The sequence below is a fragment of the Heloderma suspectum genome, chromosome 6 (genome assembly GCF_057233095.1).
Source record: "Heloderma suspectum isolate Gila_16-S chromosome 6, 16-S_ref, whole genome shotgun sequence".
Taxonomy (NCBI): Eukaryota; Metazoa; Chordata; class Lepidosauria; order Squamata; family Helodermatidae; genus Heloderma; species Heloderma suspectum.
Genome location: NC_139463.1, coordinates 118,239,986 through 118,300,933, shown reverse-complemented (window position 1 = coordinate 118,300,933; position 60,948 = coordinate 118,239,986). Strand labels below are relative to the sequence as shown.

At 45.6% G+C, this 60,948-nt stretch overlaps 2 protein-coding genes across 2 annotated transcripts; both read right to left on the bottom strand.

Annotated features, from left to right (window-relative positions):
• Positions 1-3,352: 3,352 nt before the first annotated feature.
• Positions 3,353-6,107, bottom strand: LOC146342826 (vomeronasal type-2 receptor 116-like). Its single transcript, XM_084808649.1, has 2 exons — positions 4,257-6,107; positions 3,353-3,821 (listed from the first exon to the last, which is right to left on the bottom strand). The coding sequence occupies exons 1-2, from the start codon at positions 5,118-5,120 to the stop codon at positions 3,549-3,551; spliced, it is 1,137 nt and encodes a 378-aa protein (XP_084664775.1). The 5' UTR covers positions 5,121-6,107; the 3' UTR covers positions 3,353-3,548.
• Positions 6,108-22,900: 16,793 nt separating this feature from the next.
• LOC146342825 (vomeronasal type-2 receptor 116-like) lies at positions 22,901-47,168 on the bottom strand. The gene is made up of 5 exons (XM_084808016.1): positions 47,110-47,168; positions 35,840-36,131; positions 33,486-33,713; positions 26,892-27,018; positions 22,901-23,802 (listed from the first exon to the last, which is right to left on the bottom strand). Exons 1-5 carry the CDS (start codon positions 47,166-47,168, stop codon positions 22,901-22,903), a joined length of 1,608 nt encoding a protein of 535 aa, XP_084664142.1.
• Positions 47,169-60,948: the final 13,780 nt, after the last annotated feature.

Here is a 60,948-nt window from a genome sequence, read left to right as displayed (position 1 = left end):
AGTTAGATGCTCGTCCTAGTTAACCCTTTGCAGCTATTTCAATAAATGTGTCCCAATTTTCAACCCAAGGTTGTTGTCTGCGTCTTCTTTAACCCATCTCCGCTCACAAATGGCGGCACCCATGGGCGCCGCCATTTGCGTTCCTTATTTTGGCACATGTAGTCTATGTAAACGTTTACGTAGACAGGCGAAAATAAGGGGAACGCAAATAGCATTTGCCTACGCGCATTTTTCTCCCCACTCAGCTGTGATAGGCTAAATAAACATTTACGTAGCCTATCTTGGCTGACTGCAGGGACGCAAATGGCGGCGGCTATGTCCGCCGCCATTTGCGTCCTGGCAGGACTGGAGGATTCGCGGCCGGAGGGACGGGGCACCTCCCCCCCGGCCAGAATTTGGGGGGGAGGGACGGAGCGCCTCCCCCCCACTGCGAATCAAGCTTCGGGATCAGGTAAGGGACTTTCGTACATCCCTAGGCGAAATGCCATCCTGTTCCTGGGCCATACAAAAGCCAAAGGGGATGTACAGCAGCGAATCTGGACAACAAGTTACACGAGTATCTACCCAATACTCTGAATACAGATATAAGGGGTAAGCTTCCTAACCTGCAACCTATTGAACTACTTTAACCATTCTAAAATACAGGAAAGCATTCATGCTGGCCATGTTCAGTGTGTTACCTTCTGCACTTTTGGAGGGGACATATAATAGAAGCTTATACTCTGAGCGCTTTTGGCCCTGAGATGCTGGCCTGGTGGGCCAAACACTGCTGCACTGTTCCCTTTGTTATGATTTTTGGCACATCTTTCTTACCACTATTTTACACGGACTACCTGGGGATTATTTATTTACTTACTTACTTACTTACTTACTTAGTATATTGATATACCACTCCACATTGAAGATTTCTGATCTGTTTTATACGGATTATATCTTCGCTGACAGAATTCTCAGGTAACTTCTAAGGTGGCTAGATGCTGTGCCAATGAAATTGTTTGTCGGCATGGGATGATGTCACTTGTTCGATAAAATTTAATTCGTTAAATATTTAAATATTATGAGTTGGTGATGTATAATTCTTTTTTACTTGCATTTCTAACTCACTCTTATCGCTTTTAGATTATTGTAAAAAATTAAGATCATGGCATCTGGCCCCATCTCTTCCTGGCATATAGAAGGGGAAGAAATGGAAGCAGTGACAGATTTTACTTTCTTGGGCTCCAAGATCACCACAGATGGTGACTGTAGCCATGAAATTAAAAGATGCTTGCTCCTTGGGAGGAAAGCTATGGCCAACCTAGACAGCATAGTAAGAAGCAGAGACATCACCTTGCCGAAAAAGGTCCGTCTAATCAAAGCTATGGTTTCCCCAGTAGTAATGTATGGCTGTGAGAGCTGGACCATAAGGAAGGCTGAGCGCCGAAGAATTGATGCATTTGAACTGTGGTGCTGGAGAAGACTCTTACGAGTCCCCTGGACTGCAAGGAGGTCAAATCAGTCCATCCTAAAGGAAATCAACCCTGACTGCTCATTGGAAGGACAGATCCTGAAGCTGAAGCTCAAATATTTTGGCCACCTGATGCGAAGAGAAAACTCTCTGGAAAAGACCCTGATGCTGGGAAAGACTGAAGGCAAAAGGAGAAGGGGACGGCAGAGAATGAGATGGCTAGATAGCATCACCGATGCAATGAATATGAACCTGAACACACTCCGGGAGAGAGCGCAGGACAGGAAGGCCTGGCGTGCTATGGTCCATGGGGTCACGAAGAGTCGGACACAACTGAACGACTGAACAACAACAACAAATTTACAGCGCTACTTCACTTGGCTGGTATTGCGAGTGTAATAAATTTTACTAATGCCTCCGTGCTTCAGGATGAAAAAGCTTGGCTTTCGGTCATCACTCCATAGCACAGCACCCATACTCCTGAAACTCTGCATATTTCTTGCCCAGATACTTTGCTATAAAGTGCACCTCGAGGTACAACTTGAATAATGAAAGGAAGTGAATCGTCCTTTTTTTCCAAAATTTGCAGATTACCCTTCCACATGAACTGCCGGACCTATTCTTTTGTGACTTTGCAGGTCTATTAGTTCTGAACATTTTTATCGTATCTGACATTTTCTGAACAATAGCCTAAAAAAGGAACAAAGTGGTATAACAACATTCTCTTCATGAAACCCTCAAAATCCCAGGATTGCTCTTTCACTGAACTCCCTGTAGTTATCAGTCAGGGATTTTGGCAGGGTTGATCCTCTCAGAATTGGCAACTACCCTTGCAATGTTAATGTGATTTTGCTAAGAAAGAGGGATGTTATGAGCAGCTCCCTTAATATGTATGTGTGTTTGTGTATATATATTAGGGATGGCGGAGAATTTCTCCCCAAAACTTCGGGGGGCCGAGCGCCAACGTGTTCGGTCCCCCAAACAAGTTTCGGGGAGAAATCCTCCTCATCCCCCCCGCACCCCCCCTGGGACGGGACTTACCTTCACCGAATGTCCCTCCCGGCAGTGGGTCCGGCTGGCGGTTCGGCGGGTGTTCGTGCGGGGTGGGAGCGGCAGCCGGTCTATAGACCAGCTGCCGCCGCCGCCATTCCAATAAAAGAAAAAAAAAACGCCCCCGTGATAGGCTATGTGATGATTAACGTAGCCTATCACAGCTAGATTTGCAAAGTCAGCTGTGATAGGCTACGTAAATCGTCACATAGCTTATCACGGGTGACTTTAAAAAAAAAAAAGCACGTACGGATAATGGCGGCCCCCATAGGGAGCCGCCATTCCCGTTCCATATTTGGTCGCCGTAGTCTACGTAATGATTTACGTAGACTACAGCGACCAGATAAGGAACGCGAATGGCGGCTCCCTATGGGGGCCGCCATTAGCGTATGAGCTTTTTTTTTTAAAGTCACGCGTGATAGGCTAAATGATGATTAACGTAGCCTATCACGGCTGACTTTGCAGATCTAGCCATGATAGGCTACGTTAATCGTCACGTAGCCTATCATGGGGGCGTTTAAAAAAAAAACACAACTTTCGAGTTCGCGGCCGGGCGAGGCAGGAACCCTCCTCCCCGGCCAGAATTTCGGCTGGGGTGAGGTGGGAAGCCTCCCCCCGCAACCTGAATTTCGGCTGGGGCAAGGCGGGAAGCCTCCCCCCCCCGGCCTGAACTTCGTGGGGGGAGCAGCGAAGCGCCTCCCCCCCACCACGAACAAGCTTCGATGAAAGGTAAGTGACTTTCGTCCACCCCTAATATATATATATATGTGTGTGTGTGTGTGTGTGTGTGTGTGTCTGTATGTATCTGTGTGTGTGTGTCTGTATGTATAGGTGGGAAGTACAACAATCCCTGTGGATGGATAGATAGATGATCAATATTATTGAGAGAGTTGTTTGTTTTGTTTTGATTTGATTTTTAAATTTGGAAGGCATAATTTTTAATACCATAATTAAAAGTCTATGACACCTGTTGATATTACCCAATCCTGACCAAGAGCCCGGAGAGAAAATCTTCGTAATTGTTCTCATATTTCCCACGTCAAAGGGAAGCTCACCCATCTTCATCATGGTGTGCCAACCAGAAATCCAGTCCCACCTGATTATAGGCCCTATGCCAAACAATCTTGTCCTCATGAAAGAAGAATCCTTTTTCTTCAGGAGCATTGGAATCTACCCATCCAACTCTGACTTTAAGGAATGACTTGTTTGGAAATGTCACCAAGTTAAGTATGTCAAATCCACCTTCCACTTCCTTGTTATCATTCAAAGAGATTCTTTCTCCAGCAGAGTTGTTAAATGAAATACCTTGAAGCAAATAGTGCAGCTAGTGGAAAGAGAAAAAGAAAGGAGAGTATTACACAATACTGAAAATAAATCATAATACCTCTCCTTGCTAATGTGGCTTCAGACTTAGTCACACATGAAGCAGATTCGCTGAAGTCAATGCTACAAGAATGGCATGACTAACCAAAGTCCCATTGATTTAACTGGATCTACTCTAACCTTGTCTAAGGCTTGATCCCACCCATTTTTAAATGCAGGTTCATCTAACAAAGTTCCAGAGGAAGATTTTAAAAATAAAACGTTCAAAGAAAGAGTGATGCAGATTTACTGCATCACATGCTTTAGGCTAGAAGGAAAGATCAATGTGTGTGATGCCATTCACCAATTATTTATGGAAGATAAATTGAGCTCCTGTCCACACCATTTGTGCTAACTTATTCATAGAAATACTGACATGACATGGAGGGGACATTACCTGCCAGGGCTGCAGTTCTTGAAGTTCACCTTTTCTGCCCCCCACTCTTGCTCTGTGATTGGATCTAGATGAATACAAGCTATGTAAAGCATGTGCCACAGCATAGACAGCATTATAGATAGTGTAGCTGTGGCCAGTCATGTGCATTTCAAAAAGAGGCCCAGGAAGGCTCTCCAGCCTCTCCTCCCCAGTACATGTTCCAGAGACCTGATACGGCAAGCTGGGGTCTGGAACTGAACAGTCGAATGCTTGCTCCCAGAAGTCCTTCAGAAAAGCATCTGCTTTAGTCCAATCGGGCTTTAAGATCTGAAGAAATGTCTGGAATGCCAGAAGCTCATTGGAGTGAATCATGAAGGAAATTGCACCATGGAACAGGCCGAAATCCGAATCCCGGTTTAAGCTCCCTAGTGTAAAATCTATCTGGGCTGTTATAATCCAGACTTTTCCAACAAATCCATTTTCTCCATTCCAAGAAGCGATTACACCATTAATAAAAAAACGCATATACATCAGAGTATAAGTGTCACCATAGATGGTAAATATTCTCGATTTCCTAAAATTGATAAGTTGATGCATTTTATTGGCTCGAGCATTAAGCAAATTTGGAGTATCAACAGGATGTTGGGGTGGGATTCGTTCTGTGAAGTCTGAACAAATTCTGTTCTGGGAAAGCAATGGCTCCAGGGCCTGCAAGAAACGATGTCCTTGATCATCATCCACCACAAAGAGCCCAACCCACGTCCATCCGAAATGCTTAAGCAAGTTGATAATACCCAAATACTGATGGGCTTCATTTGGGACCATGCGGTAAAAGGAAGGGAGCTGCATCATCTCACTCTCCACTGGGGCAAATGAGCCATACATGAGCTGAAATATATTTCAAAGAAAGATCTATTAGCAAATGTCTTTGAGTAAAATTCTAAGTTTAAGAAATTGTCAAAGATAAAATTTATGTAACATTTACACTGGGAGATGAATTATGATAGAATCATGAATACATCTACAGCATTAGGTAAAAGATGAAAATGCTACTTCAGTTCTTTCTACATTTAAATGCCATTTTCACCCATACTGGCATAACAACAAAGGAACTGTTGGCTGTGCAACCTACTCCTCTGAAATGTGGTGTCAAAATATCTGTGCTGGGGGGAGATATAGTCCTTCAGAGTCCTATCTCCTGCCCACCAGGGCTTCCTGCTGCTACTGCTTGTTTGGGAAGATATTGCTTGTCTTGTTATATCTCTATAATGCACAATTTGTCTGATTCTTAACATCTGTTTTTAAGTAGTGTTCAGCTTGAAAGCAAATTTTGTCATAATTGTAGCAATGAATTAGGAGGAGTGGATGATAATGTGTGAAATATAATGCAACTGATTTTTGCTGATGTAAATCCTGATTTGAATTGGCAGCTTTCAGAAGTGTTATCAACTCTTGTGCCTAAAATGCGGGGACATGGGGATGCAATTTTTGATAAGGTGATCTTGTAACTATGACTGACTCTGCTCTGATTGCTCTTCCATATGCCTTCTTTATCCAGTCCTCATCTGGTGTCTTTTTCATCATAAGGAAAGACTTGTTCCTTCATCTCCCTCTTCCTAAACTAAAAATTACAATGCTGGAGAGGCAAGAGAAAGAGTGCACTGCAGACAAGATCACTGAAGCTGCTATAATCTCTGAAGCACAGATCCTACATGTGGAATCTTGTAGAGACTTAAGATTTGTGCCATGCGGAATGAGGTAACAGAGGCAAGTGCCCCAATGACAGCTACTAGTTTTCTGTGGGCACCACATTCATAGTTGGGGACAAAGCTATGGGATTTGAAGAGAAGGTCCAGGGTGGTACGATAGGTCATCTGAGCATCATTGTAGCTGTCATAGATGTGGAATCCGAGTGTGACATTCAGTAAGATCTTTGGATTCTCGTTGATCTCATTTACAGCAAAAGCCAAGGCCAAGATGTGCTGGTAGAACTTGGTCATCACTCTGAAGAAAAAGATAGACAGTCGTTCACTGGAGAATTATACAACACACAAGGCTGTTTGATCACAGTATTGGTCTGTTCCGCTTGCCAACTGTAATTATGCCCCTTTATTAGTTCATTGTGATGTGGGTATAACTGTCTTTCTTAAGCTTATATCAGATACATTGTCTCAATGTCTTGCTGAATCTCCCTGCCTCCCAGCATCTACCACCTAAGGCAGCTTCCACCCTCTGTCTCCTGGTAGGGCTGGACCTGGCTAGGACTTGGCCATGTTGCTAGATCATTATCAATACAGTGGAGTTGAAATCCCCCACCCCTGCTTCTGCATTTGTGCACTGGCCCCATGCAGCAGTACAGAGGTCCAGGGAAAAAACAATGGCTGCTGTTCATGTTCCCAGTTTTCCTTTATCTGTGCAATCATATCACACTTTGACTTTTCTGGGCGGGCGGAGAAATCACTGCTGGTACGGAAAACATATAATGAGGGCAAGATGTAATTACCATGGAAAGGAAGTTCATGGTAACACTATGGAAATGAGTGGGAAAACGTTGGAGAAATAATAATAATGGAATTTCAAGCCAAGCCTTTTCAACATGATTTGTCACCATTATTGTGATAGAATAGGAGAAATTCAAGTGGCTCTGATGTAGGGAGAAAACTGCCATGAAGATTGTCAAGGAAGAGACAGGGAGGGAAAGCACAGAGCTCTATGCATGAAGCCAGTTAATCTGATGAAAGAAAGATGTCAGGACACAACTAAAAAGAGAATAATGTGTGTTTAATGAGAATACCAGAGTTTCAGGTAAAACTAAAGGCATAGTAAGTATTGCGTTCTACAACCTCAATGCAATGTAGCAGCTTTATTTTTAATCCTGATATTGAGTGTGTGTGCATGCCTTCCATGATCAAAGAGCCTGTGTGAGTTTGAGATCCAGATTCAGGGTATTGCATGTTGGCTCATGTTCCAATAATGCCAGGAAAAAGGAAGCTAAGTTTGGTGCCTTAAACGGACACACCCTGTGATCATTAGACATGTTTTGCTGTTGTTGTTTTGTGAATATCACAAAGTGTGCTTTATTAAATCTATCCTCCATGTACCCACACTTGTCCTTGGTCGTTCATGACCAAATCCAGATGTGGTGGATGGAGTGCCCATATGAAACAGAACATGTCAAAATGTTCTCTTTGCATCGGAACGCTGCTGTGGAAACGATTTTGTCTCAGGTTGCGAAACACAGTAGAGTTAGACAGCCATTTTGGACCATGAATTCACTGGAATTCAGCCCCCCTGGGATCCGTGATGGAATTCTCTAACATCCTTAGACTACGATGAGCTAGTGTAAGGAGCTGTTTTCTGAGGGGACTGTGAAAAGAGACACGGTGCCCATACAGAAATGCTTGCCCTTTCCCCAGTTATTGGTCCGTAGACGCTTAGCAACCAACTGTCAGTCAATGAGGCCTACAAGTACTTTTCAGTCCTGGGCTGCACCACTAGGGACAGGTTTGATTTTAAGAAAAACCTACCTTTAGGGAACTTACCACTACTGGACTCCCTTCCCTCCAATTTCTTTTATTGTTTAGACACTTACTTTAAATCATGTATTCATTTGGGTGCTTGATTTGTGTCCTCCTTCTAGGGCTGGGCTGGCTCAAATTGACGATGACAAATCCTCTTTTCTTTCTCATTTACTACGTAGCCTATCACGGCTGAGTAAAAAAAAAAACCAAAAAAATGTGCGTACGCAAATGGTGGTGCCCATGGGCGCCGCCATTTGCGTTCCTTATTTTGGCTCGTCTTAGTCGACGTAAACATTTAAGCACGTTTTTTTTTAATCAGCTGTGATAGGCTATATAAACATTTACGTAGCCTATCATGGTGTTTTTTAAAAAAAATTAGTCGTGATAGGCTACGTAAATCTTTACGTAGACTATCACGTTTTTTTTTTTTTTAACCTGGAAATGGCTGGGTGGGAAGCCGTCCCTGCCAGGAAGATCCGCCCCAGGTAAGTCCTGTCCCGGGGGGGTGGCGGGCCGTTCTGCCACCAATTTCGGGGGGCCGAATGCGCTGGCATTCAGCTTCCCTGAGATCCATGGCGGAACTTTTGTACATCCCTAATTCCGATGCAAAGAGAGTTTCCCCACCAGCCAGCCATTCTGGACTATTAAGAAGTCCTTCATAGCCCAGAGGATGTTAAAAGCCTTGACCTAACGACCATGGTGGCAGGGGGAGAGAAATAGATCTAGCTCTTAATAATATAAGAGGCATAATTAGGTGCCATTGAGCTGCACCTCATATCTTTTCCCCCATTGTTAAAAAAGAAAAGGGTAGCTTTCTAATTAGCTTTATCAAAGATTTCAAAGGCGCCTCAATGTTCAGATTGCAAGAGGAAGAAAGAGATTAATCTCCCTCCCCCCGAGAGAGGGAGAGAGAGAGAGAGAGAATACACTCTGATCTCTTGTATTCATGATCACTGGAGACTTTGTGAATATGACTGCAATTGATTTCTACTTTCCTTAGTGGTCTAGGGTTCTAGTATTGTAAGAATAGGTGTTCTACACTGTAATGTAGAACCTATAAATCCCTCACAATATTTCTGGGATGTAGCACATATTACACTTTATTTACCTGAGAAGACAAACTGTTTTCCAAAAGACACTCTACAAATGGAGAAAACATTACTACAAAGTGAACCCCATGTGTAAGTCTAGCGGGGCAGCGGGGGGCAATGAGTCAAACTGCTGGAGGTCACTCATCAAAATGTAAAGTCCTATAAATAAGTACTTTCCTATCAGTTCTACCTCAACGTCACCACAGACTATCCTGAAACAGACCTCTCCTATACAGCCAAGTTTCAGACTGGCTGAGCAATTTTCCCAGTATAAGCCATAGAACCTATTGCCCCCCTCCACCAATTTCTGGTTGTACTGGCTATTCAGCCTTCTTATCTTTAACACAGGACCACAGTTGTGCCTTGTGCCTCACATGACGCATAACAGCTGTGTCCTGTTTAATTCTGTTTTGTTTCCAGACATTTTAATAATGAATACATAACAATAATATTTGATGAGACTGCTACCAAGTATATCATCACATACAAGTTACATCCACAATAAAATCTTACAGGGTACCCTCACCTCCTAGCAGGAGTGTGCTTGTTGAGTGTTCCAACAAGCCAGTCCCGCCCTCCTCCATGTGCTATCAACCATGGGTTGTTTTTTTTGTTTTTGTCTTTTTTCCCACTCAAAGTTTCCATGGGAAAAACGGTTTCAGCAAGACTTGGAACTTTTGCAAGAGGTGACTTTTCCCCTGTGTATTTTGTTGCATCAACTTCTCCCATGAAATTCTTCCCACCTTGCAAATTATTCCACTGTATGAATGCATATCCAAATATGGTGTAAGAAGTGAAAGCACACAACCCCCCACCCAACGCAAACATATGAACACACACAACACAATGACATTTCTCCTTTTCTATACATCAGATAGGTAAAATGCATAGAACTATTGACAATAAATTAGTCCAGAAGGAGATGGCCGATGTTCCTTCAGCATTTTTGTATTTACAATGAAAAAGAGAACAAGAATTCCTTACATGATATAGTCAGAGAAAGACTGCCAAGGAATTTCCTTGAAAGAAAATTCTGGAAAATGGTGAATGAACTGAGAAACCATCCCACCAATAAGGAGGCCCCCTGACTGATGTGACTCATGTGGAACAGGGATAGGTTCAGTTGTGAGGCATTTTGTTGTATCTACATCACACACCCAGAGAAATAGCAGCAGCAACGAGTATAGTGCTGCCATCGCACTATTCTTTCAGCTTCCCTCTAGATGCAAACATCCCTGCTTTCATCTACAACCCCTGCCTGGCTTACGGAGGAAACCTTGGCTGGCACCTGATTTTGCCGGTAATTCAGGAAGGCAGAATTATCAACCTTGTCCCTAGCAGCAGCAGGGTACGAATGCATGGCTGAGGCATCCCGGAGACTGCCAATGAACTGGTGAAGTTCGTCCTATAATAAGACCTGAAAAAAGAAGTGTCACAGATCAGCGTGACAGAGCCCTCCCTGCCCATTGCCTTGAATGACACAACTGGAAGGGTTTATGTAACCACTTTCCTACTCGCTTCAGTGTTGTTTTCTAGCCTTCGGAAAAACCCGTGCTCCTTTCACTGGGGAATTTCACTGATGTGGATAATGACAGGGAGGATAATTATTTCTTGACCACATGTTTTCTCTGCTGGCACTACAAGCAGACAGCTTTCAGATCATGAGGAAATAGCAGCAGCCATTTTGGGCCATAAGATGAACTCATCAGCTCGACTGTGGTAGTGATGCAGTTCTACGTGATGCAACTGCTCAGCCCCAATTTCATAAAGGAGTTGGGACTCATCTTTTCTCAGGGTGGTACACAGTGGTACCTTCGAATATTTAGTCACAGAATGCAAGAGGAAATAAGATCCCTGATTTTGTCTGCGAGCGCCCGAAACTAATACCTTCTCCAAATATATGCCAACATTTTGTGCTAGTTTTGTGCCAGAAATTATTCCACTCACAACTGTGTACTGATACATCAAATGTGGGTTCATAGAGAACACACACAAAAAAACAACACTGTTAAATCACCTCAGAACATATGCCAAAGTTGTGTGCTATTTTTGTGCCGCTTTGTGCCACAAATCCAGAGGTTTGTGCCACAACCCAATGCATAAAAATCACAGACCCCTAGGTGTGGCCTGGGGAATGCAAAACTTTCCACATTGCGAGCGGAGATGGGTCAAAGAAGAGTCAGACAACGAGGCTTGGGTTGAAAATTGGGCCACATTTATTGAAATATCTGCAAAGGGGAACCTAGGACGGGCATCTGACTGTGCCAGCGACTAGCTGGCACTTCTCAGGCGAAAGCACACCCAGCCTGAGGGGTGGCGTCGATCTCGCCGCCCCTCTGGACTGCCCCTTCTGGGGGAGGGAGACCTTCCGGTGTCACCCCCAACCTGGTGCCGCACAACACCTGGGTGAGTGAGTAGGGTTGGTCTCCCAGGCAACCCGTATCCCCCCGCTGAGCCGCACAACCCGTTCGGGGGGCCTCAGGTGTCACCTGTCACCATAAAGTGCCTCTGCATGCACACCATCCCTAATACCTTTCTGCTTTTGCCCGTCCTAGCTGCCACTAAAATGTGACCTATGAGAGATTAGACTGTATTCACCTACTGGATGCACCCTAGCCCCAATAACAGTGTGAAGTACGCAAAAAGACACACAGTAAAAGGCCAATTTTAACTGTGAGCCAAAAATTCCTACATGGCTTCCAAAAGGGCAACCAGCATAAACCCACACTGCTTAAGGGAGGGCGGGAGGGAGCCGCGAGAGTGAGAGATCTGGTTTGGAGGGGGCGCAGAGCTTAAGAGGGCTCTGCCGACTCCTCCCCTGCTTGGTGGTGCCATGGGGGGGTACCCAATAGGCAGCAGCCACCTCTTCTCACCCCACCCGCCCGCAATGTCCCCCCCCTTTTTGCCAGACAAGCTGGCGCTGGGGTTAGGGTATTTGCGAGCGGAGATGGGTCAAAGAAGAGTCAGACAACGAGGCTTGGGTTGAAAATTGGGCCACATTTATTGAAATATCTGCAAAGGGGAACCTAGGATGGGCATCTGACTGTGCCAGCAACTAGATGGCACTTCTCGGGTGAAAGCACACCCAGCCTGAGGGGTGGCGTCGATCTCGCCGCCCCTCTGGACTGCCCCTTCTGGGGGAGGTAGACCTTCTGGTGTCACCCCCAACCCAGTGCCGCACAACGCCTGGGTGAGTGAGTAGGGTTGGTCTCCCAGGCAACCCGTATCCCCCCGCCGAGCCGCACAACCCGTTCGGGGGACCTCAGGCGTCACCTGTCACCATAAAGTGCCTCTGCATGCACACCATCCCTAATCCCTTTCTGCTTTTGCCCGTCCTAGCCGCCACAGGAGTCACAAGCCTAGTGCTTGTGAACTCCCCCCACCTGCGCAGAAGAACTTCCCGCAGGCCTCTTTGCAGATCAGACAGAAATATGCTATTCCCTACATTAGACAAGTGGACACCGTCCTGCCTGTAACGCTCCCTCCTTGTCCAAAGAATTTCCTGTGGGTGGTGCATCCATCACCCCGTTCACATAGGCCATAAGCCCTTTCTTTGTTCACTTTCTGACGCGCCCTGCCAACGGTAACGTTGTTCTGAGCCTTCCAATTGATCCAAGTAGCAGTGAGAATCGTATTGGCTACTTCTGGCCAGCTATGCCGGACCACCTTCAGATTAATCAAGGCCCGTTCGATCGGGTCCTTGCCTGGCTTTCAGCCCAAATCATTCCCTCCAATGTGCAGCACCTGGACCTGCAGAGGAAGACTGACCAAACCTTGGTGAAACACGGTGAGGAGGGGGGGGGGACTCCCATGGCATGTTCCATCTGCTAAGCCACTGGATCGTAGTGTGTTGGGTAGCGGAAACTAAGATCCGAAGGCTGGCGTAGAACCATACGTGCAGCCCAAAACACCATACTGTGCCCACATAAGAGCACCCGTACCGGCGTACGTCGAGTCCGGCCGTCTGAGGAAGAAAACATTAGGGCAAGCAAAGGGAAAATTGCAACAGAAAGAAAGCGGTCAAATTGTGAGGGCCCTGCTGGAATGCTTCGAACTGCCATCATTCCACTGCCAAACTTGTCTGTGAGAGACACCTGAAGTGGCTGCCTTCAATATATTGCTCAATACCAAAAGAGGGTTCCTATCGAAAATTACCTGGCCTAGCATGCTAGAGCTGATGTGGTAGCAGCTCAACTGAAATTTTGTTAATAGTGAACTGTCAGACTGACAAGACAAGGGTCCCTTCCAGACCCAGTATCCCAGTAACCTGTGATGACCCTGACGGGCATTAACCTCTGAATGGGTGGGTGGAGCACAGTGGGAAAGACCTGTACATTGTAGTATCTGAAGGCCCTTCTGGACAAGCCAGATAAGGAACACAAAACAACCCTGAAAATCCCAAGGGCCCCGCAGAGAGCTGTTAAAGCTGCAGCGTGGGACAGTGAAACGCCATATGGGGAGGGGCTAATGGAGGGCCATTATCTCGGAACCCAAAAAGGGAATCTGGAGAGGGTGCCCAGAATCTTACTAAAAGGTGGAGGCGGCCGCACCACCATCTCACAGTGGATGCCTGGCACTGAAAGCTGACTTGGCATCAGTAACTCTCCTTGTTGTGGCCAAGAAGACTAAAAAAGGCCAGCTCGCCCCTCCTGGCTCTAGCTGATATCCCCCTTATTCTTCCAAGAGATGCAGAATTGCAGCAAGACTGTATAAGGAAGGGCCATGAGTCCTGACTGACGTTTGCTCCTAAGGTGCGGGACCGCATACCCACCCTGGTGGCACCAGCACGTAAAGCTATATAATTTAGGATAACATGTTCAGCTTCAGTACGCCGGTCCCATGTAGTCTTGCAAGGATGGTACCTAGTAACAGGCACACCCATGAGGGTAAGGCCCAGAGCCTGTCGATCTGATTCCATGACAAAGCATCGGCAACTGGGTGTGCCAAAACCCAGCACATGGTGGGCCCGTAATCAGATGTAGACACCCAGACACTGGGGCATGGATGCTCTGCCCAACGACATGATCCCCAATTTCTGTGGGATAGGGACTAAGTAACTCGCACAGTGGCCATGTCGTACAAAGAGGGTTAACGACTTGGCTATGAGGTTGGCCCCAATGTGTACGGCTAGGTGAATGGGGAAGGACTCTAGAAGGCTGGTCCTGACAAATTCCGGTGGTGGCCCAACTCTGAGGCTGCTGCCCAGGGCACCACCAAACTAGCCATGCAATTCTGAAACTCAGGGTACCAGCGGCACCTGGTAAGATCTGCGGTTTGGCATTGAGCATTAAAATCCCGCAATATTGAAGCCGCAACTGCATATCCAGACGCACAGCGTGAGTGACCTTGGTCCGATGGTGCAGCCGCTGCAGTCCCTGTATTGTTGAACAGAGCCGGCACAGGAAGGCACGGCCAGGGGCCACTACCCTACTGGGAGAGTGAGAAAATTGCCCTACAACTTCATACAAGGGCTCCCTAGGGAGATGTAAAAAACCACCTGGAGTCGGCCTGAAGGCCAGAGATTTGTCCGGGGGGGGGGAAGAGAACATTGCCCAAGGGGATCAAACTTGATTCCCCAGAATGTAGTGCTGCATACAGGCCCACTGTCCTGTGGGCGAAAGTGACACCGAGATCAAAAGGTAAGGGGACAAATGTTTTGATTAAGTGAGAACACTACCCACGCTGCTGGACCCCATGTAGCAACATGCCCAGCAGGGACCAGGGGTCAGTCTACCAGACCGAGACAACCATATCTTTGGAAGAAGTGTTTCGAACAGGGCCCAGACACGCAGGGGGTCTTGTCAAGAATGGGCTGGCTTACAGGAAAGAGAGGCTATGGAATAGCCTGGACTCCCAAAGGGATGTCATGGGGAGTAGCATTTTAAAAAACTGAAGGAGCAGCACCCTTCTGACCAGGCTGGGGCACATTGGGAGGGGCAGTAACCTGCTACAGGCTTCCCGCAGTCTTGCCCCCCCCAGGGGGACCCTTCCACCCCCGGGCTATTGGACAGGAAATGGATGGGTGCGATCTGCTAACAAGGGAGCACGTGACGGAAAATGGCAATGGTTTGGGAGCATGTGACCGTGGGGCTGTACTCACAGCTCAGCATGCAGTGCCAACACACTGGGCCCGCAATAGGTGGAGGCCACTGTCAGACCTATTGCTGCAATCTGGCAGGGAAGGAGACATAACTAGTAGCCCAAAGGCCCTGGTCTCTCAGGTCCCAGCGCATAGAAGATTAGTAGCGACCCTTCCACAGACGGCCTCGGCATAAGGCAGCTGTGCACTCCTAAGGTGAAGGCCAATTGCAGAAGAAGCAGCCTGGATGGGCATTGCTCCTCTCATGGGATTAGCGGAAGGACCTAGCATTGCCACGTATGTGGGTGTCTGGGCGTGTGGGGGTAGGGACAAGAGATCCTAAGTTTAACCCTGCAGGACTCAGCCGGACACTAACGAAAGGGGCGTAAAGTGCTACTGAAGATATGACTGAAGGAACCGCATGTGGCCCAGGAGTCATATATAGGGATGTGTGGTTCTCTCACCCATACCCGGGGCAGCCGTGCCAGGGTCCCTTATAAGTAGGGGGGATGATGCCGTTAACGCTGCTAACAGGATGCCCCAGGAGGGTGAACCGCCTCAAATGGTGGTGTGCCACCTGGGAGACCCTGCGAAGATGGGAGGTAGCCTCAATAGTGTACAGGCGCAATGGATCGGGGGCCGCAGCGCCCTGGTCCCCAGCGGACAAGGTGAATGATGCTACTTGCATCGCTGCTGGTGTAGCTGCCTCAGGTGGGTGGGCTGCCTCCAGCCGTGGTGTGCTGCCAAGCTGAGCCTGCGAAGAAGAGGTGGAGGCTGCAATGGCGCCCAGAAGCGCTGCAGACAAGGTGGCTGGGTGATGCTTCTATGGCATCCAGATGCACTGAATCCACTGTAACCAAGTTCTGATCCCCAACCGGCAAAGTGGATGGCCTCGCTTGGGTGATGGGGGATGAGGAACTCGCAGGAGAAAAGAGCCCCTCTGGGGGCAGTGGGCTCTTGAGAATAGCCGGTGAAGAGGAGGTGGAAGCTGCAACGGCATCAGACGTGCTGAAATAGAAAAATAGCCGCGTTGGGTCTGTTCACGCATCCTTTCGGATTGGACTGCCGTTGTTTTCCTAGGCCTGGCCAGGGGAGGGGGAGGAATTCCTAAGGAACACTCAGCAGCCTCCAGGCGAACAAGGATTAAGGTCAGAACTGGGCCCGCCTCTGCCTCAGACCTGGAGTTGGGCCCAGGTTGAGGTCTCTTGGTGGCGGGCCCTACCCTTCCCCCTCCTTGCACCATGGCCCTTCTTCTGGGGCATGATGCAAGAAGGTGGAGTCCAGGGTCGGTGCTTGGTATCAGGCTGCCAGAGGCCTAGCACCAGGGAAGACAGCAAGGACCTAGGTCCCAGTGCAATACTCCAACCACAACTCGGCCAATCCCTGAAAGCACAAATGCTAGGGAAGGGGGAGAATTTCTCCCCAAAACTTCGGGGGGCCGAGCGCCAACGCATTCGGTCCTCCAAAGGTTGTTCGGGGAGAAATTCTCCGCCCCCCCGCCCCCCACCCCCTGCCCTCTCCCTGGTATGGGACTTACCTTTCACGAATGTCCCTCCCGGCGGCGGGTCCCGGTGGCGGTTCGGCAGGTCTTCGTCAGGGGCGGGGGCGGCAGCCGGGCTTTTGACCGGTTGCTGCCACCGCCATTACAAGCAAAGTAAAAAAAAAACAAACGCCTCTGTGATAGGCTACGGAACGATTAATGTAGCCTGTCACGGCTAGATCTGCAAAGTCAGCCGTGATAGGCTACGTAAATTGTCACGTAGCCTATCATGGGTGACTTTTAAAAAAAAAAAGCACGTACGGCTAATGGCGGCCCCCATAGGGAGCCGCCATTCACGTTCCTTATTTGGTCCCTGTAGTCTACGTAAATATTTACGTACACTACGGCGAAAATAAGGACAACGGAAATAGCGTAAATTATGTAGCCTATCACGGGGCTTCTTCTTCTTTTTTTTTACTTTTCTTTTGAAGTTCGCGGCCGGGGAGACGGGGCGCTTCTCCTCGGCCTGAATTTCGGCCGGGCAAGGCAGGAAGCCTCCCCCCCGGCCTGAACTTCGGGGGGAGCAGCGAAGCGCCTAGAGAGGGCTAACCAGCAGGACCCCAGGTCAACCTAGATCCTAGAGAGGGCTAACCAGCAGGACCCCAGGTCAACCAAGGCAGCACCTATAGCCTTTCACTGTAGGGCAGAGGCAGGCCCAGGGTGTGAGTGGGCCGAATGCCTGGCAAGTGCAGGCAGGTCACTGTCCACCACCCTAGGCAGGGCAACACCAAGAATGAACAGCCAGTATAACTGCCAGGTATGAATGATGGGGGGGATAGAGAAGGCATGCGCTGAGCGCGTTGCTTACGGGAAAAAGTATTGCATTATATATATTTAGTAATTATCATTATTTATTGCATTTATATGCCCCTGTTTACCACTTGCAAGGAGCCCAAGGCAGCTTACATTATCCTCCTCATCTACAATTTCACAACAACCACCCTGTGAGGTAGGTTGGGCTAAGAGTCTGTGACAGGCCCGTGACGTCACTCAGTGAGCTCCCATGGCTGCGTGGGGACTAGAACTAGGATCACCTGCCCTCCCCCCGGCAAATGCACTCACAGCTACACCGCATTGGGTCTTGTTTGCTAATGCCCCTGCAGCAGCGAGAACAGCTGCTGAAAGGAGCAGGGGCCATGCACCGCAGAAGCCAGTGGGTGGGGAGGCGAGGGGTGTGTGCACCACTGAGGAGGGCCGGCGAACCTGGCAGCGTGCAGCGAGCCGGAGGCTAGGGGCGGGCGCAGCGCAGCAGCAAGCGCTGATGCAGCCAAAGCCGCAGCCAGACCCAGCGAGAGGCTGCGCCTCCCAGTGCACGGAAGGCGGGGGGCGCAGGCGCCGCAGCCATGAGCATCGGGGCCCCCGGAGGCACACCAAACACTACTGAGAGGGCTGCCCCTCCAGCAAAGCAGGAGTGTAGAGGCGCGTCCGCCGCTGAGGGAGGGGCCAGCGCACCTGGCAGCGCGGCAAGAGGGCTACGCCTCCTGGCGAGCCGGAGGCGAGGGGTGGGCACAGCAGCGAGCGCCGACCCCCCCGGAGTCGCGGCTAGACCCAACGCGGGTCCGCGTCTCCCGGCGAGCCAGAGGCAGGGGGGCAGGCGCCACAGCCGCGAGTGTCAGCACCCCCAGAGGTGCAGCAAGCGCTGGTGAGAGGGCTGCCCGCCCACCCCTTAGGAGGCAAGGGGCACGTGCAGCACCGAGGAAGGGGCCGGCGCACCCAGGTAGCACGGCAAGAAGGCCGCGCCTCCCGGTGAGCCAGAGGCGAGGGGCGGGTGCAGGGCAGCAGCGAGCGCCGACGCCTCCGGAGCCGCAGCCAGACTCTGCGCGGGGCCGCGCCTCCTGGCAAGCCGGAGGCGGGGGGTGCGCACGCTGCAATTGCAAGGGTCATGCCCCCTGAGGTGCGGCAAACGTCGGCAAGAGGGCCGGCCTCCGAGCGAGCCAGAGGGGAGGGGCAAATGCAACGCAGCCGCGGGCACCCCCCTCCGAAGACACGGCAAGACCCAGCGAGGGGCTGCGTCTCCCGGCAAGCCGGAGCGCCAGCGCCCCCCCGGGGGCACGGCAACCGCCGGCGAGACAGCCGCCTGCCCAGCGAGACGGAGGCGAGGGGCACGCCTGCCGCAGCATCGAGAGCCAGTGCCCCCGGAGGCCCAGCAAGCGCCGGCGACAGGGCCGCCCCGCTGCAATCAGGAGGCAAGGGGCGCACGCGCCACAGCAGCGAGCACCAGTGCGCGCGCCACAGCAGCAAGGCCGGCGCACATGAGGCACGTGTACCACTCAAGCAAGCTCCAGCACTGGACAGGCCACAGGTGCGCTGGCTGCAATCTCGGGGGGAGCGACGGGACGGTTCTGCTGACAGCCAGGAGTTGGTCATCGCTTCCAGGTCAGCCGCGAGAGAGATGGTTTGGAGGGGGCGCAGAGCTTAAGAGGGCTCTGCCGACTCCTCCCCTGCTTGGTGGTTCCATGGGGGGGCACCCAATAGGCAGCAGCCACCTCTTCTCACCCCACCTGCCCGCAATGTCCCCCCCCCCTTTTGCCAGACAAGCTGGTGCCGGGGTTAGGGCATTTCTCATGTCTCCTCCAAACCTGTGCCAATGTTTTGTGCTATGTTTGTGCTATTTTGTGACACATATCCTGAGTTTTGTGCCAGTACCCCAAAGGTGAAAATGGCATACACTTAGGTGTGGCAGAGTGAATGAACAAAAAAAATCCACATTCTCTTCTCTCCTCTGAACCTATGCCAACGTTTTGTGCCAGCTTCATGCCATTTTGTGCCACAAATCCTCAATGTTATGCCAGCACCAAAAGTGTGATAATGACATCCCCTTAGGTGGGGCCTGGCAAAAGCTGAAATTTGTACCATCTGATATCACTTCTGAAGTTCTGCCAAAGTCTTGTGCTAGTTTTGTGCCATTTTGTGCCACTAATCCCACATTTTGTGCTCTCACCAAAATCAAAAACATCTAGCATAGAGAATGATAAGAAAATCATATTCTCCTATCTTCTCTAAACATAAGAGAAAGTTTTGTGTTAATTTTGTGTGATTTTGTGCCACAAATCCTGTGTTTTGTGCTGGCACCAAGATCGTGGAAATGACATATCCTTACATGGGCCTGGTGAAGGATGAAATGTCCACAATCTCATATCACCTCCAAACCTGTGCCAATGTTTTGTGCTAGTTTTGTGCCACAAATCCTGAATTTGGAAAGAACTGGTACCAAGAAACTTGTTAACAGAATATAGACCATGCAGTGAACACATGAGATATGTGTTTTCAGAAAGAAAATGCATACATTGCCATTAGGGATGGCTGTCACAAGGAAATCCATCCCCTGGGGGGAGAACAGATTTCCACAGAGCCCCCAGCCAGCTTGGCTTCCATTTGTGAGTTGAGCCATGGCCTTTTCCCACCAAAATCCAGGAACTTTATCAGATTTGTCTTTGAATTGTCATTTACGCAAACTGTAAGTGGATATTGCATAAGTTATACAAATTTGGGGCATAATTTACTTAATTTGCATAAATTGCAGCCGTAATATGCTTAATTTTGCAAAAATTGCACCTGCAAGTAGTGGGAATCTCAATTAAAAACAACAGCAATAAAACCAATGACCCAAAACTCTGCAAGCTGGCCTGAGTCGATAGCTCCCTTGTATGCATGTCAGTATGCTTTCTAGGGGCATGGCTGCCTGCTGTATCAGTGGTGGGGATCCAACACCGTTAGGAGAGGATTAAACAGTACAGGATACCTCTTTCTTTCTTCTTCCTATCTTATTTTATTTGCTGAAAAACATCCAGCACATCAGTGTGTAATACATATATGTATATTCATTTCATAGACCATAACATTACTACTCCAGAAATGATGAATGCAAAGTGGAATTTTCCAGTCAGAGCACAGTCAGTTTGTGAAAATTCATTCATCCAGTTTAAGAATTCTACCAGTTTGTACAAGGTAGTAAGTAACCTAGAAGTCTTCTGTTCACTCTCACCCAGCCTAGAGAAAGCAGGAAGATGCAGTCATGGATATGGGTTAGGCTCGATCATTGCATGTACAGTATGAGATCGTAGAATCATAGAATCATAGAATTAGGGATGGTTGAGAATTCCGCCACGGACTCCAATAAGGCCGGATTCTAAGAATCTGCCCCCCTGGAGTTGGCGGCGGAACGAAAGACTCACCTCCGCCACCCAGGGGAATCCACACAGGGCCGGATCCTACCTTCTGCTGGCCGGCCGCTGCCACCTGTCCCATCTGCTCCTGGCTGTCTTCAGTAGGGATGTCAGAGAATTCCACCACGGATCTCGGTGAGGCCAAATGCCAGTGCATTCGGCCCCCCAAACTCCATGGTGAAATGGCCTGCCATCCCACGCCCCCCCACGGATCCCCCCCAAGACAAGACTTACCTGTGGCAGATCTTCCGGGCGCCAGCGACTCCGGCGGCGGCTTCAGCAGTGGCCAGTGTGGCGGTCGGTCTTCCGACTGGCTGCCGCCGCTGCCATTTCCAGGCTTGTGTAAAAAAAAAAAAACGTGATAGGCTACATAAAGATTCACGTAGCCTATCATGGCTGGGTTAAAAAAAAAAAAACATGACTTTTTTTGATGGTTGGGTGGGTTTAAACAAACAAACAAACCGCATACGCAAATGGCAGCGGCTATGGCCGCCGACATTTGCGTTCCTTATTTTTACCATCTTAATCTACGTAAATATTTACGTAGACTATGAAGGCGAAAATAAAGGGGAACGCAAATAGTGTAGCGGGTGCTATTTGCGTCCCCTTTTGATTCTCTGTTTTATCCTACGTAAAGATTTACATAGGCTAAAACGGTGAATGACAAAGGGACGCAAATAGCACCCGCTACGCTATTTGCGTTCCCCTTTATTTTCGCCGTCATAGTCTATGTAAATATTTACGTAGATTAAGACGGCCAAAAAGAAGGAACGCAAATGGCGGTGGCCGTAGCCGCTGCCATTTTCGTATGCGGGTTTTGTGTTTTTTTTACCCAGAGCCCTCCGCGGCCGGAAATCCGGCTGCGGACGGCTCTGGCATGGCCGGGCCTAGCCAGCTGCTCCGCGGAGCTGCCGCGGAGCACAGCCAGCCATTCGAAGATTCCAGGAGGAGGAACGGAGTGCCTCCCCCCCCAGTGAGGATTCCGGGCTGAGGGACGGAATGCCTCCCCCCCCAATAAACATAATCTGCGAACAGGTAAGTCACTTTTGTACATCCCGAGTCTTCGGACGCAGGTGGCATCAGGCATAACAGACGCCATTTGCGTCCCTGCCGTTTGCCGTGATAGGCTATGTAAATCTTTACATAGCCTATCACGGCACAGAGCAGGGATGTAAATGGCACCCGCTACTCCAGACGCCATTTGAGTCTGACGACAGGCAGGGCGGTAGTGGACATACCCGGCTGGTGACTCCGTGGATTTGCTGCAGAGCGGAGCTGGCTGGGGAGGAATCCAGGGGAGGAACGGATCACCTCCCCCCTCCCCCGCGGACGTCACCTGGCAGATTCGGAGGTGAGTTTCGTGCACCCTACATAGAATGGTAGGGTTGAAGGGGCCTACAAGACCAACGAGTCCTACCCCTGCTCAATGCAAGAATCCAAGTCAGAGCATCCCTGAGAGGTGGCTGTCCAGCCTCATCTTGAATGGCTCCAGTATGGGAGAGCCCACTACCTCCATAGGTCATTGATTCCATTGTTGTATGGCTCTAGAAAGATATTAAAGAAAAACATCTTCAACCATGATCATGATGTGGCTGACTTCCCTAGTCCTTAAATTCCTCTAAATTGATGATTGACAGGCCCGGAAGACAGAGTTGTGCTTTGTAAATTGATTCCATGACATCTCCCATGATCTCTTTTTACTTAGGTTTTTAGTCTAGACTTGTCTGAAGAGGAATTAACTACTGAGTTGAAGGCTCCCCCAAGCAACACCATCCCTTCCTTGAAGGAGTTATGTTTCAAAAGAGTCCTGACCTGCAGAGGAACTACAGTTTATTACAGATTGCTACTATATTTTGGGAAAGGGGGCAACTTTGCAGAGCCTGGGGTTCCGTTCCTACCCACCAGTGGCTGCACATGCCTCTCTGCCACAGTAATCACTGCAGAAGCACCAATTCAAGAGTGAGAAAAAAGCTGCATTTTTCCTTCTAAGGAAATGCTGCCGGGAGCCCTGTGGGTCTGAGATTTTCCATTAAAGCAAGGTGTACACTCCCTGTGTTCCTTGACTGAAAGGGGAAATGAGACTTTTTCATAGCCGGTGATGGTCATTTGATAGTACATTGATAGCAGTGTGTGGGGTGTTAGGGAACACCAAGAAGAAGAAGAAGAAGAAGAAGAAGAAGAAGAAGAAGAAGAAGAAGAAGAAGAAGAAGAAGAAGAAGAAGAAGAAGGGAGGGAGGAACAACACGCCACATGTAACCCACTCCGCATTTAATTCTTTCTCCTCATTAGCTGCTCCCTCTTGTTCAGCTCAGGCCTTAGCATAATAATGTAGCATTTGGGGGAAAAGATACAAACCAGTAACCCAGCACTGGAAGCTAAGATAGAGAAGATTTCCACAGCAACCATGTCTTTCCCCTTAGTGCTCAGGTAGGTTGGAACAAAAGACAACCAAACACTGCAAAACACCAGCATGCTGAAGGTGATAAACCTGGCTTCATTAAAAGCATCTGGCAAATTCCTGGCTGAGAAAGCCACAGTGAAGCTGATAATGGCCAGCAGGCTCATGTAGCCCAAGGCAAGGTAAAACATGGTGGATGAACCTGAATTGCATTGCACAATGATTTCTTCAGTTGCTGAGTGCATATCTATATCAGGGAATGGGGAAGAGGTTGCCAGCCACATGGCACAAATGCCAGCTTGAATGAGGGTGCAAAAAAGTATAATAGAGTTGGCCAGCCTTTTCCCCACCCATTTCCTCATGCAAGATCCTGGCTTGGTGGCCATGAAAGCTACAACCACTGTGATGGTTTTGGCCAACACACAAGACACAGCCACTGAGAAGATCAAACCAAACATTGGTTGTTGGACAAGGCAGGTCAGTTTCCCAGGCTTGCCAAGGAATAACACAGCGGAGAGGAAGCAGAGCAGGAGAGAGATAAGGAGAGTGTAGGTGATGCCCCGGTTGTTGGCTTTGACTATGGGGGTATCTCTGTGCTTAATAAAAGCTTGCAGCACAAAGGCTGTGACCAAGGAGAATGAAATGGCAACTGTGGCTAAACTTTTCCCCAATGGTTCTTCATAGGACAGAAAGGTTACACTTTTATGAATGCATTGATCTCTGTCCTTGCTTGGAAACTGATCTTCTGGACATTCAAAACAGTCATTCATGTCTGAGAAAAGAGAAGGGGCAATCAGTATGCTTATACATATGTAAACTGGAACTAATTTCCATTATTAATTTTGACTCTGGAGTCTCTGCTTCTGCCAATTCTTTTCTTGTAGTTTCACATGAGGAGTTCCTGTTCTGGGAAGGCATTTTGATTTAGCAGAGGGATACGACTAAATGTATCCAACGCCATTACATTTCTGTCTGAGATATGCCATTCTGATCTGCCTTGTCATGCTACCTTCAGAAAAGAACAAAATGCAACTTTCGGGGGTCCATCACCTGAATGGTAACTTCTTCATGAAGAAGTTTAATTGATATCTCATACTCATCCTGCTGGCCGACCACCAACCCTACCTTCATTAGGTTAACATCCTGGAATAATCCTTTGATGGGTGTTCATGGTTAGAAACTTTCTGCCCTGTGAATAATTGTCCTAAATCCCAATGGTTTAAAATGGTCAAATAGCTCATGACTCCACACCCACTTCTCAGCTTTACATTATGTTTGGATTCCCTGCCTCTGCCTTGACTGTAGAAGGCTCATGTTGGGTTAATGGGGCAGTCGAGGCCTCCTCATCTTTTTCCTTGAAACATGGATGAGTGGGTGATGAGTGTATATTTGTGTTTGTGCATTTGCATATGCAGGTATCTGTATCCTTGAGCTGCCACCTCCCCTTGCATGTGACCCTTGCAGTAAAAACGTTGTCCACATCTGTCTGATAGCATTTCTGTTACTAAATAAGGGGCAGCCCTTCAATTTCATTCTTCCCTCCAGTGCGTATTAGAGCTAAAATTCCTCTCTGTGATTTCTCTAAGAATTCTTCCTCTTTCTAACATTTTGACTATCCCTTTCCCCTAGGAAGCTTGGGAACTCCAGTTTATTAGAAGTTGGAATAGAAAGACTTAACCTGAAGCTCACAAGAAGCAACAATACATTCAAAAGAGAAGGGCTATCACACCCCTCTGTGTGTGTGCTTGTGTGTCTATCTGTAACTTTTACTCAAATTAAAATGTGAGAAAAAAATATGTTTCTTCTGGTACGGCCAGGTAAGGAAGTGCATGTCCACTACCACTTTTCATCAGAGTATTCTGGGCTAGTAAGCATAATACGCACATAAAAGAATTGGTTATAGATGAGCCAGAAGCACAGAAATACACCATTTGGGTTGGGGAAGGTGAGTGTACATAATCAAATATACATTTGTTCTGGTGGAACTCACAAGAAATTCTCAGCAGATCAAAAGAATACCGAGGAACAGTGTGCTGGAACATGGAGAACTCCAAACAGTTAACAGATGGTACACGAGAGGAGATCTGCTTAGTCCTGAATGCTGCTGCAGCTTATTTTCATTATTAGTAATAGCAGTAAAATATTTAATAGTTATTATTTAGTTTCAAGAAGTTATTATTTAGTATCAAGAAGATACAGTTGACCTATTTACTGCTCCATAGCTGTAAACAAATGTTTGCTGCTTGTTGTTGTTGTTGTTGTTTTCTGGAGCAGCCATTAATGTCAGTGGTCAGTCAGTGGCAGGTGTCATTTGTGGTCAGCGAAAGGTGGTGGCCCACGCCTGCCATAAAGCATTGCACCTTTCTCTCTTTTTGTGGATGCAGTAGTAACAGTGGAGATCAAGAGAGCTTGAATAAATTAGGACCTATTTATTTTACATGAGTGATTCACACCACCCAGGACCTGCATGAGAAAAGTGTGGGAATGTATTAAACCATCTCCTGCAGACAACTAGCCTGCCTTATGGTGAGTCACTCTGTCAAAGTTAGGAGTCAGATTGAGCCCAGCAACCTTTCTAGGCTACACATCAATGTAAAGGTGGGGAAACCCAGTGCCACACAGCTCCGAGTAGGTCAGGCAGGATGGTACCCAAAGGTACACCATTTCCTTTCTCAAGGGTCACACAGCCCCCCTGCATCAGGCCTCCATTCTTGCTGATCACCATAAAAGTGCCAGAGAGTGCTCACCAAATCCATTAACCTAAAATTCCTGCACATCCCTGCCAACTCCAAATCAACCTATTTAACCAGCCCCCCGTCTTAATTTTACTAGCTCAGGTAGGGAGTAGGTGAAAACACCTGCACACAAATGCAAATCAGTGGCAAGCAAAAATTCCAACTCAGCCCTCCAAAAGGGAGTGCCTAGCTAAATTCATACTGGTTCTAGGGGGGAGGGTGGGAACCCGGAAGTGAAGATGCTGAGTCTAGGCAGAGCCCACCTTGATAGGCTGAGCTCCACCCCTTTCTTGCAGTGTCTCTTCCTCCTCTTTCCCACCTGCAAATGCCACCTCCTGCCCGAGATGTTCCAGCAGGGCAGGAAATGAGCTCATTGCACTTTCAACAGATAGAGCAGGGTTTGCTTCTAACAAATGTTAGAAGCAAGTATTGAAATGATTCACTAAATGAACGTACAGGGGGACAGCATTCACAGAACTCTGTCAGCCTACATGATTACAATTACGATTAATTACAGCATGTCAACCTGGGTTCTTTGGGTACTCGCACTATCATGGCACAAGTTGAAATGAGGACACACACAAATTCCTGCAGATGTAGCTAGGGGTGGTGGAGAATTCTGCCACAGACCCCAATGAGCATGGACAGGTGGATTTCTGCAATTTCTGGCAGCTATGGCAGATCATTTATTGATGAAAAGCTTCACTATTTTGAAGTGTTTGACAGCTTTCACTTGCTATGGTCACTGGAAATGAATCAAATGAATAGAAAAAACTAAAAAGAAAAACCATTTTCAGACTTATTCATGAGGTGAGAAATTTAAAGCACCATGCATGGCAGGGGAATGTTTGAATTGACCTTCATTGAAATCATCGTGGGGATTCAAATCTTCCTAAATATTCCTTTCAGGTTCCTGGAATTAAATAATTACAGTAAAGTACATAAATAATAATTTTTAAAATCTCACCTAATTTGGGAATGTTTGAATGGGTCAGGATGAATGATGCAGATCAATTTCTGACACTTACCGAATAGAGACATGCACGCTTTGAGAACTCTCTCTTCTAAAATGGTACTATGGTATTAACCCAAATTGCTGGAATATTTAGTGCATCCCATCGCATACCTGTTTGATTTGAAATCTTCCCTTCTGGACACAGATTGCAATCATAGCAACAAAACTTCTCCCCTTCCTTCTTTCTCTTCCGATACCCAGGCTGGCAGGAGGCACTACAGATAGAAACTGGCACAACCTATGTATAAAGAAAGTTTAGGATGAGGGAAAAGAGGTACTCTTTAAAAAAAATCTTCAGCAGATGTACAAATAAAGAAGTGATCACTTGACATGGAAGAATCTAGGGGTGTATGAAACCCCATATACCTGGCTCTGCTGGGGTCTGCAGGTGGGGGGAGGCGATCCGTCCCTCCCCCTGAAATCCTCGATGGGGGGGAGGTGATGTGTTCCTCTCCCCCAGAATCCTGCCCAGCTGGCTCCGCTCTGTGGCCATTCCGCGGAGCCGCCGGCTGGGCAGATCCGCAGCAGGGCCTCCACCCGCTGCCGGGCTGCTGCGGATGCAAATGGCGTCCTGCGTAGGGGACGCCATTTGCATCCCTGCCGTTGGCCAGGATGTTGTTGTTGTTGTTCAGTCGTTCAGTCGTGTCCGACTCTTTGTGACCCCATGGACCATAGCACGCCAGGCCTTCCTGTCCTGCGCTCTCTCCCGGAGCATGCTCAAGTTCATATTCATTGCATCCGTGATGCTATCTAGCCATCTCATCCTCTGCCGTCCCCTTCTCCTTTTGCCTTCAGTCTTTCCCAGCATCAGGGTCTTTTCCAGGGAGTTTTCGCATTAGGTGGCCAAAATATTGAAGCTTCAGCTTCATTATCTGTCCTTCCAATGAGCACTCAGGGTTGATTTCCTTTAGGATGGACTGATTTGACCTCCTTGCAGTCCAGGGGACTCGTAAGAGTCTTCTCCAGCACCACAGCTCGAAAGCATCAATTCTTCGGCGCTCAGCCTTCCTTATAGTCCAGCTCTCACAGCCATACATTACTACTGGGAAAACCATAGCTTTGATTAGACGGACCTTTGTCGGCAAGGTGATGTCTCTGCTTCTTACTATGCTGTCTAGGTTGGCCATAGCTTTCCTCCCAAGGAGCAAGCGTCTTTTAATTTCATGGCTACAGTCACCGTCTGCGGTGATCTTGGAGCCCAAGAAAGTAAAATCTGTCACTGCTTCCATTTCTTCCCCTTCTATATGCCAGGAAGTGATGGGGCCAGATGCCATGATCTTCGTTTTTTTAATGTTGAGTTTCAAACCAGCTTTTGCACTCTCCTCTTTCACCCTCAACAAGAGGCTCTTGAGATCCTCTTCGCTTTCTGCCATTAGGGTGGTATCGTCTGCATATCGGAGGTTGTTGATAATTCTCCCAGCAATCTTAATTTCGACCTCTGATTCATCCAACCCGGCATTTCTCATGATGTACTCTGCATATAAGTTGAATAAGCAGGGTGACAATATGCAGGCTTGTCGTACTCCTTTCCCAATTTTGAACCAATCGGTTGTTCCATGTCTGGTTCTTACTGTTGCTTCTTGACCCTCGTACAGGTTTCTCAGGAGACAGGTAAGGTGGTCTGGTACTCCCATCACTTTAAGAATTTGCCACAGTTTGTTGTGATCCACACAATCAAAGGCTTTAGCGTAGTCAATGAAGCAGAAATAGACATTTTTCTGGAATTCTCTTGCTTTCTCCATGATGCAGCGAATGTTGGCGATTTGATCTCTAGTTCCTCTGCCTCTTCTAAACCCAGCTTGTACTTCCGGTAGTTCTCGGTTCGCATACTGCTGAAGCCTAGCTTTTAGGATTTTGAGCATCACCTTGCTGGCATGTGAAATGAGCGCAATTGTGCGGTAGTTTGAACACTCTTTGGTGTTGCCCTTCTTTGGAATTGGAATGTAAACTGACCTTTTCCAGTCTTGCGGCCACTGTTGAGTGTTCCAAATTTGTTGGCATATTGAATGCAGCACTTTAACAGCATCATCTTTTAGGATTTTAAATAACTCGGCTGGAATACTGTCATCTCCACTAGCTTTGTTGTTACTAATGCTTCCTAAGGCCCACTTGACTTCACTCTCTAGGATGTCCGGCTCAAGTTCAGTGACCGCACTATCATGGCTATCAGGGACATTCAGATCTTTCCTGTATAGTTCTTCTGTGTATTCTTGCCACCTCTTCTTAATCTCATCTGCTTCTGTTAGGTCCCTGCCTTCTTTGTCCTTTATCATGCCCGTCTTTGCACAAAACGTTCCCTTGAGATCTCCAATTTTCTAGAAGAGATCTCTCGTCTTTCCCATTCTGTTGTTTTCCTCGATTTCTTTGCATTGTTCATTTAAGAAGGCCTTCTTGTCTCTCCTTGCTATTCTCTGGAACTCTGCATTCAGTTGGGTATATCTTCCCCTTTCTCCCTTGCTTTACGCTTCCCTTCTTTCTTCAGCTACTTGTAAAGCCTCATCAGACAGCCACTTTGCTTTCTTGCATTTCTTTTTCTTTGGGATGGATTTCTTTGCTGCCTCCTGAACAATGTTACGGACCTCCGTCCATAGTTCCTCAGGCACTCTGTCTATCAGGTCTAATCCCTGAAATCTATTCCTCACCTCCACTGTATATTCAGAAGGGATATGATTTAGGTCATACCTGAACAGTTTAGTGGTTTTCCCGACGTTCTTCAATTTCAGCCGAAATTTTGCAAGAAGCAGCTCATGATCTGAGCCACAGTCAGCTCCAGGTCTTGTTTTCACTGACTGTATGGAGCTTCTCCATCTTTGGCTGCAAAGGACATAATCAATCTGATTTCGATATTGACCATCTGGTGATGTCCATGTGTAGAGTCGCCTCTTGTGCTGTTGGAAAAGAGTGTTTGCTATGATCAGCATGTTCTCTTGGCAAAACTCTATTAGCTTTTGTCCTGCTTCATTTTGTACACCAAGGCCATGCTTGCCTGTTATCCTGGTGATTTCTTGACTTCCTACTTTAGCATTCCAATCCCCTATGATGAAGAGGACATCTTTTTTTGGTGTTAGTTCTAGAAGGTGTTGTAGGTCTTCATAGAACCGATCAACCTCAGCTTCTTCGGCCTCAGTGGTTGGGGCATAGACTTGAATTACTGTGATGTTGAATGGTTTGCCTTGGATTCGTACTGAGATCATTCTATCATTTTTAAGATTGTACCCCAGTACTGCTTTTCCCACCCTTTTGTTGACTATGAGTGCTACTCCATTTCTTCTAAGGGATTCTTGCCCACATATATATTTACGTAGCCAATCATGGCCAACAGCAGGGACGCAAATGGCATCCCCTACACCATTTGCATCCCTGCTTTAGCCATGACAGGCTACGTAAATATATGCGTAGCCTATCACAGTCTAGCATAGGGACACAAATTGCGTCCCCTACGCAGGATGCCATTTGCCTCTGCAGCAGCCCAACATATAGTAAAATCGACCTTTGTCTATTTACTATATGCAGATGACACGATTCTTCTTTCTCTGACATGCATTGGCCTGAGGCAGTTATTAAGTGTCCTGGATATTTATTGTAAAACTGAAAAATTGGTGATTATGTCAAATCTACAGTTTTGTTCATCACTCAAAAACAGACTAAACATTGCTGGCAGATAAATGGGATCCGATTGAGCAGGCTAAATCTTACAAATGTTGGGGAGTAATTTTCCAGTTGTCTGGCTCTTGGAGAACTCAGATCTCTCAGGCTATTGCTCAGAGGAGTTGTTAGATTGTTCATCTCTTTTTTTCTTTGCCAAAGGAGGTCAGCGCATATCATCACCCTCCAAGGTTTTTCTGCTGAGGTGTTAAAACAAATGTTATATGGTGCTCAGCTGTGTGCTTATAGTATTTTCATTTTATTAAATTATTAAATGTATTAATCGCCTATCTGACTGGGCACCCAGCCACTCTATCGTGGCTAGTAATATTATAGTAATATTGTTGCTATGGAATCCACCCAAAGAAAATTCCTGAGAAATATTCTAGGCCTTCCGAGTTGTGTGCCCAGCATCCTCCTATGTCTAAAGACAGGCCAAATATCAGCTGAATGCCAGGTTTGAATGAATATGTTAAATTTGGGATTAAAACTAATATTTGTCCATCAACGTTTGTCCCCTCTGACTTCGAGTGATATGTTTCAGTCAAAATGAAAAGGGTTGTGGACGAGCAACTACGCAATTTGGGTTTCTGGCGAAATGCCATCCTGTCCCTGGGCCATACAAAAGCCAAAGGGGATGTACACCAGCGTATTTGGGACAACAAGTTACACGAGTATCTACCCAGTACTCTGAATTCAGATATAGGGGGTGATCTTCCTAACCTGCAACCTATTGAACTACTCTAACCATTCCAAAATACAGGAAAGCATTCATGCTGGCCATGTCCAATGTGTTACCTTCTGCACTTTTGGAGGGGACATATAATAGTAGTTTATACTCTGAGTGCTTATGGCCCTGAGATGCTGGCCTGGTGGGCCAAACACTGCTGCATTGTTCCCTCTGTTATGATTTTTGGCAGATCTTTCTTACCCTTATTTTACAAGGACTACCTGGGGATGATTTATTAATTTATTTACTTACTTACCTACTTACTTATTTATTATATTGATATACCGCTCCACATCGAAGGTTTCTGATCTGTTTTATACAGATTATCTCTTGGCTGACCAGAATTCTCAGGTAACTTCTAAGGTGGCTAGATGCTGTGCCAATGAAATTGTGTGTCGGCATGGGATGATGTCACTTGTTTGATAAATTTTAATTAGTTCAATATTTAAATATTATGAGTGGGTTATGTATAATTCTTTTTTACTTGCTTTTCTAACTCACTCGTATCACTTTTATATTATTGTATTTACAGTGCTACTTCACTTGTCTGGTATTGCGAGTGTAATAAATTTTACTTACTTCTAATGCCTCCATGCTTCAGGATGAAAAAGCTTGGCTTTTGGTCATCACTCCCTAGCCAGCCCCCATGCTCCTGAAACTCTGCATATTTCTTGCCCAGATACTTTGCTATAAAGTGCACCTCGAGGTACATCTTGAATAATGAAAGGAAGTGAATCGTCCTTTCTTCCCAAAATTTGAAGATTGCCCTTCCACATGAACTGCCAGACCTATTCTTCTGTGACTTTGCAGGTCTATTAGTTCTGAACATTTTTATCATATCTGACATTTTCAGAACAATAGTTTAAAAAAGGAACAAAGTGGTATAACAACATTCTCTTCATGAAACCCTCAAAATCCCAGGATTGCTCTTTCACTGAACTCCCTGCAGTTATCAGTCAGGGATTTTGGCAAGGTTGATCCTCTCAGAACTGGCAACTACCTCTGCAATGTTCATGTGATTTTGCTAAGAAATAGACATGTTATGAGCAGCTCCCTTATGTGTGTTTGTGTGCGTGCGTGTGTGTGTGTGTGTATATTTATTTATTTATTTATTTGTGTGTGTGTGTGTAGTGTGAAAATCAAGTGTGTGTGAAATCAAGCCTGAGTGCTCATTGGAAGGACAGATACTGAAGCTGAAGCTGAAATATTTTGGCCACCTAATGTGAAGAGAAAGCTCTCTGGAAAAGACCCTGATGCTGGGAAAGACTGAAGGCAAAAGGAGAAGGGGACGGCAGAGGATGAGATGGCTAGATAGCATCACCGATGGAATGAATATGAACTTGAGCACACTCCGGGAGAGAGCGCAGGACAGGAAGGCCTGGCGTGCTATGGTCCATGGGGTCACGAAGAGTTGGACACAACTGAACGACTGAACAACAACAACAAATTTACAGCGCTACTTCACTTGGCTGGTATTGCGAGTGTAATAAATTTTACTAATGCCTCCGTGCTTCAGGATGAAAAAGCTTGGCTTTTGGTCATCACTCCCTAGCACAGCACCCATACTCCTGAAACTCTGCATATTTCTTGCCCAGATACTTTGCTATAAAGTGCACCTCGAGGTACATCATGAATAATGAAAGGAAGTGAATCGTCCTTTCTTCCCAAAATTTGAAGATTGCTCTTCAACATGAACTGCCAGACCTATTCTTCTGTGACTTTGCAGGTCTATTAGTTCTGAACATTTTTATCATATCTGACATTTTCTGAACAATAGTCTAAAAAAGGAACAAAGTGGTATAACAACATTCTCTTCATGAAACCCTCAAAATCCCAGGATTGCTCTTTCACTGAACTCCCTGCAATTATCAGTCAGGGATTTTGGCGGGGTGATCCTCTCAGAATTGGCAACTACCCTTGCAATGTTAATGTGATTTTGCTAAGAAAGAGGGATGTTATGAGCAGCTCCCTTAATATGTGTGTGTGTTTGTGTATATATATATATGTGTGTGTGTGTGAGTCTGCATGTATCTGTGTGTGTGTGTTTGTGTGTGTGTGTGTGTAGGTGGGAAGTACAACAATCCCTGTGGATGGATAGATAGATGATCGATATTATTGAGAGGGTTGTTTGTTTTGTTTTGATTTGATTTTTAAATTTGGAAGGCATAATTTTTAATACCATAATTAAAAGTCTATGACACCTGTTGATATCACCCAATCCTGACCAAGAGCCCAGGGAGAAAATCTTCGTAATTGTTCTCGTATTTCCCACGTCAAAGGGAAGCTCACCCATCTTCATTATGGTGTGCCAACCAGAAATCCAGTCCCACCTGATTATAGGCCCTATGCCAAACAATCTTGTCCTCATGAAAGAAGAATCCTTTTCCTTCAGGAGGATTGGAATCTACCCATCCAATTCTCACTTTAAGGAATGACTTGTTTGGAAATGTCACCAAGTTAAGTATGTCAAATCCACCTTCCATTTCCTTGTTACCATTCAGAGAGATTCTTTCTCCAGCAGAGTTGTTAAATGAAATACCTTGAAGCAAATAGTGCAGCTAGTGGAAAGAGAAAAAGAAAGGAGAGTATTACACAATACTGAAAATAAATCATAATACCTCTCCTTGCTAATGTGGATTCAGACTTAGTCACACATGAAGCAGATTCGCTGAAGTCAATGCTACAAGAATGGCATGACTAACCAAAGTCCCATTGATTTAACTGGGTCTACTCTAACCTTGTCTAAGGCTTGATCCCACCCATTTTTAAATGCAGGTACATCTAACAAAGTTCCAGAGGGAGATTTTAAAAATAAAACGTTCAAAGAAAGAGTGATGCAGATTTACTGCATCACATGCTTTAGGCTAGAAGGAAAGATCAATGTGTGTGATGCCATTCACCAATTATTTATGGAAGATAAATTGAGCTCCTGTCCACACCATTTGTGCTAACTTATTCATAGAAATACTGACATGACATGGAGCGGACATTACCTGCCAGGGCTGCAGTTCTTGAAGTTCACCTTTTCTGCCCCCCACTCTTGCTCTGTGATTGGATCTAGATGAATACAAGCTATGTAAAGCATGTGCCACAGCATAGACAGCATTATAGATAGTGTAGCTGTGGCCAGTCATGTGCATTTCAAAAAGAGGCCCAGGAAGGCTCTCCAGCCTCTCCTCCCCAGTACATGTTCCAGAGACCTGATACGGCAAGCTGGGGTCTGGAACTGAACAGTCGAATGCTTGCTCCCAGAAGTCCTTCAGAAAAGCATCTGCTTTAGTCCAATCGGGCTTTAAGATCTGAAGAAATGTCTGGAATGCCAGAAGCTCATTGGAGTGAATCATGAAGGAAATTGCACCATGGAACAGGCCGAAATCCGAATCCCGGTTTAAGCTCCCTAGTGTAAAATCTATCTGGGCTGTTATAATCCAGACTTTTCCAACAAATCCATTTTCTCCATTCCAAGAAGCGATTACACCATTAATAAAAAAACGCATATACATCAGAGTATAAGTGTCACCATAGATGGTAAATATTCTCGATTTCCTAAAATTGATAAGTTGATGCATTTTATTGGCTCGAGCATTAAGCAAATTTGGAGTATCAACAGGATGTTGGGGTGGGATTCGTTCTGTGAAGTCTGAACAAATTCTGTTCTGGGAAAGCAATGGCTCCAGGGCCTGCAAGAAACGATGTCCTTGATCATCATCCACCACAAAGAGCCCAACCCACGTCCATCCGAAATGCTTAAGCAAGTTGATAATACCCAAATACTGATGGGCTTCATTTGGGACCATGCGGTAAAAGGAAGGGAGCTGCATCATCTCACTCTCCACTGGGGCAAATGAGCCATACATGAGCTGAAATATATTTCAAAGAAAGATCTATTAGCAAATGTCTTTGAGTAAAATTCTAAGTTTAAGAAATTGTCAAAGATAAAATTTATGTAACATTTACACTGGGAGATGAATTATGATAGAATCATGAATACATCTACAGCATTAGGCAAAAGATGAAAATGCTACTTCAGTTCTTTCTACATTTAAATGCCATTTTCACCCATACTGGCATAACAACAAAGGAACTGATGGCCGTGCAACCTACTCCTCTGAAATGTGGTGTCAAAATATCTGTGCTGGAGGGAGATATAGTCCTTCAGAGTCCTATCTCCTGCCCACCAGGGGTTCCTGCTGCTACTGCTTCTTTGGTTAGATATTGCTTGTCTTTTTATATCTCTATAATGCACAATTTGTCTGATTCTTAACATCTGTTTTTAAGTAGTGTTCAGCTTGAAAGCAAATGTGTCATAATTGTAGCAACGGATTAGGAGGAGTGGATGATAATGTGTGCAATATAATGCAACTGATTTTTGCTGATGTAAATCCTGATTTGAATTGGCAGCTTTCAGAAGTGTTATCAACTCTTGTGCCTAAAAATGCGGGGATATGGGGATGCAATTTTTGATAAGGAGATCTTGTAACTATGACTGACTCTGCTCTGATTGCTCTTCCATATGCCTTCTTTATCCAGTCCTCATCTGGTGTCTTTTTCATCATAAGGAAAGACTTGTTCCTTCATCTCCCTCTTCCTAAACTAAAAATTACAATGCTGGAGAGGCAAGAGAAAGAGTGCACTGCAGACAAGATCACTGAAGCTGCTATAATCTCTGAAGCACAGATCCTACATGTGGAATCTTGTAGAGACTTAAGATTTGTGCCATGCGGAATGAGGTAACAGAGGCAAGTGCCCCAATGACAGCTACTAGTTTTCTGTGGGCACCACATTCATAGTTGGGGACAAAGCTATGGGATTTGAAGAGAAGGTCCAGGGTGGTACGATAGGTCATCTGAGCATCATTGTAGCTGTCATAGATGTGGAATCCGAGTGTGACATTCAGTAAGATCTTTGGATTCTCGTTGATCTCATTTACAGCAAAAGCCAAGGCCAAGATGTGCTGGTAGAACTTGGTCATCACTCTGAAGATAAAGATAGACAGTTGTTCACTGGAGAATTATACAACACACAAGGCTGTTTGATCACAGTATTGGTCTGTTCTGCTTGCCAACTGTAATTATGCCCCTTTATTAGTTCATTGTGATGTGGGTATAACTGTCTTTCTTAAGCTCATATCAGATACATTGTCTCAATGTCTTGCTGAATCTCCCTGCCTCCCAGCATCTACCACCTAAGGCAGCTGCCACCCTCTGTCTCCTGGTAGGGCTGGACCTGGCTAGGACTTGGACATGTTGCTAGATCATTATCAATACAGTGGAGTTGAAATCCCCCACCCCTGCTTCTGCATTTGTGCACTGGCCCCATGCAGCAGTACAGAAGTCCAGGGGAAAAAAAATGGCTGCTGTTTATGTTCCCAATTTTCCTTTATCTGTGCAATCATATCACACTTTTTTGGGTGGGGGGAGAAATCACTGCTGGTTCTGACAACATATAATCATGGCAAGATGTAATTACCATGGAAAGGAAGTTCATGGTAATACTACGGAAACAGGAAAGCACTGCAGAAAAAATGGAATTTCAAGCCAAGCCTTATCATCATGAATTGTCATCATTCTTGTAATAGCAGAGCAGATATTCAAGTGGCTCTGATGTAGGGAGAAAACTGCCATGAAGATTGCCAGGGAAGACGAGACAGGGAGGGAAAACACAGAGCGCTATGAGTGAAGACAGTGGATCTGGTGAAAGAAAGTTGTGAATGTGAGCACACAACTAAAAAGAGAATGCTGAGTGAATCTGAGAATGAAGGTGTTTTACCTTAACAGCGTTTCAGGTAAAAGACATAGCAAGTATTACATTCTACAGACTTAATGCAATGTGGCAGCTTTATTTTTAATCCTGATATGATGACATTAAGTGTTTGTGCATGCCTTCAGTGATCAAAGAGCCTGTGTGCGTTTGAGATCCAAATTCAGGGTATTGCATGTTGGCTCATGTTCCAATAATGCCAGGAAAAAGGAAGCTAAGTTTGGTGCCTTAAATGGACACACACTGTGATCATTAGACATGTTTTGCTGTTGTTGTTTTGTGAATATCACAAATTGTGCTTTATTAAATCTATCCTCCATGTACCCACACTTGTCCTTGGTTGTTCATGATCAAATCCAGATGTGGCCGATGGAGTGCCACCGGCAACATATGAAACAGAACATGTCAAAATGAAAGTTGTTTTTTTTTTATGAATTTTATTACAGTTTAAAACAGATATTCCTACAATACTAGAACTCTAGACCACTCAGGATCGTAGAAATCAATCGTAGTCATATTCACAAAGTCTCCAGTGATCATGGAGACAAGAGATCAGAGTGTATTCTCTCTCTCTCTCTCTCTCTCTCTCCCTCTCTCTCTCGGAGGGGGGGAAGATAAATCTCTTTCTTCCCCTTGTAATCTGAACATTGAGGCGCCTTTAAGATCTTTGATAAAACTAATTAGAAAGCTACCCTTTTCTTTTCTAACAATGGGGAAAAAGATATGAGGTGCAGCTCAATGGCACCTAGCTATGCCTCTTATATTATATTTCTCTCCCCTCACCACGATGGTCCTTAGGTCAAGTCTTTTAACATCCTCTGGGCTATGAAGGACTTCTAAATAAATAGTCCAGAATGGCTGGCTGGTGGGGAAACTCTCTTTGCATCAGGATGCTGCTTTGGAAACGATTTTGTCTCAGATTGCGAAACATAGTAGGGTTAGACAGCCGCTTTGGACCATGTGAGAAAGAAAAGAGGATTTGTCAGCCCTAGTAGGAGGACACAAATCAAGCACCCAAATGAATACATGATTTAAAGTAAGTGTCTAAACAATAAAAGAAAATAGAGGGAAGGGAGTCCAGTAGTGGTAAGTTCCCTAAAGGTAGGTTTTTCTTAAAATCAAACCTGTCCCTAGTGGTGCAGCCCAGGACCGAAAAGTCATTGTAGGCCTCATTGACTGACAGTTGGTTGCTAAGCATCTACTGACCAGTAACTGGGAAAACAACACCTTCTAGAACTAACACCAAAAAAAGATGTCCTCTTCATCATAGGGGATTGGAATGCTAAAGTAGGAAGTCAAGAAATCACCGGGATAACAGGAAGGCATGGCATGGCTTTGGTGTACAAAATGAAGCAGGACAAAAGCTAATAGAGTTTTGCCAGGAGAACACGCTGATCATAGCAAACACTCTTTTCCAACAGCACAAGAGACGACTCTACACATGGACATCACCAGATGGTCAGTATCGAAATCAGATTGATTATGTCCTTTGCAGCCAAAGATGGAGAAGCTCTATACAGTCAGTCAAAACAAGACCTGGAGCTGACTGTGGCTCACATCATGAGCTTCTTGTGGCAAAATTTCGGCTTCAATTGTAGAACGTAGGGAAAACCACAAAACCATTCAGGTATGACCTAAATCATATCCCTGATGAATATACAGTGGAGGTGAGGAATAGATTTCAGGGATTAGACCTGATAGACAGAGTGCCTGAGGAACTATGGACGGAGGTCTGTAACATTGGTCAGGAGGCAGCAACGAAATCCATCCCAAAGAAAAAGAAATGCAAGAAAGCAAAGTGGCTGTCTGAGGAGGCTTTACAAGTAGCTGAGGAAAGAAGGGAAGTGAAAAGCAAGGGAGAAAGGGGAAGATATATCCAACTGAATGCAGAGTTCCAGAGAATAGCAAGGAGAGACAAGAAGGCCTTCTTAAATGAACAATGCAAAGAAATCGAGGAAAACAATAGAATGGGAAAGACTAGAGATCTCTTCAAGAAAATCGGAGATCTCAAGGGAACGTTTTGTGCAAAGACCGGCATGACAAAGGACAAAGAAGGCAGGGACCTAACAGAAGCAGATGATATTAAGAAGAGGTGGCAAGAATACACAGAAGAACTCTACAGGAAAGATCTGAATGTCCCTGATAGCCATGATAGTGCGGTCACTGAACTTGAGCCAGACATCCTAGAGAGTGAAGTCAAGTGGGCCTTAGGAAGCATTAGTAACAACAAAGCTAGCGGAGATGACAGTATTCCAGCTGAGCTATTTAAAATCCTAAAATATATGCTGTGAAAGTGCTGCATTCAATATGCCAACAAATTTGGAACACTCAACAATGGCCGCAAGACTGGAAAAGGTCAGTTTACATTCCAATTCCAAAGAAGGGCAACGCCAAAGAGTGCTCAAACTACCTCACAATTGCACTCATTTCACATGCCAGCAAGGTGATGCTCAAAATCCTACAAGCTAGGCTTCAGCAGTATGCGAACCGAGAACTACCGGAAGTACAAGCTGGGTTTCGAAGAGGCAGAGGAACTAGAGATCAAATCGCCAACATCCGCTGCATCATGGAGAAAGCAAGAGAATTCCAGAAAAACGTCTATTTCTGCTTCATTGACTACGCTAAAGCCTTGGATTGTGTGGATCACAACAAACTCTGGCAAATTCTTAAAGTGATGGGAGTACCAGACCACCTTACCTGTCTCCTGAGAAACCTGTACGAGGGTCAAGAAGCAACAGTAAGAACCGGACATGGAACAACCGAGTGGTTCAAAATTGGGAAAGGAGTACGACAAGGCTGCATATTGTCACCCTGCTTATTTAACTTATATGCAGAGTACATCATGGGAAACGCTGGGTTGGATGAATCAGAGGTCGGAATTAAGATTGCTGGGAGAATTATCAACAACCTCCGATATGCAGACAATACCACCCTAATGGCAGAAAGCGAAGAGGATCTCAAGAGCCTCTTGTTGAGGGTGAAAGAGGAGAGTGCAAAAGCTGGTTTGAAACTCAACATTAAAAAAACGAAGATCATGGCAATCTGGCCCCATCACTTCCTGGCATATGGAAGGGGAAGAAATGGAAGCAGTGACAGATTTTACTTTCTTGGGCTCCAAGATCACTGCAGACAGTGACTGTAGCCATGAAATTAAAAGATGCTTTTAAGTCTGAGCAAGTCTTGCTCAGTCTATCTATCTAACACTTTCAAGTCTATCTATCTATCTGTCTATCTATCATCATCATCATCATCAACATCATCATCTATCTCTAACTATTCTTTCTAGAATTATTTTTGTTTTGTTTTTAATCTATTTATACTTGTTTCTCTGCTCACCAGCCTCAATCTTATCAACCATGGGTTTGTTTTGTCTTTTTTCTCACTTGAAGTTTCAGTGGGACAGAAAGACTTGGAACTTTTGCAAGAGGTGACTTTCCCCCTGTGTATTTTGTTGCATCAACTTCTCCCATGAAATTCTTCCCACCTTGCAAATTATTCCACTGTATGAATGCTGCACTTATCCAAATATGGTGAAAGGAGTGAAAAAATAAATCCCCCCAATGCAAACACATGAACACACACAACACAATGAGATTTCTCATATTATATACATTAGCTGGGTAAAATGCATACAACCATTGACAATAAATTGGTCCAGAAGGAGATGGCTGATGTTCCTTCAGCATTTTTGTATTTACAATAAAAAAGAGAACAATAATTCCTTACATGGTAAAGTCAGAGAAAGACTGCCAAGGAATTTCCTTGAAAGAAAATTCTGGAAAATGGTGAATGATCTGAGAAACCATCCCACCAATAAGGAGGCCCCCTGACTTATATGACTCATGTGGAACAGGGATAGGTTCAGTTGTGAGGCATTTTGTTGTATCTACATCACACACCCAGAGAAACAGCAGCAGCAATGAGTATAGTGCTGCCATTGCACTATTCTTTCAGCTTCCCTCTAGATGCAAACATCCCTGCTTTCATCTACAACCCCTGCCTGGCTTACAGAGGCAACCTTGGCTGGCACCTAATTTTGCCGGTAATTCAAGAAGGCAGACTTAACAACCTTGTCCCTAGCAGCAGCAGGGTACGAATGCATGCCTGAGGCATCCCAGAGACTGCCAATGAACTGGTGAAGTCCGTCCTATAAGACCTGAAAAAAGAAGTGTCACAGATCAGCGTGACAGAGCCCTCCCTGCCCATTGCCTTGAATGACACAACTGGAAGTGTGTATGTAACCACTTTCCTACTCACTTCAATGTTGTTTTCTAGCCTTCGGAAAAACCTGTGCTCCTTTCACTGGGGAATTACACCAATGTGGATAATGACAGGGCAGATAATTATTTCTTGACCAAATGTTTTCTCTGCTGGCACTACAAGCAGATGGTTTTCAGATGGTGAAGAAATAGCAGCAGCTATTTTTGGCCATAAGATGAACTCATCAGCTCGACTGTGGTAGTGATGCAGTTCGACCTGATGCAACTGCCCAGCCCCAATTTCATAAAGGAGTTGGGAGTCATCTTTTCTCAGAATGATACTACACAGTTGTACCTTCGAATATTTAGTCAGAGAATGCAAGAGGAAATAGGATCCCTGATTTTGTCTGCGAGCCCCCCAAACTAATAACTTCTCCAAAAATATGCCAACGTTTTGTGCCAGCTTCATGCCATTTTGTGCCACAAATCCTCAATGTTATGCCAGCACCAAAAGTGTGATAACTGCATCCCCTTAGGTGGGGCTTGGCAAAAGCTGAAATTTGTACAGTCTTATATCACTTCTGAAGTTATGCCAAAGTCTTGTGCTAGTTTTACACTATCTTTTTTTACAATCCTGAGTTTTACAATCCTGAGTTTTGTGCTGGCACCAAAAACAGAAACATATAGCATAGAGAATGATTGAAAAAATTATATTCTCCAAGCTCCTCTAAACATAGGACACAGTTTTGTGTTAATTTTGTGCGATATTGTGCCACAAATCCTGAGTTTTGTGCTGGCACCAAGATCGTGAAAATGACATATTCTTACATGGGCCTGGTGAAGGCAGAAATGTCCACAAATTCATATCACCTCCAAACCTGCGCCAATGTGCTGTGCTAGTTTTGTGCCACAAATCCTGAGTTTGGAAAGAACTGGTACCAAGAAACTTGTTAACAGAATATAGACCATGCAGTGAACACATGAGACATGTGTTCATAGAAAGAAAATGCATACATTAGCAGCAGGGATGTCTGTCACAAGGAAATCCATCCCTTTGGGGGGGAAACAGATTTCCACAGAGCCCCCCCCCCCAGCTTGGCTTCCATTTGCGAATTGAGCCATGGTCTTTTCCCACCAAAATCCAGGAACTTTCTCAGATTGGTCTTTGAATTGCCATTTAGGCAAACTTTGAGTGCAAGTTGCATAATTTATCTTAATTTTGGGCATAATTTACTTAATTTGCATAAATTGCAGCTGTAACATGCTTAATTTTTCACAAATTACACCTGCAAGTTGTGTGAATCTCAATTAAAAACAAAAGCTACAAAACCAACCACCCAAAACTCTGCAAGCTGGCCTGAGTCAATAGCTCCCTGATCTCTGTTTAGTCCCAGCTGCCGTATTTTGAGAAAACGTGGAATGTCTTACTTTGGCCATGTCCCTTCTTCAGTATTTAAGGCTGCAGCTAGCCATAATTTATGAACTAGCCTTCGGGGGCTAGATGCCTAGCTCCTGAGTAGTTTGATCCACCACCACCATCACCCCTCCACACTGTCAGGAATGCCCTTGCTGCCTTCTGAAATCCTCCAGTAGCCAGAATCAACACGCAGACAAAAGGGCTCCTTTCCAAGGCTTTATTTCCATTCAGCCTAATGAAGCTAGATGCTAATTGCCTGAGACTAAGTGGAAATACAAAGGAGCAGACTACCAGGGGAATCTAAGAGTTAGGACATGAGTTGGTCTCCGTTTCGAGAAAAGCACGGCAAGTCTCTGCACTTAAGATTAGGAGGGGGGAGTCCCCCCATCCCATGGAGCCTCAGGACACAGCTGTTGTCATCACATCAGTTGGGCTGAGTGCCTCCTCTCAGCGCCCGCAACCTCTCACTTGTCTCTGTGCCTGCAACTTTCATCTAGAAGCTCAAGTTGTCCCTCCCTCTCCATGCCAGGGTCACTGTTGCTCCAAGGAATGTGAGCAGGGGGGGGCTCTCCCTCCACCTGTGTCTCTGAAAAGAAAGTGGGTTCCTCTCCCATGGATTGTATCTTAGGGACATACAAAATGTACTTACCATTCTGATCTGGGGCGTCCGCGGTGGGGGGGAGGCGCTCCGTCACTCCCCCTGGAATCCTCCCTGCCCTGCTCTGCTCTGCAGAGACTCCGCGGAGTTGCTGGCTGGGGCTGCCCGCAGACAGACTTCCTTCTGCTGCTGGGCTGCACTGGCCACAAATGGCAGCCGCTGTAACAGTTGCCATTTGCTTCCCTGCGGAGGACGTGAAAGGCTATGTATATATTTACATAGCCTATCATGGCAAAAGGCAGGGATGCAAATGGCGGCCAGGTAGACTCCATCCCGGGGGGATTCCGTGGGGTGGCGGTGGGATTGCCCCGTTCTGCCATGGACTCTAAAGAATCCAGCCTCACTGGAGTCCATGGCGTAATTCTCCAACATCCCTATTGTATCTCTTCCTCAGAATCAGAGCTGCTTTGGGACTCTATGGGCTCAGATCCAACCCTGACACACACAAATACACACACACTATTTTATTTTACCCACTGATAAGGCTCAGACTTCACCTCTCCTTTCCATTTTGAAACATTCTCTCTACTTTCTACCTGGATTAATTTTCCTACCTGCACTTCACTGGGTCCTACACCTTGGACCCTGGGACAGATCTCCTCCAATCTGCATCTGTGCCCACAGGAGCCTATTACTCAGCTACTCCTTGGGATAGGTAGTTATACATTCCTTTTCATTGCCCCCTTCCTTTTCCCTCAATGTTTGGACTACACTGCTATTTAGTTGGATGCTTTAAAAATACATTTAACTACTTTGGATTGAGGGAAGCTTAAGTGGAGCTAAGTAACAATTCAAGCTGCTGCTAGTTGGCCCATTGCAACTTTGGTATACCACACCTATTGTATTTGATACTTTAATATATTGTTTTCTAATAGGCCTCAGCAAAGTGAAACTGTACTGTACTTTGCATAGTATAATCTTTGCATGTAACACCCACACAGCTTTCTAGTTCATGACTACGAATGAATTTTATCTATAATCATTGCATGTTTCACATTTTACACCTTTTACTTCTGCATGTGATATTCTTTTGCATTTACTTTTCTCTATAAACCATTCATATCTTAATTATTACTATTTCTTTCATTTCTATACTACCCAATAGCTGAAGCTCTCAATGTAGTTCACCGCAACTCACAAGATAAAATACAGCATAAAATTTAAATTTACTAAATTTAAAAACAATTTAAACAGTTAAAAATAATTTCAATAAAATACTAGACCTGTTCAGACAGCTGGAATAAATGCCCCATCATATGCCATTCAATGGAGCAGAGGACAGTCTCAACCTGGTGCCAAAAAGATGACATTGTTGGCGCCAGGAGGGCCTTGGTGGAGAAAGAATTCCATAATTGGGGTGGGGGGGACAAATGAGAAGGCCCTCTCCCTTATTGCCACCTTCCAAGCCTCCCTTGCGGGTGGTGCTCCAAGGAAGGTCCCAGATATTGATCTTAAGACTTCCTGTGTGGCACGTTTTCATTTGTATAAGAAGTTGAGAGGACATTCCCTGTTGTCCTGCTTGAGGTTTAAATATATATTTTCAAACATCTTGAACTTTTACATGGACTTCAGTCAGCTCTGATTATACTCTCTCCCACTGGGGCAAATTCAGGAACTCATTTTCAAGGTGTACATACAAACACCCAATATGTGTTGAGCGAGGGGAGTCTGGCCACACCTGAAGGGCATGACCCACCACTATGGATGTATCTGGTGGGCACACATGCATGCTCTGTGTTCAGGAGAATGGGTTCTATGTGCATACACATGCTTGAGCATCTCCATATGAAAGAGATCCATTTGCTACCCTTATGCAGAGGAGTCCCTTGTATGCATGTCAGTGTGGTTTCTAGGGGCATGGCTGCCTGTTCTATCAGTGATGGGGAGTGGCATTAACCCCTGTGGCTCCAAGATTGCTTCACACTTTCTTTGAAGAGTTAGGTCATTTTGTTTTTCTTTGTGGGTAAAGTTCAGTGTAACCAGCTGATGTTAAAGGCAGAATAGAAATGCCAGATATCCTACAACTATGTCTCCTTACCCAATGCTGCCACGCCACTGTATTGACTTGTTCACATTAGTGGTGGGAATCCAACACTGTTAACAGAGGATTGAACAGTAGGGGATATCTCTTTCTTTCTTCTTCCTGACTATCTTATTTTATTTACTGAAAAACATCCAGCACATAGGTGTGTATTACATATATGTATATTCATTTCATCTGTTTACACTGTCACATGGGTGGGTGAGGGATGAATGTATGTCTGTCTGTGTGCGCATCTGAACCCCTGACCCACCACCTGCCACTTCTAGGGGTGCACAAAAGTCACTTACCTGGTCTCGCAGCTTGCTTCGCAGTGGGGGGGAGGCGCTTCGCTGCTCCCCCCGAAGTTCAGGCCGGGGTGGGGAGGCTTCCCTCCTCACCTGGCCGAAATTCAGGCCGGGGGGGAGGCTTCCCGCCTCGCCCGGCCGAAATTCAGGCTGGGGAGAAGCGCCCCATCTCCCCGGCCGCGAACTTCAAAAGAAAAAAAAACATGCCCCTGTGATAGGCTACGTAACGATTAACGTAGCCTATCACGGCTGACTTTGCAAATCTAGCCGTGATAGGCTACGTTAATCGTTACGTAGGCTATCACAGGGGCATTTTTTTTTTCTCTGCTTGTAATGGCGGCGGCGGCAGCCGGTCGAAAGACCGGCTGCCGCCCCCGCCCCTGACGAAGACCTACCGAATCGCCGCCGGGACCCACCGCCGGGAGGGACATTCGTGAAAGGTAAGTCCCATCCCGGGGGGGGTGGGGGGCGGGGGGGCGGAGAAGTTCTCCCCGAACAACCTTCGGAGGACCGAATGCATTGGCACTCAGCCCCCTGAAGTTTTGGGGAGAAATTCTCCCCCATCCCTAGCCACTTTATGTGACCTTCATGGTGAAAATGTGGCCAAACTCCTACTTATGGCATTCCTATTAATTCATAAGGGGGCAGAGAGACCTTTAAGTTCCTTCCTCCATGCAGTGTTTCTTCCATCTAAATGTTCTTCTCTTGTATGAATTAGAGAATTCCTCCTCCTCCTCCTCTGTATTGGCCTCAGGAGTGTAGCCAAGTCATTTATAGTGTTACAGGGGCCTAATGTTTGCTTTAGTTCATTGTTGGTGCAATTCCCTTGCTAGTAAGCCTCTGAGCATGTGAAGATGATTCAAAGGGCTGATAACAGCCTCCTCAGCTCATTCCTTACTAATGAGTAGAGAGCCTTATCAGGCCGTGCCTGAGAAGTGAAGCTGTGTGTTATACTGAGCTGTGGGTGGCTGTGCTTGAGAACCAAACACTTCTAGCCGATGCTGGGAATGAACACGAGGGTTGCTTGCTACTGTTGTGCTGCCTCATTGTTGACATGTATCGTATAAAACCCATTTGACCCCATGGCTCTGGGTTCAGAGAAGCTGTCTGATCTAACCACTGGGCACGCCTTTACCCAATAAAGTACTCCTTGTAAGTAAAACTCTGCATCTGATGTATCACTATCTTGGCACCTGTAACCTAAGAGTTCAGCGCCCACAGCCGGGGCAACACATCCTGCTGCTGCTGCTGCTGAATTAATCAGTTATCAATTAATAATCAGTTATTATCAGTTATCAATTAATCATTAATCATTATTTGACTTCAGTATTTATTTTGGTTTTGAATCATGCTACAGTAGTTTTATTTCCTCATCTTTATTCTAACACACCATAAAGCCTCCCCCACCACACTTTCTTTTACTGTATTTTGAACAGATACTGCAAAGGGGTCTAATAGAATGTCGAAGTGAATCACTAAATGAAATATACAAAATGACAGCTCTCACAGAACGCTGCCTGCATTATTTGTATACCCCATTCTGATCTGGGGATTTAGGTATTTGCAGTAGCAAGAGGACTCTGTACACATACCCAATCTCTTCCGGGAATGGCACAGGCAGCTGGATATCAGTGCAGTTTGTGGCAGCCATACCAGGCCATGTACATATGGAAATCAGCTGTATTTTGAATGTGTTGGAGAAATCCCGCTTCCTAAGGTCACTGGAAATGAATCAAATAAAAAGGAAGAGACCCATCACGATAATTAGAGACAAACGAGATAATTAGAGCACAATGCAGGCTTCTCCATTTCTCAATCTATCCTCAGTTAAAGACCAGTTCAGATGTAAATGGGCATCACTTTAGTTCTTGTCACTTGGTGAATTGAAGATGAATGCCTGAAATAGCTACCATTGTATTAAAGGTGCACAGGAGTGCCCCATTCATTAAGGTGAGTCACAAAAATAAAAAAAGTTTCTATCGTTATAAGCCTCAAAATTCTACTGTGTATAAAAAAATTACACCTGTACGGCTAATACTGTAAAACATGGCATCCATAATCTACCTGATGTGCAGTTGTACAACTGGGCAAAATTTCAAATCAATGTCAATCCAATCCACATTCCCACAGATAAAGCAAGTGAGAAAAAAAAAAAAAGGTGCTGCAATTTGTCATCTTCGTACAGTTTTTATTCAAGCTGGAGCTTGGCATATCATGTATTTCTTTTAGGGATGTACAAATCCCTTACCTGGCTCCGCGCAGGGGCATCCGCGGTGGTGGGGGAGGTGCTCTGTCCCTCTCCCCGGAATCCTGCCTGGCCGGCTCCACTCTGCAGCCAAGCGGCGGAGCCGCCGGCCGGCTCTGGCCGCCTGCAGCCGGACATCCAGCCACTGGGCAGCCCTGCAGGGATGCAAATGGCAGCTGTCCTAGCTGCTGCCATTTGCATAACTGTATTGAGCCATGATAGGCTACATAAATATTTACGTAGCCTAGACAAGAAGGCCTTCTTAAATGAACAATGCAAAGAAATCGAGGAAAACAACAGAATGGGAAAGACTAGAGATCTCTTCAAGAAAATCGGAGATATCAAGGGAACGTTTTGTGCAAAGACGGGCATGATAAAGGATAAAGAAGGCAGGGACCTAACAGAAGCAGATGAGATTAAGAAGAGGTGGAAAGAATACACAGAAGAACTATACAGGAAAGATCTGAATGCCCCAGATAGCCAGGATAGAGCGGTCACTGAACTTGAGCCGGACATCCTCGAGAGTGAAGTCAAGTGGGCCTTAGGAAGCATTAGTAACAACAAAGCTAGCGGAGATGACAGTATTCCTGCTGAGCTATTTAAAATCCTACAAGATGATGCTGTTAAAGTGCTGCACTCAATATGCCAACAAATCTGGAACACTCAACAGTGGCCACAAGACTGGAAAAGGTCAGTTTACATTCCAATTCCAAAGAAGGGCAACGCCAAAGAGTGTTCAAACTACTGCACAATTGCGCTCATTTCACATGCCAGCAAGGTGATGCTCAAAATCCTACAAGCTAGGCTTCAGCAGTATGCGAACCGAGAACTACCGGAAGTACAAGCTGGGTTTCGAAGAGGCAGAGGAACTAGAGATCAAATCGCCAACATTCGCTGCATCATGGAGAAAGCAAGAGAATTCCAGAAAAACGTCTATTTCTGCTTCATTGACTACGCTAAAGCCTTTGATTGTGTGGATCACAACAAACTGTGGCAAATTCTTAAAGTGATGGGAGTACCAGACCACCTTACCTGTCTCCTGAGAAACCTGTACGAGGGTCAAGAAGCAACAGTAAGAACCAGACATGGAACAACCGATTGGTTCAAAATTGGGAAAGGAGTACGACAAGCCTGCATATTGTCACCCTGCTTATTCAACTTATATGCAGAGTACATCATGAGAAATGCCGGGTTGGATGACTCAGAGGTCGAAATTAAGATTGCTGGGAGAATTATCAACAACCTCCGATATGCAGACGATACCACCCTAATGGCAGAAAGCGAAGAGGATCTCAAGAGCCTCTTGTTGAGGGTGAAAGAGGAGAGTGCAAAAGCTGGTTTGAAACTCAACATTAAAAAAACGAAGATCATGGCATCTGGCCCCATCACTTCCTGGCATATAGAAGGGGAAGAAATGGAAGCAGTGACAGATTTTACTTTCTTGGGCTCCAAGATCACCGCAGACGGTGACTGTAGCCATGAAATTAAAAGACGCTTGCTCCTTGGGAGGAAAGCTATGGCCAACCTAGACAGCATAGTAAGAAGCAGAGACATCACCTTGCCGACAAAGGTCCGTCTAATCAAAGCTATGGTTTTCCCAGTAGTAATGTATGGCTGTGAGAGCTGGACTATAAGGAAGGCTGAGCGCCGAAGAATTGATGCTTTCGAGCTGTGGTGCTGGAGAAGACTCTTACGAGTCCCCTGGACTGCAAGGAGGTCAAATCAGTCCATCCTAAAGGAAATCAACCCTGAGTGCTCATTGGAAGGACAGATAATGAAGCTGAAGCTCCAATATTTTGGCCACCTAATGCGAAGAGAAAACTCCCTGGAAAAGACCCTGATGCTGGGAAAGACTGAAGGCAAAAGGAGAAGGGGACGGCAGAGGATGAGATGGCTAGATAGCATCACGGATGCAATGAATATGAACTTGAGCACGCTCCGGGAGAGAGCGCAGGACAGGAAGGCCTGGCGTGCTATGGTCCATGGGGTCACGAAGAGTCGGACACGACTGAACGACTGAACAACAACAACAACATCCTGGCCAACGGCAGGGATGCAAATGGCGTCCCCTACGCAGGACGCCATTTGCGTCCGCAGCAGCCCGGCAGCGGGTGGAGGCCCTGCTGCGGATCTGCCCAGCCGGCGGCTCCGCGGAATGGCCACGGACTGAACGACTGAACAACAACAATCATAGCAGGGGGGGAAAAAAACCCAGCATACGCAAATGGCAGTAGCCGCTGCCATTTGCCTATGCTGAGGCCCCCCCCCCCGTGATAGGCTACGTAAGTATTTAAGTATTAAAGTATTAAATACGTAAATATTTACGTAGCCTATCATGGCTATTGAGAGGAGGAAGCGAAGGGCGGCCGCAGGATGGCCGCCATTCGCAAAGCAGCACGGATGGGAGCAGGGAAGTGCTCCGTTTCGCACGCCTTTTGTGGGGTGGGGGTGGCGGCGACTTCATCCCGTGTGCCTTTCGTGGGGTGGGGGGCGGAGGCTTCGTTCTGCGATGGATTTTGGGGGGCTGAATGCACTGGCATTCAGCCTCACAGAGATCCATCGTGGAATTCTCTGACATCCCTAATTTCTTTCCAATTCTGGGGAAAACGACTGATTTATTTTATTCAGTCTTGTTCCTGAGGTGTACCTTTCATGGTCTGGTGAAAATTGTCAAGGTTTTTCTGCCCCATAAAAGCCTATGGCAGTAACTGTTGGTGAAACTATGTATGCTGGGCAATCTCAGTTTCACTAGCTAGAATGCTGCCAGTACTGCAATAGTTTGATTTCTGTTGTTCCTGTCAGCATTCTGACAATGGAGAATGGGTAGCAGGGAACTGCCAACTGAGATAAGAGGGAGGTGACTTTGAAGACTCCCTCACTGATAAAGAAAGGGAGTAAAAAAGAGCTATGCAGGAATCTTGTTGTTGTTCAGTCATTAAGTCATGTCCGACTCTTTGTGACCCCATGGACCATAGCACGCCAGGCCTTCCTGTCATCTGCCCTCTCCCGGAGTGTGCTCAAGACAATTTCATATTCATTCATTGCATTGGTGATGCTATCTAGCCATCTCATCCTCTGTCGTCCCCTTCTCCTTTTGCCTTCAATCTGCAGGAATCTTGCTGAGGTGTAATTAGAAGTAAGCTATTCTGAACATACAAGAACATCACTATTCATTTGCACACATCAACTCTGTTAATGACTCATTTGTGTTATGCTTTTTTAGTTTCTTGTTTTTTCAGAACACTGCAATAATAAATTTCCTTTTTAGAAACCAAGGGGAAATGAATAATCAAAAAACCTGCCTCTAAAAATAACAGGAAATTGGAAGCTTAGTCTGATGCCTTAACAGACGAGCCCCATAATCAGCAATTCTGTTATATAATGTCACAAACTCAACTGTGCTTCCCCACAAGGAACAAACAGTCATGGGTCAAGAATACTTCTAGCAATACATTAAAGCTCAGATAATTCATAAGGCAATATAAGACCAGGACAACACTGGGCCTCTTTGCTCTTTTCTTCCCATCTGGATTTGTACCTGAAATACCAAAGGAAAGTGTAGATGCCTGGATGTTAAGTTATAAGCAAGCACAATTTTTGAGATTGCACACATCGTTACTGATCATGTGGCACATCTCTTAAAATATCAGCCTTAGCTTCCAACAACCTGGCTTTGTGGAACTTAAGCCAACATGAGATAGTCTTAACTCTTGTCTTAAACAGGCAGGGTTTTTGATAATTGAGTATTATTGTATTTGAAATTAACTCCTTCCCCACATTTCACATCCAGTTCCAGAGATTGAATAATGATTGCAAACTAGATAAAAAATTTCCCACCCAGTATTGAAGTATAAAATTATCAGGATGATACAGGTCAGTTTCTGACACTTACCAAGCAGTTACATGCACACGTTGGGGTCTCCCTTTTCCAAACCGGTATTATCGTAAGTAACCCTATATTCCAGAATATTTGGTGCAACCAATCACCTACCTGTCTGGTTTGAAATCTTCCCTTCTGGACATGGGCTACAATCATAGCAGCAAAATTTCTCTCCTTCCCTCTTTCTCTTCCGATAACCAGAGCGGCAGGAGTGACTACATACAGAACCTGGCTGGATCCATCCATAATGGGTATACGATGAGAAAAAATAAAAAAACTAATTTTGATCTTCAGCTCACACACAAATAAATGTGTAATCACTTGACATGGGACTATGCAGAACATGGTGCACAACAATGTCACACAACTTTCTTGAACACAGCAGATAATGCATTTAGAGTCTTTTGTTTGGCTAAGGAATATTTGGGGGCTGCAGTAAAGTAATGTCCTACTCAGTTGAGTGCCTCATCTAGGGAATGTCAAACATGTGATCTTTAAGGTCGTTGAGGTTCTCCAAATTCCTTTTCAAAGCTCAGTTCACCTTGTTTGTATTCCTGAATGTGAACACTTTAAAAAAAATGGAGGAAAATGCACATTTTTTTCTGAATCAAAAATGCACATTTTTAAAAGTGCATACCCAAAATGTGAACTTTCCTCCATAAGCCAAAACATGAAAGTGCAGATGTGCGGCTGGGGTGGTGGTGGTGGTGGTGGAATTGAGCATGTCCACAGGTGTGCCGTTGTACAAATCAAATGTGCACTTCAGAATGCAAATGCAAGTTGAGTAATTTGCAAAAAAATCCTGACAATTATGCCCCTGCTCAAATTTGCATCTGGGGCTGGAAACACAACATGTTTGCATGATCTGCAAACAGTAACAAAAGTCCTGTACCTCCCAAGATTCACCCCCCAAAGCACAGATAGTTGAGTGTTGGTCCACAGCCCAGTTTTGGTCTACTAAGGTTTTATTTACTTATTTATTTTCTCACTTGCTCTCAGACATATTAAAGTTTAATAAAGGTACAGTAAATATTTGCAACATGTGTGTGTATACACACTGAGGAATTCATATATTCAGGACTCTTTTGTTTCAGCTCTCTTTAATTTTTGTGTGTGATATACTGTATGGCTATGGCTTCATTAGGGTTGCTTGGGCTGTGCATCAGAATTTTTCACAAAACCACCAATAGATAGAATTCTAAGATTTGGCAGACTTTATCCCCTCCTCAGAATGTGCAACCATCCGTGAAATGTTCTTTCCATTCTTCCCTTAAAAAAAGAAAATATAAACCCATGTATATGTAAATTACCCTTAGGAAAAAATCAAAATATAAACCCAAGACCCCTGCATTCACATTTATGACTCTTGGGACATGTAATTCTCGCCTGAGAGACTATTATGCCTGCAGGTATAGAATCATAGAATCATAGAATAGTAGGGTTGTCTTCTTCACATTGGCTTCTTCTGTTGTCTTCCACCTTTTCTTCTTGTTGGAATTGTTTGTGATTGTGCCTTGAGAATTTCCTTTTTTAAAAGCTCCCACCCATCTTGGACTCCTTTTCTCGCTAGCATCGCTTGCCATGGGACCTTACTGATCATTGTTCTGAGATTATGAAAATCAGCTTTCCTAAAATCCAGGGTACGCGTTTGACTACACTCAGCTTTTGCTTCCCTTAGAACCAAGAACTCAAGTACAACATGGTCGCTTTCCCCCAGAGTTCCTGTAACTGCTACTTTATCCACTAAGTCATCTCTGTTGGTTAGGATCAAGTCAAGGAGAGCCGATCCTCTAGTTCCTTCCTCTACTTTCTGTAGGAGGAAGTTATCCGCCACACAAGTCAGGAATTTCCTGGAGGGGCCATGTTTTGCAGAATTTGTCTCCCAACAAATATCGGGGAAATTGAAGTCCCCCATTACTACTACATTATGCTTCCTTAAAACATTGGCTATTTCCTTTTCAAAAGTTTCATCCTCATCTTCTTGATTGGGTGGCTGGTAGTAGACTCTGACCACCAGGTTCCTTTTATTCTGTGCTCCATTTATTTTGATCCAGATGCTCTCGATGGGGCCACCAAGCTCCTCCTCCTGTATTTCTGTGCAGAGATATGTATTTTTCACATACAGTGCCACCCCACCTCCCTTTCTGTTCCTCCTGTTCTTTTTGAACAAGTTATATCCTTCAATTGCTGCATTCCATTCATGAGAGTCATCCCACCAAGTCTCAGTTATACCTATCAAGTCATAATTTCCCTCTTGTATTAAGAGTTCAAGTTCGTTCTGTTTGTTTCCCATACTCTGGGCATTAGTATACAGACATCGAAGACCATGTGCCTCATAGTCTGGCTTTCTTCCTACATGTGTCTGAAGACTAGAGCTGTTCTCTCCATTGCAGTGCATGTGCCTATGTCCATTGTTACCCCCAACATTACATCTCCCTTCCCCGTAGGATTCAGTTTAAAGCCCTCCTCATGAAGTTCTTCATGCTGTGGCCAAACACATTCTTCCCAGCCTTTGTGAGGTGCAACCCATCCCTAGCCAACAGCCCATCTTCCAGGAAGTATAGCCCGTGGTCCCAGAATCCAAATCTCTCTCGTCGGCACCACCTTCGTAGCCAGTCATTCACCCGGAGTATTTTTCGTTCCCTTTCTATCCCTCTTCTAACTACTGGAAGGATGGATGAGAAAACTATCTGGGCCCCAAAGTTCTTGAGTTTCCTTCCCAAAGCTTCAAAGTCTGACGTGATCTCTTCGTAGCTCCGCTTGGCGGTATCATTTGTTCCCACATGGATGAGAAGAAAGGGATACCTGTCAGTGGGCTTTATGAGTGCAGGCAACCTTTCAGTCACATCTCTAATCTGTCCTCCCGGGAGACAACATACCTGGCGAGTCCATGGGTCTTCGCGACATACTTGGGTCTCGATCCCATGCAGCAAGGAGTCTCCCACTACTACCACTCTTCTCTTCTTCTTCTTGTAGGCCTGGGTTTCATTGCCTCTGTTTGACTGACCTTTAGCCTCTTGCTCACTCTTATGCAGGTTCCCCTGTGATTCTTCCTCTGCAGGCTGTCCTCCAGTCTCATCTGCAAGTACCTGGAATCGGTTCCACAGCTCCACTGTTTCCACTGATGCAGAGTGGCGTCTAGTTCTTCTTCTCCTAACTGTCACCATTTTCCAAGGAGTATCCTCTATTCCATTTTTCTTCACCTCAGCATTTCCCACTGCCTCATCTTGCTGTTGCTCTTCAAGCTTCTGGTCTGCCCTTTGCTGCTGTAGTTCCCCCATTCTGTCCAAGAACTCTTCGTGTTCTCTTATTCCCCGGAGGGTTGACAGTCGCTGCTCCAGTCCACTTACTTTTTCCTCCAGCAGCGTGATCAACTTGCACTTGTTGCAGGTGTAGGCCATGTTGTTCTCAGGCAAGAAAACAAACATTGCACACACCTTGCAGGTCACCGCCACTGGAGAGTCTTGTCCTTCCATAGCCTCTTTTCCCTTTTTGTGTCTAGCTTTGTGATTGTTCTAGACTAGCCTGTGCCCGCTCCTCTACTCAGTAGAGGTTAAAAGCAGAGTCCCACTGGTGTGGAAGTGTGTGTTACAAGACAAATAAATGAAAAAAAGTTAGTAAAAAAAATAAAAAAAAATGTTAGGGGCCTCCCCCTTGACCTCCTCTGCCGAACTCCCCTGGCCAACTCCTGTTTGCTCCCCCTGTATCATCCAGTTTTGACCAAAGAAAATAGTTGGTAGTTGATTCTAGATTTCTTATGATGGTCAGTGGGAAACACCAAGTAGGGATGGACAGAATCACCTAAGAACAAGGTCGGTGGGTGCTCAAGGAATGGCCACTGCCACCTACCTGCACGAACCAGATCATGCGAGCCCATGGAAGGCTTGGTGAGTTGTCCGGAAGCACCCCACAGCTGCCCATTCCTCCATGAGAGACACCATTTTAATGCAAGGTGGAGGCTCTAGTTTTTCCTTTATCTAATGCTGTGCACAATAGTGGCCATAAAGGGCCATTTCTGCAACATTAGAAGCTGAGCCAGGTTTGTGGTGGGGGTGGAGGTGGGGAGTCTGACGGACCCAGTAGGTAACCAGTAACCAGGGCCCAGTAGGGTGCCCATAAAATCCCTAACACCAAGCCTCAAATTTTTAAACTCAGAATCAGTATGGACCGAAGTCAAATTGGTGCATTTTCAGAAACTCTGATTCGGGGTCCTAGCTGAAGCTGGGGGGTAGATGCAAACCTGTGCTGTTTACCCAATCACTAGGTCAATTAAGGCAAACAGATGATATCTGGGCTTCTGGCCCCTAGTTCACCCATCTTCATAATATTATTACCCACCAAGAATATTCAATACCAAAGAATCTACACCTGGTTAAAGAATCCACTATGCCAAACAACCATGTCCACATTAACGCTGAATACTTTTCCTTCAAGGTCACTGGGATCTACCCATCCAACTTTCACATTAAGGAATGACTTCTTTGGAAATGTAACCAATGTAACAGTCACATTGGGAGAGAAGATAGAATCACAGCTCCACAATATTGAGCAATGTATGAAAATCAAATGTGATTCCATTTCACTTCACAACATTTATGGTTCTTCTAGCCACTTTTCAGATATAATGGCATAGAAACAATGCTTCCCAGCAAGGTGGTGCCAACAAAGAGTCAGTGCCAACTGTCCTTCAGAGTTCTATATACTTCTAACTTAGGCTAGAACCATGAATCCATAGACATTAGGTAACATACAAAAAGCAGGTTTTTTACTTGTTTGTTTATTTCTAGGGATGACGGAGGGGGTGGAGCTGGACAAGCTTTCAGTAGTTCAGCCCCCAGACTTAGCCTCATTTTCCGTGAGCTGGGGTGACTTGATCTGCATTGAGTTAGGCCAGTTCACAGATTTTGGTTTTTAAAAAAATAAAAATAAAAATGCCTAAATAGAAAGTTGCACAAATTCCAGCCACAATTTGCACAAATTACACAGTCTGTGAAAACCCTGTGGCTCAGCTTGCAAATGCAAGCTGAGCCGACTGCATAGCAGAAATCTGGTGAGCCCTCAAAGGGCCAGATTTCCTGGTGATTGACATCCCTATTTATTTCAAAATGTTTATGCTCCACTTTTCACCAGTGGTATTTCACAAAGTGGCTCACAATAATAACAGCCGATTAAGAGGCAGTAACATGCAAGGAATAGGTTGATGTTGCACATGGTTCTACCCTCCGAAAGATGCTGGTAGCAAATGCTCAGTTGTCCTTTGGGTTCCTATCTCCTGCCCACCCCCCCTTCATGGATCACTGCCTTGTTGTGGCGAAGGGGCTTGCGTAACTCAATGAAGCCATAAGCTATGCCGTGCAGGGCCACCCAAGACGGACAGGTCATGGCAGAGAGTTCTGACAAAATGTGGTCCACTGGAGAAGGAAATGGCAACCCACTCCAGTATTCTTGCCAAGAAAACCCCATGGAACATATCACAAGGCTAAAAGAGATGACGCCGGAAGATGAGCCCCTCAGGTCGGAAGGTGTGCAATATACTACTGGGGATGAGCGGAGGGAATTTCCAAGTAGTGCCAGAAAGAGTGAAGCGGCTGGGCCAAAGCCGAAAGGACACTCAGCTGTGGATGTGTCTGGTGGTGAAAAGAAAATCCGATGCTGTAAAGAACAATATTGTTTAGGAACCTGGAATGTCAGATCAATGAATCAAGGTAAGCTGGAGGTGGTCAAACATGAGATAGCAAGATTGAACATCGACATCTTGGGAATCAGCGAACTAAAATGGACAGGTATGGGTGAATTTAATTCAGGTGACCATCATATCTACTATTGTGGGCAAGAATCCCTTAGAAGAAATGGAGTAGCACTCATAGTCAACAAAAGGGTGGGAAAAGCAGTACTGGGGTACAATCTTAAAAATGATAGAATGATCTCAGTATGAATCCAAGGCAAACCATTCAACATCACAGTAATTCAAGTCTATGCCCCAACCACTGATGCCGAAGAAGCTGAGGTTGATCGGTTCTATGAAGACCTACAACACCTTCTAGAACTAACACCAAAAAAAATGTCCTCTTCATCATAGGGGACTGGAATGCTAAAGTAGGAAGTAAAGAAATCACCGGGATAACAGGCAGGCATGGCCTTGGTGTACAAAATGAAGCAGGACAAAAGCTAATAGAGTTTTGCCAAAAGAACATGCTGATCATAGCAAACACTCTTTTCCAACAGCAGAAGAGATGACTCTACACATGGACATCACCAGATGGTCAATATCGAAATCAGATTGATTATGTTCTTTGCAGCCAAAGATGGAGAAGCTCCATACAGTCAGTGAAAACAAGACCTGGAGCTGACTGTGGCTCAGATCATGAGCTGCTTCTTGCAAAATTTCGGCTTAAATTGAAGAACGTAGGGAAAACCACTAAGCCATTCAGGTATGACCTAAATCATATCCCTGATGAATATACAGTGGAGGTGAGGAATAGATTTCAGGGATTAGACCTGATAGACAGAGTGCCTGAGGAACTATGGACGGAGGTCCGTAACATTGTTCAGGAGGCAGCAACGAAATCCATCCCAAAGAAAAAGAAATGCAAGAAAGCCAAGTGGCTGTCTGATGAGGCTTTACAAGTAGCTGAGGAAAGAAGGGAAGCAAAAAGCAAGGGAGAAAGGGGAAGAGATATCCAACTGAATGCAGAGTTCCAGAGAATAGCAAGGAGAGACAAGAAGGCCTTCTTAAAAGAACAATGCAAGGAAATCGAGGAAAACAACAGAATGGGAAAGACTAGAGATCTCTTCAAGAAAATTGGAGATCTCAAGGGAACGTTTTGTGCAAAGACGGGCATGGTAAAGGACAAAGAAGGCAGGGACCTCACAGAAGCAGATGAGATTAAGAAGAGGTGGAAAGAATACACAGAAGAACTATACAGGAAAGATCTGAATGTCCCTGATAGCCATGATAGTGTGGTCACTGAACTTGAGCCGGACATCCTAGAGAGTGAAGTCAAGTGGGCCTTAGGAAGCATTAGTAACAACAAAGCTAGCGGAGATGACAGCATTCCAGCTGAGCTATTTAAACTCCTAAAAGATGATGCTGTTAAAGTGCTGCATTCAATATGCCAACAAATTTGGAACACTCAGCAATGGCCGCAAGACTGGAAAAGGTCAGTTTACATTCCAATTCCAAAGAAGGGCAATGCCAAAGAGTGAGAAATGCCGGGTTGGATGAATCAGAGGTCGGAATTAAGATTGCTGGGAGAATTATCAACAACCTCCGATATGCAGACGATACCACCCTAATGGCAGAAAGCGAAGAGGATCTCAAGAGCCTCTTGTTGAGGGTGAAAGAGGAGGGTGCAAAAGCTGGTTTGAAACTTAAAATTAAAAAAACTAAGATCATGTCATCTGGCCCTATCACTTCCTGGCATATAGAAGGGGAAGAAATGGAAGCAGTGACAGATTTTACTTTCTTGGGCTCCAAGATCACCGCAGACGGTGACTGTAGCCATGAAATTAAAAGATGCTTGCTCCTTGGGAGGAAAGCTATGGCAAACCTAGACAGCATAGTAAGAAGCAGAGACGTCACCTTGCCAACAAAGGTCCATCTAATCAAAGCTATGGTTTTCCCAGTAGTAATGTATGGCTGTGAGAGCTGGACTATAAGGAAGGCTGAGCACCGAAGAATTGATGCTTTCGAACTGTGGTGCTGGAGAAGACTCTTACGAGTCCCCTGGACTGCAAGAAGGTCCAATCAGTCAGTCCTAAAGGAAATCAACCCTGAGCACTCATTGGAAGGACAGATACTGAAGCTGAAGCTCAAATATTTTGGCCACCTAATGCGAAGAGAAAACTCTCTGGAAAAGACCCTGATGCTGGGAAAGACTGAAGGCAAAAGGAGAAGGGGACGGCAGAGGATGAGATGGCTAGATAGCATCACTGATGCAATGAATATGAACTTGAGCACGCTCCGGGAGAGTGTGCAGGACAGGAAGGCCTGGCGTGCTATGGTCCATGGGGTCACGAAGAGTCGGACACGACTGAATGACTGAACAACTCCTGCCCACCCAGTCTTTCTGCTGCCACAACTCCTACTCTCTGTGGCCTGGCCAGAGAGTTTCTTTTTTTTCTTGTTTTACTGATAATTAACTGTTGGCTGGCAGTCTGAAAGAAAATGTGCGATCTTTGCAGAGATATGTTAGGAGGAGTGCCTGGCTGTTTATGTGTAATGCAATGCATTGGATGTTTGCCACAGTAAATCCTGATCTGAATTTGCAGTTTGAACAGGTATTAGAGATTCTTCTGCCTTAAATGTGGGAATTGGATGATGCCATTGCTGAATAGGAAATATGCTAAAATCCCTGATTTTTTCTCTGATTCCTTATCACATGCCTGTTTCTTCCCCCTGTTCATGTTGCTCCTTAAGGTAAGACTTACTTTTTCAGTCTCCCATTTTCTTAACTTCAAAAATAATACCAGACAGGTAAGAAAAAGAGTGCATTACACAGCAGATCAGAGCAAGTCCCAGAACCTCAATACATAGGTCTTACCTGTGGAATCTTATACAGACTTAAGATTTTGGCCATGTCAAGTGAGGCATCTAAGGCAAATGACCCAATGACAGCTATTAGTTTTTTGTAGGCATCACACTGATAGTTGGGGACAGATCTGTGTAACTGGAAGAGAAGTTCCAGGGTGGAACGATAGGTCATCTGTGCATTATGATAGCTGTCATATATGTGGAATCCAAGCATGTCATTCTGTAGGCTCTTGGGATTCTCATTGATCTCTTTTACAGCAAAAGTCAAGGACAAGAGGTGTCCTTAGGTGGTGTCAAGAGGTGGTAGAACTTTGTCATCACACTGCATTTAAAAATAATCATTCTTTCATCAGAAAATTCTACATCTCACAAAGTTTTTTTAATCATAGTACTGCTCTGTTCTGCTCTGTTTTAACTGCCCATCTGTGAGAATAGTTTTTATTTATTACTAGTGTCTCTGAAGTAATGCTTACCTCTTCTTAAAGGCCAAATCAGATATCTGATGCATTTTCCCCAACATACTGCAGCTCCCTGCCTCCCAGCATATGTCAACTCAGGCAGCTGACACACTCTTCCTAATGGTAGGGCTGGACCTCACCAGAACCTGACCACGTTTGTGGTAGTTGACAAACTAATCTGTTTCACAGAGTTTTGATGCAGTTCTAAAAAGCATTATCTGCTTTCTGCTCTTCTTGATATTATATCTGATTCATACACATTTTGATTATCATTAGGCATGACTGGGGCTGATGTGATTTGGAGTCCACAACATC

What these genes read in the sequence shown, in the direction of transcription:
- LOC146342826 (XM_084808649.1), bottom strand. Translation starts at nt 5,120, where the DNA reads ATGTATGGCTCATTTGCCCCAGTGGAGAGTGAGATGATGCAGCTCCCT. An exon ending in AAGAACTGCAGCCCTGGCAG is followed by an intron (nt 3,822 to 4,256) that starts GTAATGTCCCCT and finishes TCTTTCCACTAG; the next exon opens with CTGCACTATTTGCTTCAAGG.
- LOC146342825 (XM_084808016.1), bottom strand. Translation starts at nt 47,168, where the DNA reads ATGGCTGCCACAAACTGCACTGATATCCAGCTGCCTGTGCCATTCCCG. An exon ending in GGCATAGGGCCTATAATCAG is followed by an intron (nt 27,019 to 33,485) that starts GTGGGACTGGAT and finishes CTTTATACATAG; the next exon opens with GTTGTGCCAGTTTCTATCTG. An exon ending in GAAGATTTCAAATCAAACAG is followed by an intron (nt 23,803 to 26,891) that starts GTATGCGATGGG and finishes CTCTTTTCTCAG; the next exon opens with ACATGAATGACTGTTTTGAA.